Source organism: Ixodes scapularis, unplaced genomic scaffold (assembly GCF_016920785.2).
Source record: "Ixodes scapularis isolate PalLabHiFi unplaced genomic scaffold, ASM1692078v2 PGA_scaffold8__174_contigs__length_109621045, whole genome shotgun sequence".
In the NCBI taxonomy this organism is placed as follows: Eukaryota; Metazoa; Arthropoda; class Arachnida; order Ixodida; family Ixodidae; genus Ixodes; species Ixodes scapularis.
Genome location: NW_024609883.1, coordinates 68,892,894 through 68,964,982, shown reverse-complemented (window position 1 = coordinate 68,964,982; position 72,089 = coordinate 68,892,894). Strand labels below are relative to the sequence as shown.

Here is a 72,089-nt window from a genome sequence, read left to right as displayed (position 1 = left end):
CAGTTTGCTCGCGTCCGTTTGGATCACGAAAGGCTTGTTCAAGTCGGGAAGCTTTAGTTCCGCGGTGTCCGCGAGAGCTTTCGAAGTGCAGCGGAAAGCTGCCTCCTGCTCGGGACCCCAACTCCAGCTCACGGCTTTTCTGAGTAGCCGCGTGAGTGGCGCTTGAAGTGACGCGCAGTTTGGGATGAATTGGCGGTAAAAGTTCACCATTCCCAAATAACGACGGAGCGAGCTTACGTCCGTCGGCGCAGGAAACTCCCGGATAGCTTGTAGCTTCTCGGGATTCGGCGCAATGCGCCCGCAATCGAGCGTGAAACCAAGCAAGTTGATGCGGGCTTCTGCTATTTGGGCCTTTTCCGGGTTCAGTGTCATCCCCGCTGCCTTTAGCCTATCCAACACATCCTTCAAATCTCGTAGGTGATCTTCGAAGGTGTTGGAGTAGACGACAATGTCGTCGAGGTAGGCCATTGCATGGCTCCACTTGGCTTCTCCCAGTACTCGGTCAATCAATCGCTGGAACGTCATTGGAGCTCCGCACAGACCAAAGGGCATTCTCGTGAATTCGAAAAGCCCGCGGTGACAAACAAAGGCCGTTTTCGCCTCGTCACCCTTCTCCATTTGAACTTGGAGATAACCTCGGCTGGCGTCCAAGGTTGTAAAATACCGTGCGCTGCCGAGGTTGGACAGGATCGAGTCAATGCTCGGTAGCGGATATGCGTCTTTCCGCGTGACGTCATTCAGACGACGATAGTCGATGCACAGACGTGAACTGCCGTCCTTCTTTGGCACCAACACAACAGGGAATCCCCAGGGGCTGTTTGACCGTCGGACAACTCCGGTGTCGATCATTTCGTCTAACGCAACGTCGATGGCTTTGCGTTTAGACAGACTGACGGGGCGCGCGTTTTGCCTTCGAGGAAGCGCGTCGCCAGTGTCGATCCGGTGTTGCACTAGGTCTGTGCACCCGGGCCGATCCGTGAACATTGCTTCATAATATCGCAACAAGTTCGACAAACGGGCTTTTTCTCGCCCTGACACGCTGCATGACTCTGTCAGCAGGGGGTGCGTTACTTCCGACACTACGGCACTCGTTTGATCTGGCGTCGAGGAACGTGCCGAGGAGTTCGTACTCGCTTCTTGGGAGGCTGTTGCCTCGTCTCGGCTGCTGCTGCTTGCCCCATCTTTGGAGGCTGTTGCTTCGTCTCGGCTGCTGCTGCCTGCCCCATTAACCAGTGGTTTTTCTGGAGTTGGGGGTTCGCAGAAGGGTTTCAGAGGAGCGAAAGTGCCCTCTCGGTAGCCACCGCTACCCACGTCGATCACAATGCCTGTTTTGGCGAGAAAATTTCTGCCCAGGATGATTGGAACGGAAAGATTGGGGAGATGAACAAAGCGTTGCCGTCTTACTCGGGTCTCCCATCTCGCAACCAACCGCACTGTACCGCTTGAATGGGCGGTACCGCACGCGAGTCGGAAAGCCGTGTTGCCCTCCCTCAGACGCACTGAGTTTTGCCGGAGGTGGGTCAACACTTCGTCTCCGAAAAGTGAGGCGCTGGCTCCTGTGTCCAGCAGTGCCTTGAACGTCTGGCCGACAATCGTCAGGGCTATGAATGGCGCTGGCGTGCCTGCCGGAAAGCCTATTCTATAGGCCGACGGCAAAATAGACTCTTGCTCCGTGCCGCCGTTAGCCGCCGGGCTGGTTATCGGCGGCTTTGCTCGTTTCCCGTCTGTCGGAAACCGGGGTTCTGTCCTTCGGGGCATTGTCGAACCAGATGGTTTGCGCTGTTACAGCGAAAGCAACGCTGTTGCGTGACCCTTCTTGAGTCCTTTCTCGGATTCTGATGCGCGCCGCCCCTTTCGTCCTGGGTGTACGGACGTTTTGGCCGCGTTTCTTCCCGTGGCGTCGGTAACTCCGTGTTCCGATCTCGCCTGTTGAATTGTGGCGCAGTCTCTGCTGCCCTCCGTCCGTAGGAGTACGGGTCGAGCGCACGATCGGATATGTCGTACGAGTTCCGACCTCGCTCGTCTGCGTAGTAGGCGCCGTCGCGTCTCCTGTTTCGGGACGCCGTGTCCCCGTTCCACGCGCAGCGCGGCTCGAGTGCCGCTGACGCTGGCGGCGGGGGCCGATACGCTCGTGCGGCCAGAATGTCTCCCTGGATCCGCCGAGCCTCCGAGGCCAGTTCGCTCAAGTCGCGAAAACGACTGCCTCGGAGATACGCTGCAAAAGTCGGGTGCGATTGTCGAATGACTCGCTCCACCCGCTCTGCATTGGGCGCTGATGGTTCCGCCAGCTCAAAGAGCTCCTGCATCGCCCTCACAAACTCCAAAAGTGACTCGTCTGGGTGTTGGGTCCGTTGTTCGAGTTCTCGCCTCATCCTGCGTTCGTAGTCTGCAGGGAGGAATTCCTGGCGAAATGCCTTGCGGAACTGCTCGATCGACGACAGCTGGCTTCCGGTTAGACGGAGCCACCGCGCCCCTTGGTCCACCAACGAGATTGGCAAGATGCGTTCCAGTATCTCGTTGTCTGACATTCCCATGGCCTGTTGGTAGTTTTTCAGGTCCTCGAGGAAGTCTGTCGCGCTCAATCGGTCTCCGTACCCTCGGTATGTCGGGACAGGGATTCTGACCGGTGGCCGTGTAGGCGGTGGGGGCCTAACTGCTGTTTGCAGTGCGCCCGTCAAGCTCTCGATCACCCGAGTTGCGTTTTCTAGCAGGGGGTGATATGCGCCGAGCGCGTTTTCTCTGTGGTGAGAATCGCTCCCCGCTTGTGAGGGTGGCGGGCTGTTCCCTCTGTGTGGGCCCGCCGAGTGGTGCGCTGCGCCTGGAGCAACATTGCTGTGCTGCAGCGTGTGGCCGGCGTCAGTGTTATCTCCGTGTGGAGAAGCTGACGGCCAGTCCGGGGTGAAGAGATCGACGTAAGAGGCTGCACTTGCCTGCTGTTGCGTCATCGCTTCTTGTTCGACCACATCCGTGTTTACTCCGCGAGTCACGGGTGGGCTTGGCTCAGCGATGAAAGCTGGCGCGCTCCGCGAAGGGGTGCCCTGGTTGCATGCGGGGCAGTGCGGGTCAACCCCGTTTGCGAAGCTCGGCTGGAAAGACACCTGCTCGTGGTGTCCGCGCGTGGCTGAAGTTGCCCCAAAGCCGATAAGCGGCGTCGGGTTTTGGGCGTTCGCCTCTCCCTCGGCCCCCAAAATCCATGGCCGGAAATTGGCCTGGTTCTCTGACATGCAAATAGTTGCTGCAAACTATATCTTTTTTTTTTTTTTTTTTTTTTTTTTTTTTTTTCGGCAGTCAACGGAGAGCCGCACGTTAGGGCGCCAAATGTGGGATTCGACTTGCCTTACTGCACCACGAGGTCGATCCCACTCCGTAGCTCGATGTTGAGGACTGCTACGGCCGGGTCCGTCCGGAGGCTGCCGTGGACTCCGAGGAGAGGATTCACTCCAAAACACACAGATACTGAAGAAGCGGGTTTATTTGGCTCCTGTGCCACCACGCTGTGCCCGTCGGCCAAAACTAATAAATAAAAGGAACGGTAAAGTGTCGGCGCTGTCGTATTAGACAGATTCACCTGGAGGGGACCCCCGCTGCCGTATTAGGCAGATTCGTGGGACAAAGGGGAAGCACAAAAAAGAAAGGCTCACGACGAGAGCTTCCCCCAAAACGAGAGTCCGGGCCGCCGTTCGCGGCCGCTTATCTAGCCAGCGGAAAGTGGACGCGCCCGGGGTAGGTAGTGTGGCTTATCCCGCAGATGGGCCGCGTCCACCATCATTTCCGAAGGGTGCGCCGGAGGCACTTTCACCCAAAAGGGCGAGGGAAGACACGTCCTCTTCGAGGAATGCGGCCTTACCCCCGTATCCGGGATGACGTCGCCATAACGCTCCCACGGCCTGCTTGTGCTAGGCCTAGATAGGGAGACGGGAAACACGTGGTTCCCACAGTTTGTACAATCCGTAGTGGCAATGGCTGAAAAAGATTATTAGACTGAGTAACCTGCAGTTCACATGTTATAATCTTGAAATGTTGGCACAAGGATAACGATGTATGATATAATGGAGTAAGAGCGTGGTAAATTGCTCAAAACGCAACGTTTCGGTGCTATGGCCACATTGCATATGGTCATTACACGGAAGCTCATGTACTAAGTACATGGGCTTCTAGAGGTGCGCTGTCGTAATCCGCTAAGAGATGGCCGGACGCATGCGTTAGAACACTTTTCTGGGAATAAGAAGCTCCTCTTCGGGTTGGGTCGAAGCTCTGCGTCGCCGGAACACGAGCAGCAGAATTTCAATCAGGTGAAGCACGGTATCTAGTACGATGATGAGACCCCAGTTCTTCCAAGCCGGCGACTTCTGCTGGCCAGGGGAGGGATGCTCAAATGTAGCCAGGGCGATGTTAGAAGCCCCCGAATCGAGGCCATCCATGTTCAGCACACGAGCACAAAAGTAGAAGTCTGTGCGGTTTTCGTTCTTCGCCTCCGACACCACATCTTCCGGAATCTTTATGGTGACGTTCTGCTTGGTTCGTGCCGGAAACGGTGATAGCTGGCCATCCACGACATCAGTGTCAGAAATCGAAACACCATCCTCAAAACGCTTCAGGAAGCTCGACATGTTGGTGCTCACTCTGATCATCACTTGAGAGGCTGCAAAAATATTTCATTCATTGTTTTCTTACAAAAACAACTTGTAGCACCGAAGTATTAGAGCAGTTACAGCTTAATATTTCTTCATAAATGCTAATTTGTAGAGCATGAACAGCTAACGAATCAGTAAAGCTTGTTAACTAAACACAATACTAAGCTTAAACTACCTGGAAAGGGCGATCCCATGTTAATACCTCTCATAGCAGACTCAGACAATGTGTTCCACTCGGTTATTTTGCGAGAAAACAGTTATATTTATTGTAACTAATCCGACAGAATGTTTTTTTTCTAATTTTAATTGAATGATGTATTTGACCTGAAACAACTTGTTACTTCTAAATAGCTGTTCTTCATAATTCCTGACAGGTTATTAATGATGGCATGCAAAACCTTCAAGCGCAAGTGTTATCACCTTAAAGTTATAACCTCCCATCCGATTTTGTGTTTACTATCTGTTACATTGGCCTATTCCTGCTATAGATTCCCGATACAAGACTTGCTCCACGGCCCTTACGTTTTTCCAGCTTAGCCGTACGCGGATATTATCTTAGTCCACGAGACGATATTAGCGCCAAAATAAAGCTGGTTTATTTCTCTTTCATTTATATTGCATTTTGTCTCGGCCTATACATGTGCCGCCGCGTTCTTATCGCCTAGCTTTGCCGGCTCGTGTAGTTCGAGGCAGGCGCAAGGGTGTGGCTACAACCACCAATCGACTTACAGCTAGATACAATGTCGGCAAGCTCAGGAGACGTTGTGTTGCTTATACTTCGTTTCAGCTTCAAAACAGACGCAGCCGACACCACGAGCTAATGGGACCAATCAATCAGTGTGAAGAGCGCAAGTCACTGGGCCTATTTTGTTTATGATTGGTTCGGCGACGAATAGAACACGTGCAGAAACATGAGAGACACCATGATGGTGCCCTTTTGCCGTTGTCTGATTGGTCCCATCAACTCGTAGCGTCGGCTGCGTCTGGACTGAGGCTGAAAGGAAGTATAGTCGCAGATTGCTTTCACATTTCTCGTCGAACGAAAAAAAAAGTGTTCTGCTGTATCAGGTAAAGCTTCAGATAACTGGTATCCATTTCAAGAAACAAAAAGGATGAAGTGTCGTTACTGTAAAGCATTGCTTATACTGCGATTGCAGTTAGTGGGACACTTCGCATGTTTCGCGCCGTCGACCGCGCTCCATATCAACGCGGTCCATTTTTGGCACTCCGCCAAAAGATTCCACATTGACGTCACGCCGCTGACGTCACGCCGCGCATCGCATCACCTGGCGTCAGCTGACACCATGGCGTGACATTGTTATGCAAAGTCACGTTGCACAGTGATGCCACGCGACTTCATTACGTCAGGTGACACCGTGAGTCACGTGATGTCATGACGTCACGTGACGCTGTGACGTCACGTGACATTGAGACGTCACGTGACAATACGTCGTCGCGTGCCACCACGACGGCACGCAGAAACATAAACGTGGGACTACTGATAACGGAAACAGTAAAAACAAAGTATTTTCGGTAATCATGCCAGAAATGTTCGAATAAAACGAATAAAGCTAGGTTAAACGGAAAAGCTGTGGAATGTCGCTCTTCACCGCACTTGTCCCCTCTCCCGGTCTCTTTCACGCTCTCCTGCATGCCGCCATGTTTGTGGAAAGACGCCGAACATTGAATTTCGACCTCCATTGAGTAAGGGTCTTAGTTCGAGTGTGCCAGCGACGCCGTCCAAGAGATGCACCAGATATGATACGCGTTCCGTCTTCCGCAATCGCGCAGTGTTCGTTTCAGAAGAGAAAAAAAGGGCGTTGTACCTTTGTACTTGCAGTTCTGTTAGTTTGTTACTTCTCCCAACCACTATCGCTACATTTGCACAGACATTGATCGGCGATACATAAGTTATTTTTATTAAGCGAAAAACACGATTCTTTTTTTTTTGACTGGCAACGACGCACGTGTTCAAGTTTATACTACCCATAACCCTACCATGACATGGATTGTAAGAGTGAACTTACAACAAAATTTGTCTAGTGTTATACAAACTCAATATTTATCAGTTCGAGCTTTATCCCTTTCCTTGAATTTTCACGCCAATAAAATAATTAATTAAACTGCGTTCAAATGCTGATGTATCAGTAGGGTAAAACTACTGAATACCAAACATAGCAATGCGAAGAGTGACTTCTTACCTTGGCCATAGTCCAAATGCTCTCCTGGACAAGTCCAGGACAGGACAACGCGAAGAGCGCCGTGCACAGTTATAATATCAGCGACATGAAGGTCCTGGATAGAGGCAGGCGGGATCTTGGACACATCTAGCGCGCTCAACCCCAAGAATCCGGGACATGCCGCTGTTCGCAACTTACGCCATCTCTCGGCAGTCACGTCAGCGCCCCAGCGTAACTCAATGGGCCAAAAAGATTTATTTTTGTAATTCCGTTAAAACACCACAAATTTAATTGCACTCGGGGGGCCATGATATTGATCTAATAGCCCGCTTATTTGAAGAATTTCAGTGCCTCACGACCTTTATATTTCCTTCCCGAATCAACAAACCGAATCCCATAGACTACCATTGAAAACGAGGCCATGACATTCAGCTCCCAGGAAGAAAAGCTTGTCGCCACAGGAGCTTGAAGTCAAATCCGATCGCTTTATTAATCTTAGCTTTAATTGATTCCAAGAGAGCATTTTGAAATTCACGCTCAATTTTGAGTTATCTAGGTGTAAAGCTCTCTAATAACCGAGGCTGGCAATAGCGTTAAAACATGGTTGGGTCAGCAGAGATCTCACACCCAAAATATTTCGAAAATCTTTAATATTTTAATGAATGAAATATATATTTCTGATGATTGCACCAAGGTAGCAAGATCCTTCTTTTCGAAGGACAAATGAATTCATTTTAGCGCCATACATGTCGATAGCAATTATGGACCAATAAGATATTTTGCGGTTCCTGTACCATGCCCAAATCCTAGTAAAGAAATCGACGACATTACACAATTTCTGACTCACACACTCCTGGGAGCTCTAGGTGCTTCCTCTGTACTTTTCGGGTGGTGGGGGTGGGGGGGGGGGGGGGGGGTTCCGTTGGCCGCCCACCAAGAAGAACCGAACTCGCCCGTGATCGGCAAAACGTTGGCTGTCAGCTTGGACAATTGGACAACCTGTGAGGCTTAAATGCGATATCATTTCCCGCGTGGAGATTTGGCGGAGAGGAACACCCCCCCCCCCCCCGCCCCGCGCGTTATGGTCCCGTGACTCCACGGACCGTGTTCTTATGACCCCACGGATCATGGTTACATGACCTTATGGCCTCCGTTGGCCCACTCTTTCACTGTGCTTACGTGGTTAATGTGGCGCAACGGACGATGGTCACGTGACCCCCGTAAATTATCGTCACGTGACCATGTCACCAACAATGGTGCAATATTTCTCATACGGGCGCTGTGCTTTTTATTCTTTGGTAGGAGCGCGCTTTACTTGTGCTACGGCACCATTTTTTTCAAGGTATTTCTTTGTATTCTCGTTGTGAGCACGTGCTGTCGACATCGGGTACTACAAAAGATGTCATCACCCCGATTAAAGCGGAGATAAAGGCACCCTAGTTCGCATTTATAATCTCAAGGAAGCTTCTGGAGTGTTAAAAGGCAAAGCAGTAAGGCAAAAAGTGCGAGTTAGGCTACTTGTCTTTTTGCCGACTAAATTATACAGTGCTTTTTTCATAAGGTCAAGAAATTAGAAGAAATCGCATGAGGAGGTAAAATTTCCACGTGGCGTGTAGCTGGGCATGCCTACTATCATTCTCCGGCAAAAAAATTTAATATACATAAATATTATTTTCCTCCAATTTTTTGTATCTCGCCCCTTCCACACACAAAAAAAGCATCTGTCGCTCTGGGAACTATGCCACAACATTTTTCAGCCCAGTTGCCCCTGGCTGAGGAAGCCGCAAGAATTAATAAGGAGATTTAATTTACATCTTTTTCGGCAGTTCCGCCCGGCTCAGGAAGTCACAAAAATTACCTGACAATATCGAATTTTCGTTTAAAATGTACCTGGGTATGTCTAGTATTATATTCTAGGAGAGCATTTTGATATTTATAAAAATTATTTTTCTGTATTTTTCTAAATTCCCGTCCCTGGCACCGAAAACCGCGTCTTTTCGCTCTGGAGACTAAGTCCCAACGTTTTTTTCGGCAGTTCCGCCCGGCTCAGGAAGCCACAAAAATTGCCTGAAAATATAGAATTTTCGTTTAAAATGTACCTGGGTATGTCTAGTATTATATTCGAGGAGAGCATTTTGATATTTATAAAAATTATTTTTCTGTATTTTTCTAAATTCCCGTCCCTGGCACCGAAAACCGCGTCTTTTCGCTCTGGAGACTAAGTCCCAACGTTTTTTTTCGGCAGTTCCGCCCGGCTCAGGAAGCCACAAAAATTGCCTGAAAATATCGAATTTTCGTTTAAAATGTAGCTGGGTATGTCTAGTATTATATTCGAGGAGAGCATTTTGATATTTATAAAAATTATTTTTCTGTATGTTTGTAAATTCCCGTCCCTGGCACCGAAAACCGCGTCTTTTCGCTCTGGAGACTAAGTCCCAGCGTTTTTTTTGGCAGTTCCGCCCGGCTCAGGAAGCCACCAAAATTGCCTGAAAATATCGAATTTTCGTTTAAAATGTAGCTGGGTATGTCTAGTATCATATTCGAGGAGAGCATTTTGATATTTATAATAATTATTTTTCTGTATTTTTCTCAATTCCCGTCCCTGGCACCGAAAGCCGCGTCTTTTCGCTCCGGAGACTAAGTCCCAACGTTTTTTTCGGCAGTTCCGCCCGGCTCAGGAAGCCACAAAAATTGCCTGAAAATATCGAATTTTCGTTTAAAATGTAGCTGGGTATGTCTAGTATCATTTTCGAGGAGAGCATTTTGATATTTGTAAGAAATATTTTTCTGTATATTTCTAAATTCCCGTCCCTGGCACCAAAAACCGCGTCTTTTCGCTCCGGAGATTTAAGCCCGAATGTCCCTGGGGCAGCTGCACCTGGTTCAAGAAAGCACAAAATTGCCTGAGGAGGTCCAGTCTCCACTATGGATACATGACGCTAGTCTGGGAGAGTATTTTCAAATGTCATCTAATGCTGTTTTAGTGAGCTCTTAATTATTTCGCTCATTATAAATCTGACTACCTGGCGCGAACTAACTGCATGACCTGAAGTTGTTCCATGCCAAATTATGCAATTTTCAGTATCTCTTATTACACAAGGCCCGGGAAATTCGACTACCATTGAAAATCCCGGGCCCTCAGGCAATGATATACTTCAGGACTCTCGGGAGTTCGCGCCCAGTTTTGTTTTTTCTAAGGTTCCACCAAGACTCAAACATTATTATGGACATCCTATTTTATTTATCTGAGTTTTCTTGCATTCGGTGGCGATTGTGTATCACAATGCCGAATCAATTATCTGTAGAAGGTGAGGAAGAACCCGGGTGGGGAGATGATATTTCATGTTTTACAAAGTAAAGACTGTGTCACAGGATTGACTGATATCTCCACCAGACGACTATACATATGCCGCCAAATGAGCTAGTCCAGACCGCATCGAAGAACCGACGGAGCGCGACATTTCGCATGTCGCGCTGCGCTCTAGGCCGTACACCCGCCCTAAGTGCGTGTACAGTCACTCGCAATATGAAGGACCCATTCGCCGATGCAATTTATGGGGCGGCGCTTATTCCACCCTGGTCAGGCGCACTTTATTTTGAGCGACAAGGAAGATAAAAGTTTATTTCATTCTCTCACGTCAAGAAATATCGTCCTGGCATAGGCAAATCCAAAACAGCCTCAAACTGCCTGGTTGAATGGGTCCTTCATATTGCGGGAGACTGTACATCCAGCTACAAGAACTGTAAGGAGGGAAAGTACGCGAGCGAGCTGGCTAGGAAACATCATTGAAAGAAAACCTGAGACAAATAAAAACTGGGGGGACAGTTAGGCTCCGCCTTAAGTGTATGACGCGATAGCGCAAGGCGGAGTCGTCAGCGCAGGGGTGGAGGAGGGCGGAAGGGCAGGGGAGGCGGAGGAAGGAAGGGAAGGGGGGGGTTTGGGGAATGGAGGGCTTGGAGGGGGTGGATGAGGGGAGGGGAGCTGGGGAGGGGGCCCTCCCACGGGGTCACGCCGCCGCCGACTGCTGCTAAGGGAGGGCAAGGGGTGGAGGGCAGGGGAAAGGAGTGGGGGTCAGATAGGGAGTAGTGGAGGAGGCGATGGGAGGTGTGGGGGGTAAGGGGAGGGGTATCCCATTCAACACCCGGGTCACGTGACCCGAGTGTTCAGGGAAGTGCCGGGGCCCGCCCACGAGGTCACGCCGGACGCCGTGACCCGGGTAACTCGACACGCGTCACGTGGCCTACGCAGTCACGCCGGACGCCGACTACTACTACGCCGGCTTTTCCGCTGAACGGGAGCCTTACGCTATCGCGTGAAATAACTCCCAGACTCAGGTTTTCTTACAAGAACTTGCCTAGACCGATGATACTTCAGTCATTTTACCGCCCAAGCAATAGTATGCTGTGTTTTTTTTTTTTTTTCGAAGTGCACTTGCGTGGGCTTTTCTCCTGGCTTATGCGCTTCTCGTGTATGCCTTTTCTTTTTTGCTGGTAACCTACGGAACAATACAAGTTTCCATCGATCTGTGATAATCCATAATGAAGGGTGTACACTTTTCCCACTGTTCTGACAAAGACGAAAACTGCCGAGTTACTGGGCTGTGGACGCGAATGCGACGCACACCCGTCGTCGATATAAATGTGCACGCCGGACCGCCGACTGCTCCGTACTATCAGCGCCATGATGCTGCGGCCCGTGGCGGCTTGCGCACCTTATCGCGCGCTACGCTGAGATTCAGCGTGTGACTCAGCTCAGCTCTGCTGCTGCTCCCTGAAGAAAGTGTGAGAATTGGGTAGAAGCCTTTCGGACGTTATCAGGAGGCACTGTGGTGACTTGATAAAGTAACTATTTGTTTTTTTCCTTGAATGCGGTCGCATTTCTTTCGGCTCATTCGGCCACGCTCATTTTTGAAAAGTCGAAGTGGCTTCTGTCATGATACGCTCGAAATATTTTCTTTTGTAAAAATATTTATCGCTATTAGCGTTCACTCAATAATAAAGAAAGAACAACGTCGGCGCTTTTTCACGGGCAAAATGCAAACTGTTTGCCGTCAATGACGTGTGCACAGCACCCACAAAAAGTTGCGAAATAGAAATCCACTTTCACGCTCTCTGCAGAGCGTAGCAGTAAAACCGAGGACAGTGTTCGATCCAAGCGCTTAATTTCGGTGAAGCGCCAAGCGCCGATAAGGCTCGATAGCCGCCACGTCCGCCGCGTCATGACGCGGATAGTACGGAGCGGTCGACGGACCGGCCTCTACCTTCATATTAACGACGGGTGTACGATACTTCGCAGGGGGTTATTTCTCATACGAAAGAGTTCCACAGCCCAGCAAACAAAGATGATATCTCACAGAAGGCTCTAATTTGAATTGCCCTATATACATTGGGGCCAATGTGCATGGTGTAGACCTTCGATCTTCTGTTAGCTGCCATCTTTATTTGGCTGTGGAGTGCATTTTGATCATGCGCAGTAGCTCCTCTCCGCGAAATACCGTACTCCGCACCTGCGTTTACAGTCCAGTCGCTCGGAATTTTTCGCACCAGAGATAAGCGTTTGGAAGGTGTATAACACGAAACAGGTAGCAGGTTCGAGGAACAATGAAGATGTAGACGATAGGTTCTTTCCTTCTACGGACCTTTTGTTCGTTGTTGCAGATCTAATATCCCGAGGTATGATGGCACAGCACCTCTTAGCTGTGTAAGAAAGAGAGAGAGATGTTTATTTCCCCCTTTTTTTTAGAAAATTGACTTAGTTGCTTGCGCGCTCAGTGCGCACACTGTTGATAGGGAAGGGGATCGGGAGAAAACGATGGAAAATATAGAAAGGTTGGGAGGTTTCTAGATTAGGTTGGGAGGGATGTCTCAGCCGTCGTCCGCCCGTCGAGTCGCGTTCGATTCGTGTTCACCCCTAAGTTGGCAGTGCGGTGGAAGCTGCATGCTTGTTGGACCAGTCAACTGTTGGCCTTGCACCACGTGACCACCCTGCTCTCCACATACCACGCGCCGAGAGCGAGTTCAGGCGATAAGAGGCAGGCCACTGACTGGTCTGGCAAAACGCAGCTTCCACCGCACTGTCAGCTTAGGGGCCGAACGGAGTATAGTACGATCCAACGTTCAGAACGCACGGCTTCTCGAAGTTAGTAGATATGGAGCAACCTTGGAGCGAATCATAAATATTTTGCAACTCGGGTGGGCGGCAGTTGTGCTACAGAGTTAATGGAGAGCTTTAGCAGTTCGCTTTTTCGCCCTGATAACGGTACGATGCATGCCCAAGGCCGCCGGAGGGGAGAGGAGGTATCGTTATCGGGGCAAAATAACAATCTGCTAAAACTCTCTAATATCGGCACAAGGCTTCCATTGAACGGATGGCTTTTTAGCGGGAAGCGCTTAGTGCCGCACTCCCCCGTACTACACCTTTGACTGCACTTCACGGTTTTTGGTGAGACAGCTAGTGTACAATACAACTCCTTTGGTCTCGGGTATTATATTTTTCAGAAGTCGGCAAGGGTGGGGGTAAAATTTAGGCGCTATTTTTCAGGCTGACCATCGGGGAGTAATTGGTGTTTTCCAGGAATCATTCCGGGATTTGGGTTTTTTCGGGTGCGTGCGTACACTTAACAATGGAGAGCATAGATCGGTTTTTAGATATGAAATATGTTATTTGCACCAACGAAAGTCAGGAAAGCGCATGATGTAACAATATGTACGAACGTATAGGGTCCTTTTAACTTCTCGCCTATTCCGAAGCGAATCTGGAGCAAGACTACGCAAGTCTATAGAGTGTTGTAAATATCAGACTAGTGACTGACGAAACACTTTTAAAACGGATTCAGCATATAGTTCATAATTTTTACGAACTCCGCTTATTTCAAGACGGGTTTTGAGGAGAAATCGGGTTTAGCGCGATTTTCATAAGACCTGTTCGGGATGTAATATTCGAGATAATATCAGATTTTACTCGAGAATGGACATGCGTAAATATAAGACCTCTGCGGAGTTACCATATTTTATTAGTTGGTTGTGGAACCAGTGGAGCACGGTCTGAGCGAGCGCGATAGCTCTCCTCCACGAAATATTGCACGCCGCGCCTACGCCCACAGCCCAGCGACTCAGCATTTTTTGCCTGGGCGATAACCGTTGCAACAGTGTGTACCATCACTGGGCGTAGGGAAACCCAAATTCCAAGCGATATATATATATATATATATATATATATATATATATATATATATATATATATATATATATATATATATTATCACGAGCAGTGTCAAGATATGACGAGAAATAACCATCAAAGCGAGACTTATCAACCGTGTCACTACTCCCCGCGCATGGTATCGCGGCTGCCGCCTGCCCTAGCAGGAAGTTAGAATATGGTTTTATTCATTCAAAGGAAAAATAAGGTTGGTCTAAACATAAAAAAGTCGTTTTTTTGTCTTCATGGTATTTTACAGGATCATTTAACCAATGTGGTTCAGCCGTATAATCGATATTATGACGTAGCACAAAGAACGGACCCAACGATGCACCACTTTATATCGCCTGCGGCGCTGCTCAAAATTTGATAACTGCTGCCACTCTCGTCATCTCAGCAGAAGGTTCGCGAGAATCAGCGGCGTGTTCTCTCTGTCAATACTGCCCACGACCTCTGCACACTCCGTGAGTCGATGGCGTCACCCGATGCCCTTTTTTCCGGTGGAGAGAATCATCGCCAAGACGGTAAGCCCCTTTTTTATATGCTATGGGTGAAGTGAATTAAAATTCTTTTAGACGAGGGTGCAAAACTCTAGTTATCGGAATTAGTACAATGTCAGTTCGCATTCATTTATGACCGGATGGTCCATTAATTTTATGAAACTACCCTACGAAAGGCCCCTTTACATGAAAATATAGAAATGCATTACGACTTACTTTTTAATAGGGAGTTTTAGTAGACCGTTTCCGTGCACCCACTCTACAGAGCGGAGCGGGAAATCGCCACTGCGGATGTGCGGCGCCGCTCTGAGGTCGAGCGTAGCTACCGTAGTGAGCGTCCGCTCCACTTTGGAGGGCCCTGAGCGGGCTGTCGTAAGCGTGAACGCTTAACTTCCAAAAGGGCTGTTCTATCTCTCGACCCGTGTTGTTATTTCTGCTAAAAACGACTTAGCTAAGAGGCACAAAAAAAAAAAAAAGAAAGAGGTGTGCGTACCACACGATCCATGAGTAATCCGTACGGCGTTTATTTGACCTCTGTGTGAAACGAAACGCCTGTCAAATTACCCAGATAGAGGATAGATTCACGAAGAGCGACCGCGTCCGCCACGACCACGACCAACTTGCGCACGAAACATTTCTCGCAACACGGCAACGGTCGACCACTCGAGGACGGGACAAAACCGGTGACTGGTCTGCTAATCCTGAAACGAAGGTCGGGCCATTCTTCCGCGAGAAGAGTTCATTTCGGGAAAAGGAAGGCGCACCCCTAGCCCCTCTTTTTTTGATGGCAGCAGGTTGGGCGGAATGTTCGCTTCCTTGGCGTATTTCCGTTCTTTTTTTGCTGGGAGTAAAAAGATATGACAACAGTGCCAACAAAAACGTTCCTTGTTTCCGAGCAAAACTAGCATCATAAATGCCAATAAATGAGCACACATCTCACCATGGCAGCCCTGTTTCGGTTTGGCTTAATTAATCAGTTTAAGAAATAAAAGTGAAGATTTCGGTGAACATTCACCTGGTTAAGATTGAGTAAAATGAAGAGAAAGGGCTCTACCACGTTATTAGGAAACGTGGGGATTTTGAGAAGGACGTGGTTAGAGCCCTTTCTCTTCATTTTACCGGATTAAGAAAGAGTCTTGTTGAAATGATGCACATTGAGGGGTAAATATTATACTCCTCAGGCGACGTTTCGCTGAAATTTAAACAACAGAGACATAAACTTGAGCAAAATTGGTGTTTGACGAACTCTGTACAGGCGCTGCGCACGCTCATTTGTCGTAAGCTCCCGGAACACTCCAAGTGGGAGCCGAACCGTCTACTAAAACTCACTTCAGGAGTTCCTCTCCGGGCACCGGCGGAGCGGATCCTCAGAGCGGAGCGGAGAGGAAAAACGGTCTACTAAAGCTCTCTAATATCAAATTGCAGGAACGTCACTTAACAAAATAGAACTATCAAGAAAGGTGTCCAGTATTGGGATATCGTTTCCATATACCGTACCGAAGTCGCCCAAAATGACATGATTTGAAGCAACAATGCGTGCTCTCGAAAAATGCCTCTCCCTGAAAGTACGTCCTGTTAGAATTCGCTAATAGTCTGATGATAAAAAGTGGCCGCGGCCATGGAAGTGCACAATCACAGATACAAAAAAATATATCTGCGTGCGTGAAGGTTTGACTTTTTGGACACGTGATATTTAGCGAAAAAGCGACGTAATGTTTTGCCTAGATATTAAGGATTTGTTTTACTCCTTGGATTATTCTCCTTCAGAGGTTGAGAGATATTATTGAACAAGACGTGGTGCAGTTTCAATCTCATTCAGGTGTCGATGTTGGTAGCTTTCTTAATCTTGTTCAGATTTATTTAGGTTCTACCGTGATGCTGATATAAGCTCTTCTTGCAAAAGATTGGAATTTGCATTGGTGCCCGGATGACTCCAGTTTGATCAGAGATATATAGTCGTGTAATGGACCATTTCCGAGAAGCATTCTGCGCACGCGCGAGCGCCCGATGCCAAGCGGTGGAAGTCGGAACGAAAAATCGAGGAAATTCGGAAGGAGGCTGTATATCAGCGAGTAGAACACGTAACTGCAGCATATATATAATTGTGTTACACAAAAAAAGAACGTCGACGGAAAGGAAAACACGACGTTTGGGTGGACGCCACGGATGCCCCTCTTTAAAGTCGCGTTGGGCAGGCGCAGCTGCTCAGAGAGCGAAGAAACTGGTAGCGTAGCTCCCATTATCGATTGGTAGCCCAGGTAGGTCACTTCCTCGATTTTTAGTTCGTGCAGCCACCACCTGGTGCCGTCGGTGTGTGTAAAAGGTCTATTGACCCCGTCGTGGCTAAGTCAGTTGAAGTTTACATTGAAGGTTCATTGTTGGTACGGAGGTACGTGGACGATGTCTTAATATGCACTTCGGATAGTCTTTTTGGCGAATGTGTTAGAGGCCTTCTTGCAAGCAGCTCCTGAGTTGACTTTCTCTATTGAAACACCAGCAGATGGTTGGCTACAAGTTTTTGGTATCCGGTTCTAGGTTGAGAATGGTCTCTGCTGGGAGTTCGGCAAGACGGACTCAAAACCTCTGCTTTCTAGGGTTAGTTGTCATTGGAAGATTGTGAAGCAGGGTATAGTAAAGTCTGTATTAACGAACTCCCTCAAGTTTTCTTGTATGCACCGGTTGGGCACAGGGTTAGAAAAGCAGCTTCTTAGATTGATTTCTGCTGGCTATAGCTAAGAGTTCCTTTCTTTTGTTGACTAACGCTTGCTGACTAAGTCTAGGGCGCGTACAGATGTGGGAGCTGGAAAAATAAAGATGGTATGTTTGCCGTATTTTCAATACGTGTCCCACAACTTAAAGGCTATGGCGGGGAAGTTTGGTGTGACTGTTGTGTTTAAACCTGACTTTCGGCTTGATAGGCTCGTCTCTTTTTTGTCGCGAAGGAGTGGCTGTAGCAAGAGGCATAGGGAGCCATCGGTCCCTTGTGATCATAGCGTAGTGTACAAAATTCCGGTTAACTGTGGTGGGTGTTATGTGGGGCAGACGTCTAGTGTCTGAACGATAGGTTGAGTGAACATAAACGTGCTGTCAAGAACAATGCGAATTCCTCTGAGTTGGCAAAAAACCTGTCTGCATGTGATAATTCTATTGTCAATTGGGCTAGTGCAGTGGTTGTTCAGAGGGAAAAGGCTGTTATAGACGTTTGATGAAAGAATCCCTGATGATTGCTAAACATGACAATTATTTTAGTAATATGACCGTCGGGCTGGGTGTCCATGTTAGGGCCCTTTTAAATTCCTAAAATTGGTCTTAGTTCCTTTGTAGTATTGTCTTGTAAAGAGAGGTTTTTGGGCCGTCGCATTCTAGCTCTGTAGCGCGTTCCCTGTGGTTTTCCTATCTCTTTTATTTTTTTTTTGTCGCCCGGTGATGTGTCTTTTTTTCCACGCAGTTCCTTTGCAACGTGCGTAATCGGTGACGTGTCTTCTTCTCTAGACAGACTGAGGCTGTGTCGTTGAAATTATTTTTTTTGAGGCTGTGCTTGGAGATTCGTGTGTTACTGTACCTTTCTCTACCCACTCTCCACGGTTAAAGATATCAAGAATTTTCAGTTACAAAAGAGGAACCAGATTATACCGCTCCAAGTCATCCATTGGCTATATATGAAAGTCTGAGTTTGTCTGAATTTGGCCAAATAAAATTTGTGGAGGAGCTCGGGGTTTTGGGTTGAAGAAAAAAGTGTTTAATTGAGGCCCAAACATTCTGGTTGAGAATTGCATGTGAAGTTCGTCGAGATGACCAGCATCACGTTATATTGCCAGCTTACGTTCTACTGGCCACTCCTCAAAGTACTCAGATGATGATAATGTCGTCTCTCATATATTCGGGAGACGTTAATTAAATACTTTCAGTTTTAAGAGTATAACTGAGGGCCGAAGATGTCGCACTTTATTCACAAAGGGTTCCCGAAAAGTGATGGTGATTTAATATGGGGCATCGGTAAAATTGAACCTGCGCAAAAGTTTAGCAAACAATTGTTTTACTTGAGCCGGCCTAACGCAATAAAGTCAGCAGTCAAAGTGTAGCATGGACCTTCCATCAATCCTATACTTTAAGCCATGTTTCCACACGACGCAATAAATCTTGGGACTTTATTTTTTGTGAGTTGCAGACATGTTTGCAGGCATTTTCTTACTCTTTCGCGTCAAATATATTCGATAGCCACTTTGAAAAGGAGCCTACAGCAAGCGTCAGTGTGATAGAGTTTTGTTTCCCGTGCTGTTACCGCGCTTTTGGGAGGAATTTTCGCAAGTGTGAATTTTAATTTATTTCTTTTGATGCTTATTTACAGAGCAAGGGGTTCCTTGTTCATTGGAAAGGACATCCCAAATGGCAGTGTACGCTGGAGCCAGAACGTAACCCCAATGCGGCTTGCTTGAAAGAATTTCTCAGGCCCACGGAACCAAAGCGCTGCCGCCTTGATCAAGCCATCAACAATCTTCTCTACAGAATTCAAGCAAAGCTCGCAAGTAGGAGGTCAAGCGGACTGCTACGGGTTGAGTTTGACCTTGACCTGTTCCGATGGACATTCGACGGAAAGGGCCAACAGATTGACGCCGGATGGCTGCTTTGTGACGAAAGTGATTTTGATCGCCTCCGTTTGCCGGAGAACTGGCACACGCGTCCCAACAAGCTGCAGGGCGCTGTTACCATCCAGTTTCCAGTCCGTATTAAGGGCGTCTTGCGACTTCAAAGGGCATCCAGCACATTTGTAAACGGCTTTCCCAGGGAGTTCTTGCACATCTTCCTTGTTACCAAAGGGGTTTCCTCTAAGTAAGAATGGCGGCCAACGTGACCGACACTTTCAAAATGACAATAAATGAAAATTCAATTCAACTAACTATGTCTAATAGAATGGTTAGGAAACTAGAACACGAAAAGCAAACGTTACGAAAGACCTACGTCGAAACTCTCCGACAACACCTGCCGAAACTTGTGAGCACTATCTCATGTGAAGTCCTTGAGGAAAGGCTAAGGTCACTCTGCACTTCCACTGAATCCTGTTACAAAAAACAAACGGGGCGCGCCAAAAGCAGGTTTCTTGAGAAAGAACATACCCTAAATGTAACTGTAGAGTGCGAAACTTCTGAGCTTTATACTGAAACCTCTCCAGAAAACATCGATACGGCTTCAGATGCATTAATCAACGCTCTGCAAAGCAAGCTCCACGAGAGCACAAGGAAGGAAACAGAGCTTGAGGGTGCCGTTGCCACGTTGACAGGACAAATAGAAAGCCTTCAAAGTAGGTGCAAAGACCTTGAAGGACAAAACAGTAGCCTTTCGGTCTCACTTTGTCAGTACCAGGCATCCTTCAACCAATCTAAGAAGGTCGGCGAAGGATCTAAAAAGACTGACACGCGAAAGTTGAAGCTGGCGGCTGAGGGGATCGAGAAAACGCTAGAAAACTTTCTTTCTAGCTTTGGTCTAAACCTAGAGGAGATGGTGGTAAGCGACTTGAAAGGAATATTGCACAAAATTGTGTTTCCGGACTCTGGCTGTCCAGTAGTGCAGCATAGCGTGACTAAATCATTTCAAGGTCGTGGTATAACTTCGTACAATGACTTATCTGAGAGCGACAAGCGCGTTGTACACGAAGTAGCTGCACTGTTGGACGAGCATTCTTGCAGCAATTCGTTCTGGCAGGAGCTATCGCGATGGATAAAGGGTCTTCCTTCGGTTGGACTTATCAATAGCTTCCGGGAAATCGTTGATGGTGAAGTACGCATAACTAAAACGCCAGGAAAAGCAATGGGGGCTCAGGTTTCTTTTCGTGCAGATTTAGAGCACGTTATTATGAAATTGCCAAAGAACAAGGGAAAACCCTGCGCGAACTGAGCACTGAGCCGCTAGTGGTCAAAATTGAAGGAGACGGCTGCACGGTTAGCCACCGGTCAACATGGACTACCCTTTACTTTGTAGTGATCCTTCCTAGAAAGTCACTACAAAACCACAAGCTGCACCGCTTGCTCGCCGTAGTAGCCACCGCAGAAAATTATTTTTCCATGAGGGAATCCTTTCAATACCTCTTTGATGAAATTAATGACGTTATTGAGAAAAAGAGCATAGTCATTGATGGTATTACTTTTCCTCTGTCAGTATGCCTTGGATCGGACCTCAAATTTGTATTGATTGTGTTGGGTTTGCAGTCCGCATCATCGAAGTTTCCTTGCCCCTTCTGTTTTGCGGATGGAAATGACAGGGCTAACCCAAGCTTGTCTCTGTCCCATTTCAACACGCCCCCTCTAGTGAGGACATTGTCAAATCTCGCCTCAAACTGCGACTCCCTTGAAAACGGAGTTCAGTATGCAGCTCTCCTTAAAGTTGACCCTGCACAGGTTATTCCTGACACACTGCACATGCGCATTCGCATCTTTAACCGTCTTTTAGACAACTTGCTTATTGAAATGGAAGACTTGGATTGTCAGACAAATGTTCGCGATCCTCGCGCAAAGAAGGACCACCTGAACGGCTTCGTAGACCTGATCAACGATAGCGGAGTCCAGTTTAAAGTCTGGGAAGACGAAAAAAAAGGCCGTGCGTTTACCTCTCTTTCAGGAGACGAATGCAATTAAGGCGCTGATGCATTACCTTCCTGACAAACTGAAAAGTAATCTTCACTCGGACGCTGAGTCTGCAGTTATTTTTCTCTGGAATACGTTTTCGAGTATCATGGTGCATCTTGAAACGAACACTCGTGGAGAGAGCATCCAAGAGAATGCTCATGCGTTTCTCGAAACGTTCATAAGTCTAGGCTCTTCAGCAAGGAAAGGCTATGGAAAGGATCGTGTCACTCCATATATTCATATCCTTGCCCACCACGCGTCAAAAAAACATGAGAGCGTCGGTTGTCTGGGCTGGTACTCTAGCCAAGGCATTGAGAAAAAAAAAATGACATCCTGAAAAACTTCCATCATAAAAAATCTAACAAATGGAATGCGGTAGCCGACGCACTAAAACTTTCAAAGCGTTCAGAGAGATTAAAAAAGGCGAACAGTGCGCGTCCATACTGCAAAAGAGATTTAGAGTACTGGAAAGGAGAGATTCGAGAAAGCCGGAAGAAACGGCAACGAGCTGCTGAGGAGCCCTCCTCTGTGCCTTTGGAGAAGGACACCAGTGATATGACTGCAGGAGAGCTACGAACCGAGCTGCGGGCAATAGGCATTGCGACAACAATTAAATGCCGAAAGAAGCTTTGCGTAATGCTTGTGAATGCAAGAAACAACCTGCGGTCCTGAGCTTTAATGATTTATTTTTTTTTGATCAGATTGAAACTACCGGGAAACTATGATAACAACCACTTTAAATAAACTGCAAAAGCCAGTTTTGCAAGCTGCAAAACTGTAATTGATCGTATAAGCAGGGCCAGGTGATGCATTCTATTTGTGAAAAGAGTTGTCCCAGTCAAAAGTAACTAATGAAAACAAGAAGAGTTATAACGGACGCCTACTTCATATTAAAGTTAAGAAACGTCGTCGTGAACTATTGGGATATTTGACTTGACAAAACATGCAAGCGAGGAGAGGAAGTTATCACTTTGCTTTTGTTTCTTCTTTTTGTTTATTCAAACGTCCAAATCGCCTCAAACTCGTTTTCTAGCTTTGACAGGAGATAAGCTTAACTGCTAGTCAGACCGTGGAGCTTTTCTTGTTTTGATTTTAACTTTTGACTGGGCCAAGTCTCTTTTTATAGTTGCACAAATTGAATGTATTGTCTACCCGGACTAAAGTGGTAAATTACAGTATCGCAGTTTGCAAAACTGATTGTGGCAATTTATTAAAAGTGGGATGTTGCCATCTGGACCGCCCGGTATACACCTTCGCAATTTTTACAAATCCACAGCCCAGCTTTCCACAGCCCAGCACGCATATATTCATATATACGCATATGTTTGTGGCTAGAAAAAGCGAGAAAAGCACGCGCCACACGCGCGGACTCTGAAAATAGCACCGGCCCGAAGCAGTTTATTCAATCGTGTGAGGGCGCGTTCATTGCTGCGCTTGTGAACCTGGTACGAAGATTTTATGGCTCGTCACAGTTGCGAGCGCGCGCTGACTGGACTGCTATTTTTGTAAACGGTGGAATAATCGGTAGTGAGATCCAAGTTACGAATCCACCAGAGGCTCCTTCAACACCGACTTGCTACCTTCAAAAGCAGTTCGGCATTCCGTGACTGAAAATGTGACGGAAGGCAACGAGCGTGCGCTACAGGCGGAGCTTAGACGAATTGTTAACTTCTAAACAGATCCCGTATTTGTACAGATTTTTGATGTGATTCTGATTATAGGCGTACCATAAATTTAGCCTGGTTGTAGTACTTATATGTTACTCGAAAAGTTGAGACATGCTTTTGTGAAAGCTGTTGGGTAACTGTAAAATATGTTACGCCTCTCGTTGTACATAGCTCCGTGCACGAGTGTTCGTTATAACTTTGTAGATATTATTTTTTTTTATGGTCGATGTCGAATATGTTGTGAATAATACCGTAAGAGGAGAAAAAAGACCGGGCAGGTCTTCGTTATAAATTTCGTAAACATTTCTTCTTTTTTTATGGTTGATGTCGAAATTGTTTCTGTAAATAATACCAGTGATGGGCAATAAAATAGTTTTGTTTTGAATGTACATGTTGAAACATTCTCATACTTCCGTCTTCACCCACCTACATAACGGACGACCGTTAAGATTTCGGGCGTCTTAATAAATAAACTGGGTTAACGCGCGCTACGGCAGCATTTCCCCCCGTTATTCTTTCTATTGTCACCTTGAGTGCCATCGGTATTGGGTATTATATTTTGTTCCTTGCTCCTTCTTCGTATTTGCCCCGTGAGTGCGCGCTGTAGGCATCGGGTCCCACAAAAATGAACTTTGATGCTTTGAAACGTGTTTGCCCTATAGATCGGTCTGTATATAGCATTGGGCTACGGATTATTAATTCAATTCCACCCGATCGCTTCTGCTTTCTTTTTTTATACAACATTGTAATTTGTAACAAATGTAGCGGTAAAACATAAGGGCTTGACCTGACGGTTTTTCATAGAAACTGGCGTACAAACATATTTTGTGTTAATAAACTGGGTTAAATACTGAGACAGCATGCAACAATTACTAGGGCTCGGCGGGGGAGCAGGAAGAGTATGCGCCGGTTTCCGGTGATGAATTTGTGAAGCCTCTAACCCCCTTCTTGCATCTGTATGTTGAATAAAGCAAATGCTTCTTTCAACTCTCCCAAACACGTGACCTTTGTGAGTCCTTAAGGTGGAGTCGCACTTCTTATCATTATGCTGTTTCACGCACTACCGTTGCAAAGATAGTGGTAAGACAGACTGCACGATTTGGGGCACCTTTCGTTAGCTTGTTGGAAACAGCGCCTTCGAGCAAAGGAAACAAAACCCAGCCGAAAGTAACGCGTGAGCGTAAGTGGAAGGCATACGTCGCGTCTCTTGCGGTAGCACAGTTGTTTCACACCAGCATATTGCGTCTGTTGGTTTTCTCCGAAGCATGTGAGCGTAATCCTTGTCCTGGCAGCTCCTACACTTTCAGTTATGATATGAGCGCGATCGTGCCCCCTGCCCGCTGCCACAAGGCGAGATTTCAAGCTCGCAATCCCGCATGCAATTTTAGCTAAGTGCAATAAGCAAAAATAGCTGAGTGGTTTTAATGCCGGAAGCACAATCGGGGGCACGCAGTATCCAAACCGAGTGTCCGAGCGTCTACGTTTTCTCCAGTACTTTTTATTTTTTCGGACTCCTGCATGGCGTATACACCTTCCTTACCGAATGTTTGCTGCAAGAAAAGCTCGGGTCCAGCACATTTTATGTTAAAGTATTTAGGATTCAAGTGGACATAAGCATCCAATGATTTGAACACCCTGTGGTTCTCGGGAACCACAGGGTGGTTCCCGAGAACAGGCGCTGTTCTCGGGAACCACCCTGTCTGGGACCGCCGTGTCACCGTGTTGTCCTCCTTTTCTGGTCTTCCTGGTTATACCAAGTCGGCCCAACATCTTGCCTGCTTTGTTTCCATAAATAAAGGATCGAATGATTGCACCGCAGAGCCTATGGATTCAAGGGTTCAATCCCCACCCCTGTCCGTTTCGATGTGGATGGACATTGTACCGGCGCGCGTCCGTCTATTACCACTGCGTGGTGCACGTTAAAAACCTTAGGCTAGCGGTCATATTCCACTTGGCAAATTTCTCATTTACAGCGTCCACAAGGTCGCCACACAACGGCAAACTGAAATCATGCTCGCTAAACGCTCGGTAAACATTTGTTTGTTTCTCTCTCATAGAATCGTGGTGCTTTTAGATCTCTCGGAAAAGCACGTTGTTTATGGCGTTTGATAGACACAAGAGTCCGTTCGAGCTTGTTTAACTTCGAGAAAGCAGAGTGCTGAAGCAAAAGGAAAATAATAAGTAAAATATAAACTTCAAAATACAATCTAGAAGTGCACACAAGACAGCCCACCACGATTTTCAATTATTGATGGGTGTAACAAGGGTGTACGGACGATTCACACCCATCCTACACGGTTCACAAACCCTACAGGTACATATCCTTCGTAAATTGTGTTAAAAGGGTGTTCGTCTTTCTCTTTACACCCATATCTACAAGGTGTGAGAGGGGTGTATCGATGAAATGTCGGATTAACCCAAGGCATCAGTAATCGAACTTTGTTACGACAAACAATGGCGATAAAGGCATCTCGACTGATCGTCACAATCAGGTATAGTTTGAAAGTCCTGATGAACTGCACGGGGTGGTCCGACCGATTCAATTTCGGTAAGTTGATGCGACCAAACGTGGAAATGTCAATTAGAGTGTAGGACAATAACACCAAATAGAAAAGCGCCGTCACGCGCGAAAGCCGGATGTAGAAGTTGGAAAGTATACGTGATCGAGCCGCGATCGCGTATACTTCAAAAGGGGCGTATAAGTAGTACTAGGGATGCTCGTAAAAATTTGAAATTAACGAAAATAAAAAAAAAACACTCAAAGTCTAAATGTGCTAGGCAGACTTACGTAGCAGGTGTAAAACACAAAATCTGCATCTTGACGGTGGTGTAGTGGGTTGGACGCTTGAGCCGTTATCGAGGGGTTGTCAGTTCAACTCCACCTGACGGAAACTTTTTTTTTCATTCGTCCGTTTTTGTATGATAGGAACATGAAGCCCACACGCTAATGCGTCGTACGCTGTCACTGACGTCCGCAACCGCGCATTTAATCGGCCGCTTTCGCTACTCGCGTACTTGTCCAAACACCTTTATTTGAGGGTGTGAGATATTACACCCCTTTTCTAGGGTGTTTTCTTACACGAACAAGGGTGCTCCCCATAGGACAAGCCATTTACACGAATAAGGGTGTAAAAATTTTAAGTGTGCCCGTTTGAGAGTGGTGATACTGGCTCACTCTGTACCTGAGAAATTCAGCCTGTGCAACTCTAACACGTGCCGGTACGATGCTGATCCTGATTGGTGGGGACGAACCCAGGATTCCCCGGTTTTTGGTAGCCTGATCTTTCTGCTCTCCACATGCCCCGAGCTACCATGCGCTAGCACACTCGGTTAGGGACTCTCAGAAAACCAAGACTCAAACTGGAAATGTTGCGGGTCCTCGCCTTCGCTGAAGGTATAAAATATATGGGCGAACTAGCATATAATTATTTCTTTATTTGCACCATATAGTATCTCTCTTTCTCTCCCTTGCACAATATTACCAACTGCAGAGCTTACAGATGTTTCTAAGACTATCAGACTACCTAGTCAAATTTCGACACGGACTTAAAATCATGTAGGTTACCACAATTTCAAGGCTGCTTGCAGAGTTTTTGCTGAACCTGGAAACACGACTTGCAAAATCTTGCATATTATACAGTTTGTTACAATATATGGTCAGCAGGGGAAGCTCCAACTCCGGCTCGAGCTCTCTAAGTTTGGTAACGCTTCAACTTACGAAGATTGACAAGGTTGAGACGGAGCTTCTCCTGCTGATCTTCTCAGTGTGGTCCAACCATTCGTAGGTACCGTCTCTATCTGTACCACCTAACGACGGCTATTCATCGCGCTCGGCGTGAGTTGATATTACAAGGACGCCAGGGTGGTTCGTGCCCCAGTAGACTTCTGGTAATGCGCTTTCCGCGTTATACCTTTATATGAACGTGCGTACGTACAAGGGTCGTTTGATGCGTTTGGTAAGAAAAGCTGGTTAAACGCTTTGTTAGAAGAAAAGGTTGATGTCGTTTCTCAACATAGTCCCCATTGAGGACTATCCACTTGGTTCAGCGAGTTTCTAAATTTTCTTTCTCTCAGAAAAAGAGGTTTTCTTAAAGGCTAGAAAATATGAACATTCTCATTTGATGAGAACTTTTTCCGACAGAGTCAGATTTCTCAAGTTTGGGAACACGAATAAAACACACGACGCCATATCAGAACAATGCGGTGGATGAAGAATCAACTCGAAGCCCAATTCTTCCAATTTTGCCATTGTCACGGTCAATTCGTGGGAGAGCGCGTTGTCTTGGTGAATGAACAGTCTGGTACCAACACATCCTAGATCACAAGGCAGTAGTGCTGATAATTTTTCGTCACAGAAGAAGGCCGATCGCGGGCGGTGATTGAATGCGAGCGCTGCGTCCGTCTCTCTGATTAGACACGAGACGCTGACGCAGCAGCCTCGCGTCCAATCACGGCCCGCGATCGGCCTTCTTCTGTGGCGAAAAATTATCAGCACTACGGCCTTGTTATCTAGGAGGTGGTGCTGGTACCCATCGCGCACACAGCTTTTTGTAGAGGGTTTTGTGCACACGTTATTTTGAGATGCCTATGGTCTCAGCAGTCTTGTGCACATTCACTCGACTGTCCTCCAATTAATATATTATGAATTTATTCAACAATATCCGTCGTGGTGACCTCAACTCGGCGTCCGGAGCGCGCTTCATCTTCAGGGAACGTTCTGCCACGTTTAATCCAATGAACCCAGAACTAAACAGCCTTCAACGTTGAATAAGGCTCCCCATGACCTTCATGCAAACAAACGTGCTTGATCATTGCACAGGGCTGGGTTTTTATTTTTCCATTGTTGATGCAAGCGCTACAGTGTTCGCTTCAGCCGTCTGTCAAACATGAACAGCGCTTCGCTCCCGTCTGGAAGCTAGCCTGGGTTAGTTTGAAGAATGACACTTGCCAGCCATGGCGTCATCCATTGAATTGTTCATCGTATAAATTTACCAAACTTATCAAACGACCCTTGTACTTGCGAGGTGTACAGGAAGCAAAATGACGTGGAACAAAACGGAAAGAAGTTCGAATCCGGAAGCGCGCAGGGGTTCGCCAATAGTGGACTCTATAGTCTGTGATAGCTGAAGAGTGCAGTGGTAGCTCCGCTTCCAGCACGAGCTTTGTGGCCTTGATAGCACAAGTGTGCACGCGCAGCCAAAGCGCGGCGGAAGGCAAGGGGCGCGCGCTGAAGGCGGAGCTTCCACTGCACTCTTGAGCTGTCACCCACCATAGTGAGCTTGTTTACAAACAAACAAATAAATAGCTGACGTGCATATTCCACCGTGATCACGGCCAAAGCTATAATTGTATCTTTTTAGCAACCACGCGCAATAAAAGCCCGGGGTAATCGCTTTGGATGACGCCTCGGCAGCTGCGCGAGCACTCGTGATGCGAGGATGCCAATCTACGCAGTCAGGGCTGCCGTCTCACCCTAGCGCAGCCTCCGTGGTTAGTCCTTGTTAGCGTGAGACTGCGAAGTACTACTGAAGAGGTTGTGCAAGCGCGAGCGGCTAGCCTTGACAAACTCGACTGAAGTACTCTCTGCCCGAGCGCTCGCGCAGCCACCGAGGAGTGATTCAAAGGAAACGGCTCGCGCCTTTAGCATGCATGGCCAGTAATAGTCCATGTTGAGGTGAGACAAAGTTTAGCCCGAGCCAAGGCGCCCTAAGCCAGGAGACCCTCTCTAACAGGCTCCAGTGATAAGAGAAAGCCCAGCCTGAAACAGAGCACTTTTAGCATCGTTTTACCTTATGTCCGATGCAAAACGCAGCGGATTCGGCTCGCGCTTCAATACTTCGTCTAACCTTAGCATGGGCTATTGTTGGTCGCGTGCTAAAAGCGCGAGCTATTTGCTTTCGACGACACCTCGGCGGCTGCATGAGGGATCGTGTGGCGCGAACGCCAATCAAGGCTACCGTCTCGCGCTAGAGCAGCCTCTGGGGCCAGTCCATGCTAAGGTGAGACGAAGTATAGCTTTAACTTGCTCGGTTTAAATTTGGCTTTTTAGCGATGGAGCAATAGTCTTGAGCGTTAGCTTATCACTTTAAAATGCGCATTGGCTGCGGGAAAGCAATTACACATTGCACGTCTGCGTTAGGCGCGCCCAGCTGTGACCTTGAGAGGTTCCGAGGTTCGGAGCTGTCTTGAGCGTGTTATCAGTGCTATGCCCTTACTGCATTACGATGTCTCCTCTCCGGATTCGAAGATAAGGTTGGCGGTGCGGGCGGAAACAGAGGGCACATTGGAAATTGGAAAAGTGATTTCGATCGGGGCTTAGGCGCCACATGTCGTCGCGGAAGGGAACTAAACCGAATGTCTCGGATTCTTGGCCATGATCAACTCGGAAGGAGCCCCATCTGAGAATCGCCTGAAACTTGGAGCTTTTTGGCCAACAATCTCTTGTGGTTCGGCGACTTCGATGACTTCATCCACGTAAACAAACTGTTCGAACGGAAGACCGTCGGCTCCGAACTCCGGTGAGGCAGAATTCGTTTTGTGGGTAGCTGCCATATTTGTAGACACTTCTGTAAGATGAAATTGTTATTTTTGAAAGATCGTGCCCCGAGGAATACGGTGACGAGCAAAGGTGTCAGAAAGCCTTTCTATAGCCTGCTTGCAAACCAGCGTTTGACAAACATGCTTGTGTTCAGCAATGGATTATGAACATTGAAACATCATAGGTTACCAACGCTACGAAGAAGTGTTTTTGAACAGTGTTTACAAACTGCTGCTTTTTGTAACGCAAATGTAACGTGCCTAAATGAGGTCGTTATGTGCCTGTAGGGCAAAAATAAATAAAACTCTTAAACAAGATGTCTGCCATGGTAAATATAACTGAGAGGATGGGAGTGTTGCCAAAGGTGAAATTCAACGCGAAGAAAGAAAACAGCACATAAGACAAAACACGAACAACGTTTTTTTTTTTTCACAGCTATAGTGTATAAGAGGTCGTCTGTCTTCCGTGTTTCAACCCCTGAATATTTTTATGCCATCGTTTTCAAAGTAAAAACAAGCAGTAAAGACCATAGAAAGTGCAAGTCTTTGTTACGCTTAGCCTTATATGAACACCATTTTTAACTACACTAAGAAAAAAACCCATCTTGATGAAGGAATGCCAAGCGAGGATCATGCATTCTGCCCAACTTGTATTCCCGAAGTTCAAAGACTGGGCCAATGGAAAAACTGCCATCACATGCATGACAAGACGTATGTATATCAGAAAGGGAGGTACCAGACCTCTGCCTAACTTTATCTTAGAAATTTCTATTAGCCACTAAGCTCTACAAAACTGTCGTCAGATCGTTTCAATTGTTTGTCATTCTGGAACATCTAACATATTTCTACGTGCCACATTATGAAATATTTTCTTCTAATATCCACTGAAAGAGCGTGTTAACGCATCGCAGCTCGCAGCTTGCTGCGAAAGCTCGCAATGCTAAACCCAGGGATCCTGGGGTATATAAGTCAGGCCGCGCGCTAGGCAAAACCACCCATGCTCTCGGGTGGGCGCAGCGCTGAGTCAGTGGTACCCCAAAATCTGTTCAGCAAGCGATACAAAGCGTCTGCGTTACCGCTAGCGGACCCCTTTCTGTGGGTCATGATCACACCATAGCGCAGTAGCGCTAGAGCCCACTTTGATAGCTTTGCCCCATGCGGACTGCAGGACATCAGGTAGGACAGAGGGTTGTGGTCCGACACGATATGCACTTTTGCGCCCAAGAGCCGGCCATAAAATGTGACAAGCGCCCAAACGAGAGCGAACGCCTCGCGCCCAATGGTGGACCAGCGTGTTTGAGTAGGAGTGAACGTATGGCTGGCGAACGCGATCGGCTTCTCGGCTCCGCCACTCCCGATCTGGTCCAGGCACGCCCCTGGTGCCACTGCTGACGCGCCTGTCAAAAGCCAGCAAGGCTCCTGCAGGCTCGGGGTCGAAAGGATCGCTGCCTCACAGAGTGCTGTCTTTAGCTGCGGGGATGCGCCCTCCGCCCCCTCCGGCCTATGTATTTCGTTCCGTTCGCCCTTTTTGGTAAGGGCCGTGCAGAGCTCGGCGATAGCAGCGTAGCCTTTTGCGTACTCTCGGAAGTAGCCACACGGTCCCAGGACAATCTGCGGTTCCCTCTTATTACGCGGGTAATCTAAACCCTCGGTCGCGGCGTCATTATTTGGGTCGTGTTTATTCGTTCCAGACCCCACGACGTGCCCGGGGAGGGTGATTGACCCCCCGGCAACCTGACACTCCTCGTGAATAAGCTCACCTGTTTGTTCAGTCGCGCCGTTTTCGGGGGGCGCGCAGTTTACCTCTCCAAAGTTTGCATCTTCGTGAAGCATGACTCCCACATGTCCAACTCGAGCACGGCTGTTTCTCAGCCGGCTCGCACGAACCTCTGTGGTTCCGTCCTCCCGAGTCACAGGACCTGAAGCCGCTACGAAAGCTTTCGGTGATGCTATCCTGTGTTCACCCCCATCAAAATCCTGGTCTTTGTGCCGGTTCAGCAACTTCCAGTCATCAGATGAAAGTAAACAATCCGCCGTGATAGCCAGCCTATCGGTAACCGCACACAGTACGGTGACCGGATCACTCTGACCAACCCCTCCCCGGAGCCTGGCCTGCAGCGGCAAACGCACGAGTTTGGCTGTTACCTGTTGCCCAAAGGCCGAAAGAAGGCGAATTGTGCCGCTAGGCTCGGCCAGTTCCGGCGGAACGGCGCTCTCTCTGACGACTGTTATTTCACTTCCGGTGTCTAGCACGGCCGTTAGCTGCTGGTCGCCGGAGACAAGTTCAACTAGGATCAGTCCTGAACCTCCGGGTCCCCACTTGTCATTCTTATCTACCGCAGCCATTGGCTGTTGAGGGAAACTCAAGACAGTAGGTCTGTCCCCTACCATCACTCCCTGTACGAGTGGCTTTCGAGCCGTTTGGTCTTGCTTTTTGCGGTCAGGGCAGTTTCGCGAAATGTGCCCGCTCCGGTTACAGCCAAAGCAACGAGGCGAAGTGCGAGGAAGGCTCTGCTTAGAAGTGCCCGTCTCTGGCTTCGAGTCATCGCCTCTGACTTCTATGCCCCTCGACATTCGCTCGTCCCTCTAGGCCTCCTCATACATCTGTACAACCTTAGCCAGCTCGCGCGCCTGTAGCCACTTTGTCTCTTCGCGCAGCGTGACGTGTTGGAGACACTCCTGACTCAGGCTCGACTTCACCTGGTCTGCGACCATTAGATGAATCAGGTCCTCTTTGCTCTCTACGTTGCGCGCCTCCAAGTAGTAGCTGAAATAGCTGGCCGTCCTCGAGGTGAACTGCGCCCACCTTTTTGCTTACGAGCGCCTGCAAACCGCTTCCGGTTCTCGCCAGGGGTGAGTCGGAGCTCGTCCAGGACGGCGGCCTTGACCGTGTCGTAGCTAGCTATCTCCTCCGCAGATAACCTCGCAAAAAGATATTTAACTCTTTCCGACAAGGCCGGCATTATCAGATGTACTCGGCTCTCATTCAGCACTCCGTAGGCCGCGAACATCTTTTCGACACCGTCGAATCAAACCAGCACTTCCGCGTCAGGAGGCAGTTTCTGATTTTTGAGAAGTTTCGCGCATTGCGAAACAGGGTCCAGCCTGCCCATTCCGGTCGTCACGGTAGCCGCCTCACCGACACTCGGTCCACGCATTGCCGCGATTCTTTCCTCGCTCTCAAGCTTGAGTCTCAACATGGCAATTTCGTGCTCGTGCTCCATGCGCCGCATGGTTTCCGCGTGAGCATGGGCAGCGCGCCCGTCTGCGGACCGACTTTCCGACCCTTCCGCCCCTCCGTCGGTCCCTTTGTCCTTTTCCGCAGTTTTCGCTTTATCCCCTGTTTTCTTCATCTTTTCCTGCTAACTGACTCCTACGTCTGCGCACACACCAAAGAAACGTGAAGGTTCCACTCACCGGCGCCGCGCAGTCTCCCTTGGACTGGATGGCACGGGGTGACACTGTGACAGTGGGCTCCCTTGACGCTAGTCAGTCTCTGATGCGTGGGCTCTCTGCGGTAGTCGTTCCGTTGCCGCTCGATGATGTTTCTTGAATTTTGATGTCGTCGAAGCCAATCCTGTCGACTGCGCCAGTACGGGTTCTTTCGTTGCTCGGTCACCTTGCACCGTCCGGGTTGCCAGGTCCGGATGGGGTGACGGATTTCGTTCCGGGAAGCTGGGCGGGTCTTGCCGGAGACGAAGTTGCTTCCCTTGGCCGTTGACGACTAATTCAGCTGAATTCGGGAATTACTTTTCAATAAACAATTTAATACTTTTGTAGCGAATTAAAATACAAAGATAATTACGATACTGCGAAGTGATAACTTCCCCTGTACGGGGTTGGGAAGGAGGTGGTCAGGCGTTATCTTATCTAAGCTCGGGAGTTGGCTGGCTCGTGGGATTACGTCCCGATTGCGGGGACAGAAGTCTCTCGGAATCCCACGACCTAACTCGATTACGGAGCGACAGCTCTCGAGCCCCAGCACGAACTATTGGTTGGTTAATACGTTTATTGAATATCTGCCTTCTGGCTGGAGGGCCTCAAGGTAGGCAGGGGGATAAGGGAGGGGGGCGGGGGGCGGGGGAGAGGGGGGGGAAGTGATGGGTGATGATGATTAGATGAACCTACCGACCCCGGAGGATCGGAGGAAGTCGATGAGTGATGCATAAATGAGTTTCTGTTCCGCGTCCACGGTAGTGATCGGATGAGTCCACTCCAAAAAGGAGCGGGGGCGCAAGGTTCCTGGGAGGTCGTAGATCGCGGCCTCCCGCGCTTGCGCGTATCCAGCACACTCCCACACAAGATGGGAGCAGGTGGCCGGGACGCCGCACTGTGTGCAGTTTGGATCGGGGCCGAAGTCTTGTGGATCCGCTGGGTGGTGTAACCTTGTCAGCCATACTGGTGTCATCATAGTTCTTGTTTGTAGCCGGTTTAGTGCCACCCGCTCCTACCGTGGAAAGCCGCGCGGGATCGGATGAGGGTTGGGCGGTAGAAGCGCGGCGAGGCGCGCCTTGCGTGCGGTTTTCTCTGTGCGCTTCACCTCCGAGAGATCGAAGTCGTCCTGGGGCACATCCCGCTGAACAGACGAGGGAACCGGGCCTTGTGAGAGCGATCTTGCTTGTAGCGCTGCCCTGGCGGCCCCATTCGCCCGCTCGGGGGAAGTGTTTACAACAGCGCTTTCCCCCCAGCCCAATCTCCCTGGTGCTAACGGCCCACCCGCGGAGCTCTCGTCGTTCCTTACAGCGTGGGTCTCGCACACTGAATCGGCGTTTATTTTACGTTTGTTTTTGGTTATTTGTACAACCGATTACAGCACAGTGCTGCCCGGTCGATTCTTTTCTTGCATAGGCCATGTCACGCGCGAAAACACGCTATAATATCAAAGCGGCGCCTAACATTGTCGAAATAACTTGCCTCCGTACACTGCGCACGTGCTTTCTAACAGTCCACTCCGTGAAGCAGACGAGCTTTCGAGGGAAAGGGTAGGCGGAGCGTTGGTGCAGCGCTCTGGTTCGAGAGTGTTTTTCCCTTCCTGCATCGACCTACTTGGAACGGTGTATAGACGACTGAACGCATTGATATAAGCGAATGGAATAATTTGTTTTTGCTTCAATACATTAACTTCAACAGGAAACAATATTGAAAATACGTGTTGGTCATCCTTCTCTGCTTCATAGTTACGTTGATTTTTACTTAGCACAGTCCAGGTAAGTGGTTTTAACCAATTTGTGAGCTATATTTGGGTGACTTGCGCACCGTGAATACCCCTCTGCACACGGTGGAGAGCTTGGTGAAAGAATCAAAAGAAAGTAATCGTTTTCTCTTATTTTTAAAAATTCATGGCGAAAATCACGTTTCTCGCTGCCTATTTTCCTGTGCAAGGTCTCTTTTTCCCACTAAGCGATATACAGCTATTGAAACAGTCGTATTTAATATAGTATCATGGCTCTTTTAAGTCATCCAAATAATATGCCTTGAGAAGGTGCGATACAGGCATGAACTCTTTTGAATATTTAATATAGATTTTGCTTTAATAAAACGTATGCAATGCGTCTGGAAATTAGCATTCATAAATTTTCGATAGCGCTCTGTGACTTCGAGTGTTTGCAAGTCTTTTTGTTTAATTGTTTTTATTTATTTTGGGGCGGCTCCCAGCGTTCTTGTAGTGACAGGAAAGAAGCGTGCGTCCAAATGTTCGCCTAACTGAAAACCAATGATGTTTCGGCGTCACGGAACCTCGTCGACAAGACGAAGATGCAATTAGCGAAATGAAAACCTTTCAGTGTTTATGTAGCGATAACGTGTTCTCTTTTTCAGTACGAAACTTCGGATACACTGTTGACATTGAAGTAACTTTCGCTGTGTAGCACATGCATTTCTGAGGCTTGAGTAACCATATCAATGGTTACTCAAAGGTAACCATATAAATGGTTACCTTCTAAAAAATAATGCCGGACCTTACGCAGTTTAATTGCGATAGGTAGACTGCGGATACTCGCCCGCATGACAATCTAGAATTGGTCAAACAAAACACGATGGTTGTCGAGGCAGGTAGAATATAACCTATAAAAATGATTTCGGAGCCTTAGGGGCGTTCAAGCAAAAGGATTAGCAGAAGCCATCAGCATCTTAAAAGGATGCTGAACCGAAATCTGTACCACAAAACACGGCAGAAAAAGCGTGCAACGGGATGCTACGAACACCAAAACATCACTCATTCAGCGTTATCTCGAACGGATGACCGTATTTTTCAAAAAAAAAAAAAAAAAAGGAGGCGCATTTGACAGATATTTTTACGTCCTGTTTCTCCGAGAAGGAGAGGAAGCGGCCTCGCGTCTTTTTCGCCTCGCCGCCTTAAGGGGCGGAAGCGAAGAGAGGAGAAAACGAGATATCTTGACGTCACGCGTCTCGTCGGCCTCGTTCAATCTGAGCTTTTTTTCCAAAAATACGGCCGTCCATTCGCGATATCGCCTTACGAGTTGTGGGGTAGGGATCGTAGCGTCCCGCTTACATCTCCTGCATTGTTTTTTTTGAAATCCAAATTTGGGTTCACCATCCCTTTAAACAGTTATGAATTTCCCGAAGCCATCAGCACCTTGAACAGGGATGATTTACCAGAAGCCATGGGCATCTTAAGCAGGGGAAGTTTACCAGAAGCCATAAAAAAACTTGAAAGGAGTAGGTATACCAGGAGGCATCAATAGTTTAAGCAATGGAAATTTACTGTAGCCATCAAAATCTTAAGTAAGGGAGACATACCCGGAGCAGTTAGCATCTTTAGAAGAATATACTTACCAGGAGCTATGCATTCCCGGAAGTTTGTGTTATCGTATGCTTAAGCCATCTTTTCGCAGGTGGCAGCAACGTTCCCATTGAAGCCCCTTTATTTCATATACGAATATAGCCACAACACCGAAACGTTACGCTTTGAACAATTTGCCATGCTATTACTCCAATCTGTCATATTCCGCTTTTCTTGTGCAAAATTTTCAAGATGACGTGAAAACTGCAGGTTCCTCAGTGGAATAAACTTTTTGATGTATTGGTTAATCGAAGTCTAGAGTATATTCTTGTGTATAAACAAATCGTTGATTCTATTAATTAACAAAGTCCTCTCCCCAATATTAGGGCAAAATTTATAGTGTCTAAGATGTGTATTACATCTAAAAAATGTATTTCGGAAGCTGCTCACACAAGTTTTCGAGAAATAACAAAGTTCGAACGAGCGCTATTTTAAATTATAAAAATACAATATTTGCCATTAGACTGCAGTAAACCAGAAGAATCGACAATCTGCTAGGCAAATTTTGTTTTTCTTTCGAAATTATTTTCTTGTGTTCCTGAGACCAATTTGCCATATAAGGCAGATTCATTGTCGTTTAGACGTTTACGATCCAGTATTATACGACTGACATAAACAATTTAGAAAACAAGGACTCTTGTTTGTAGTACGATAATATAAAATTGTTTGAATGGAACCACTGGGGTGAATTATCTATTTATGAAGGGATGATCGTTCTCGTGAACTTAGCATTCTTATATGAAAAGTAATGTTTAGGCACGTACTAAATATTCATATTAGATTATTTATCCCAATCACCCTGAACACAAACAACAAAAAGGAAAAAATCGGAAAAAGTGCATATTGAAATATCTGACCTGATATCGCATTCCTCGAAGAGGACTGAAGCCCGAGATTTCGGAATAGCAGAGGCTTGCATTCGGCGGCTTTAAAGTTTGTATTTCTTCACCGGTTAAAAATTTGGCGGACCTAAAAAAATCTTTTGACGAGGCGCGGGTGCCTGAATCTTAGGTGACGAACGAATGGCTGAATATAGTCGAAGCATGTTTACTTTGGGACAAGTTTACACAAATATTGCTAATTTTCGGAGGGTTTGTCATGGTAGCAGCTTATTGTCAAGGGCCCTAAATTTTGTACTTCTTCACCAGTTGAGTTCTCGGCTGACCTCAAAGCTTCCAGATGAAACGCGAATTCTCAAATTAAAAAAAAAAAAAAAGATGGACGAAAGCGTATAAACAGCCGAACGATCCCCACTTCGAGACCGGTTTTCTCGAAAAGGATTTGTTTGTAAGTATTTGCCATAGTTCCAGGACGGGCTCGAGGGCCCTATATATTAGATTCTGTCTTTAGCTGGGAATTGGTTTTTCCTCAAAAAGTTTGTTGTCGAGGCGCGGGAGCCGAAATTGCAAAAGATGAACGAATGCCTAAATTTAGCCGAATCATCCCCACCTTTAAACTGGCTTTCTAAAAGAAATATTTTCGAAAAATTATTTTGCAGTAGTACTTGATATAGCACCAGGATATGCTCGAGGTCTACAATCTTCATATTTTTTCTTTCGCTAAGAATTCGGATGTCCTCAAATAGTTCCCTGGCGAGGTGCATGCGTCCAAATTTCAAAAGATGAACAAGTCCGTAAAAACTGCCGAACCAGTCCCACTTTCAGAATAGTTTTCGCAAAAGGATTTGTTTTGGATTCGCAAAAGGATAGGCTTGAGGGCACCCGCGGCGCGTGGGTACCCACATTTCATAATAGGAACGAATGCGTAGAAGCTGCCAAACCATTATCAATTTGACACCAGTTATCTAGAAAAGGATCGTTTTCGACTATACCAGGATGAGATAGGGGGCTCCAAGTTTTATATTCCGCCTTTTGCTTGGAATCAGGTTGTCCTCAAAAAGTTTTCTGGCGAAGCGCGGGTGGCCAAATTTCAAATGATGAAGAAATGTCTAAAAGAGCCGAACCATCCCTAATTTTTCTTTTTGAGTATTTAGTTTTTTTTTTTATTAGTTTTTGAGTATTTTCTATAGTACCAGGATGAACTCGAGGCCTTTGTTTTTATATTTCTCCTTTAGCTGGGAACTGGGTTTTTCTTAAAAAGTTCCCTGGGATGGCTGGGGTACGCAAATTTTAAACGATGACCGAGTGCCAAAAACAGCTGAACCATCCTCACATTTGGACCGTTTTTTTTTTTTTAAACTTATTCTCTTTGGAGGAGTTGCCATAGTACCAGGAAAGGCTCCAGGGCTCTAAATTGTAAAATCCGTTTGCTGATAAAATCCGTTTGCTCTACTGACGTCTAACCCCTGGTTAGCTCAGTTGGTAGAGCGGAGCGCCTGTAATGGAGAGGTCCCGGGTTCGATACCCGGACCAGGCGGATTTTTTCGGCTGCGCACTAGTCACCTAGCTGTGTTTGGAGATTTGTGTTTATCCCTTGTCCCTCTTGTTCCCATTCTCCAGGGATTATTTTCATAATTCTTGTCCAGCTCGCTTGCACCTTTGCAATTAATTGCATTCTAATTAAATGTATATCCTGCCTTTTGCAGAGAAGTGGGTTGTCCTAAACATTTTCCCTGGCGAGGCGCGCGTGCCCAAACTTCATAAGATGAACGAATGCGTAAAATCTACCGAACTATCGCCAATTTGACACCGGATTTCTAAAAATGGAATGGTTTCAACTTTTTTCTATAGCACCAGGATAAACTAGAGGGCTGTATATTGTTATGAACTGGATTTTACTCAAAAAGTTCCCTGGCGAGGCGCGAGTGCCCAAGAAAGATGAACAAATCCGTAAAAACGGTCGATACACCTCCGCTTTGAGACGATGCTACTCGGTATGCATTAATTCTTGAGGATTTGGCGTGATGGGTGTGAATGATAAACTTATCATCCGCGTTTTCGGATCGCCAGTTTTGCGCCTTTTGCACGAGTGATAACTTTAGCGGACCACGGCGTTTCCCATGTGCGGCGATTCTTTTTTTTATTTACTGATTTAGTGGTTTTCGTTGACGCGAATTTGAAGAGTGTGTTTATTTATACTTTAAGTAACATTATTAAAAACAATTAATTTGTTACGATTAGCCTCCTGTATAATGTCCCCCTGGTCGTGTAAGTCTCGTGATTATACCGCAATAATGTAGCTTTAACGGATTCGAAAAACGATGCGAAAAGTCTAAAATAAGCACCTCATACCCATCATATAAATGTAATAAATTACATTTCAGATTGAATACATTCGGGCCGCGCTGTAAATGCCGCATAAGCGATAGTTTTTATACTTCGTTTCATCTTAAGTCCAGACGCAGCCGACGCCACGAGCTAATAGAACTACTCAATCAGCGTCAAGAGCGCAAGTCACTGGGTTATTGGTTCAGCCATAATAGAACCCGTACAGAAACATGACGAACACCATGACGGTGCACTCTGGCACTGCCCGATTGGTCTCATCAGCTCGAGGGGTCCGCTACGTCCGAACTCTGAACTTAACGGTGAAACGTAGTATTGCGGCGATATTGCCGCGTGCCTGGCGCGGAGATGTGTATATGCGCCCCTACTAAGGCGGAGGAATGTTTACTAATTGTTGAGCCCATTGAAAAGGGCGTTCAGCCTGATTGACGCCTTTTTTGGGTCATTTTATCTGTTTCTGTACGAGGCAGGACAGAGCGAATGACGCGTGATCTAAGGACGCTAGCAGCGAGGTTTTTAATAGTACGGTCGAACGCAGTGAATTAGATGTATTTTGCACGAAAGTGGACAAGGTGTACAATACCCGCCTTTTCAAGGTGCGAGGCACGCGCGCTTAAATAGAGCGTACGTTTCTTTCGACCTTGTCAGAGGGTGCAAGCAGTATGAGGTTGATCACATGCCCTTTAGTGACCATGCTCCTGTATACTTTATGCTTTGTTCCTTTCAAGAAACGCCGAAGGCGTTTATTCAGGATTCGGGGAAGTTTAATGCGAAGCTTTTAAATGAATAATGTTTTGTTATCAGAGTTCGTCGACATCCAGTAGATGTTGAAATCGCCACTAAAAAGAGTTTGGAGATAAATGGGAATTGTTTTAATAAGGAGTTGATAGCTCTGAAACACTTCAGTTTTTTTTTAGTTTTTTTATCACGAATAAAAGAAAGAAGGGAATGGTTTACACGCACTACTTCTGAGGCTGATAAGGGAGGAATGTATTTCTCCCGGTTCGGTTTTCTGACAAAATAATCAGTAAAAATAAAAATAAAAACGCCTTGAGGTTTTTGGTACTCGAAGCGGTTATCGCTCGGGGAGATACTCGCGACAGGAGCAGAAACCAATACATGAGAAACATTGGAGTCACCGAGATTGTGTTTCAAGGGGTTCTGTCGCGCGATAAAGGAATCGTCGAACGCGCTTTCCGAGGATAGAAAGTTTTAGTAGTACGTATAGGGGCAAACGCAAACCCCCTACGTTAGCGTTAACGTTGCGTCGACGGAACGTTAAGAGCGCGTCGAATACGCACTTTTAGTACAGCGGAAGAAGAACGCATACGTAAAGACTTGTAGCGCCATCTAGATGCGCTCCTGTAAACTGCTTCAAACAATCCAAGGCGGGTATTCGGTCAAGCCAATCCAAAGCCCCGATTATCCTCGCTTTGTTACGGAAGTGCGTGTTTCCGTGTGCCTGTTGTGTACGTGTTTTGTCTTTTTTTTTTTGTACCGACCGCACGGTCAACACCTTTTTGGGTTCGACGGCGTCGCCAACGTTCTTGGCTATCGACACCCATCTTTGTGGGTGCTCGAAAGGGTTCGTCGCGTTGACTTCTTTGAGGACGTTGATGTCATCTTCGATGGTAAAGCGAACCCTACAATGCGCGTAGCACTTCCGCTGGTTTACCTCACCGCCGCCATTTTCAAACTGGACTAGTCTCGCGCTCTCCCGTGCGCGACGCGAGCAACGAGATGGCACGCAGGAGACCGCTACGTACGTTCGCAAAAATCGATAGCGAGCGTACGTACGCAAGGCTCGCCGCAGTATGTACGTATGGCGCATGCGCAGTGTGGAGGACGCACAATGTTAACGTTAACGTATGGGGTCTGCAGTGCGCCACCATCTTGAATTGACGTCACTTCCAGTATGGGCGAAAACATTGTTTTGCCTTTGCCACGCCAATAGAAGGGATTTAGGATATAAGCGTAAACGTCACACATTCTCGTTCTGCCTCCCCTTTATTTTTTTACTATTTGCAGGTTGAAACGTTGGATTATTTTTTCGTCGCCCATACCGGGTACGCCTATTATGTGGCTGGAGACGAGAGTACACAGAAAAGGTCTATACACGTTTGCAAGTCCGGCTTCAGGGCGCTGCCATCTTGCTCGGCTGAGGTGCGCTTGGACGCGTCGCAATCCGATTACGAAGCCTTGTCAAGGCGTCGTAATCGGATTATGGCCGCGCCCTAGAGCGCACCCCACTGAGCAAGATGGCGGCGTCCTGAGACCGGACTTGCAAACGTGTATACGTATTACTAGAACTCTTTAACATTATCAAGAACGTTTCAGTTACCATGCGCCTAAAAACGATGGTTTCAAGAAATTTTATTTACCTTTGTTGCCGACAGTTGTAGCCGATTTAAAAGAAAATTTAGAACAGCCCATCACGTCATCGGAATTTGAAAAGGCGTCTGACAATTCGAAGCCTGCAAAGCTCCAGTACCAAACGGTCTGATTGCTCAGTTTTACAAAGCGTTTAAGGACCAACTGGTGGGCTTCCTGAGTTTATTTTTTCGACAAGCGAAGACAGGTGCCTGTGCACGCGGGTATAGGAAAGATGTTGGTGATTACTGGCTTTTACTCACGCGCTTGTCACTCTGATACTTGCCTTGTGTGTCGAGCAAGCGACTAACGAAGAATTGAGTAGATTAGATTTTTTTCAATTCTTCTGTATCGTAGTTTGTACAGTGCAGGCCTAGGGCAGGATATCTTAAGCCGAGTCAAGCGAATAGTGGTACACCCTAACGTGAATACTTTTTTTTTCAAGTTGCATAGTCAAGCACTTTCAGTTAAAGTTTGGTTAGTTGATAAAGGTATCCCGGTAGCTTAATCTGACAACTGCGCACTGTGCAGAAAGCAGGAGAGGGTTAATCGCGTTTTCCTAGGCTGCTGGGACGCGGTCTTATTTTGGTACTTAATGCAAGGGATCCTCAAGAAAGACTTCCCATGAACGCCCCATACACACGGGTTTAAGTGGTAGAAGAAAAAAAATGACGTTCCAAACGACACGATACTACTGTTGGGCCCGTACAGCGCATGGCGCTCCTCATGGCTGTGCGCCACGCGCATATCGATGTTCGCCCCGTTCAAAAGTATTTTGTGGAGCACATGAGCTGTCTGAAAAAATTCTATAATGACCAGCAACCTACAGCTAAGTGGCTGCAATTTTCTAGGTGTGGTTTAGCCTCAAAGACTGTAGCATGTTCGACATTTGACAAAATGGCTGGCGTCTTTTAGTGTTTCATCGTGATTGTGTGTCACTGCCTTGTGTCACCGTTCAAATCTAAAAAAAAAAAGCCGCGTGAGCCGCGTGCATATTGGAGTTTGCAACGTATGCGGCCGTCACGGAGATAAAGAAATGGCAAAATAGCACTTGTCCGTCTTCTGTGTTTGGTTCCTGTCCCTGTCCTCGTCATTTTGTGCGCTGATTTGTATGTTTTAAAATATCTCTTCCCGCTCACGGCTGTCATCGTGTGTTTTGTTCAGAATATTCCTCAACGTGCCACCCGTATGAATGCAGCGGTAACGTGGTGCCTTGAGCCGGCGCAAGATGCATGGCACTTTTCTCCTCAAGTTTATAGGCGCAAGTTCAGCTCATTAGACATTTATATTTCATTTTAGAAAGATCTGCTTTTTTTGGTGTCAACATTGCACTAGGCGGAAATTGTATATTAATCAACGCGTACAAAATTGTGTCTGAAATACATAAGGTCACAATCCATTTTTAGAACCAATTACTAAAAATGACGTATGTTTTTTGCTCATACTTGCGGACAACGCGGTTATATCTGAAGGTACCCAAGTATATCGTACTCTAAGTGAACTATGAGAAGTGTAAAAATGCGTGCGATAATTTCTGCGAAATGGTTTAGAAGTGTTGATGTTCTTCCTTTGATCGCAGTATCGCCGTGAAATGGCAGGGGAGCATGATAAAGTTGTCAGTATGCTGTAACCGTCAGACATGCAATATCGTATCCGTTTTTTATCTTTGAAGTTAGGTTTTTCTGTGATATTTTTCACTCTGCAAACTTCACGCTTTGGCGGGAATTCGCACACGGCATAAAAGTTATAGAGGATACGCCACGTGGGGCCAAATAAGTGAATCAGAAGCGCCTGTCACAAATTTCTCGCCATGAGCATCTTAATCAGGATGAACTTTCCAGGAGTCGTCACCACCTTAAGCAATTGAGGCTTACCAGCTAGGAACTGCGGCTGCCACTGTGATGCTTCCAAGTGACCCCTTATCAAGAGTGCTCTGCATTACGTCTTGACGCTCTACCTTATAATAGCTGAAAGCTGTGAATTGGTGTACGCAGGTTCATTCAACTGTTTTCTAAACAAAATTGTTATAAAAACACCAGTCCATTGTTTCTCAGAGAGGCAGCCTAGCATGCTACGAGGAGGGTTAAGCTACGTATCGCTTTGTAATTAAATCGGATTGACGGATTGATCGGAACCTTGAGTGATGGGCCATCACTCAAGGTACTGAAAGAAGGCGGCAGAACGGCGGAAGGTGACACCATCATTCTCATGACTGACGGGGAAGAAAACACGAATCCAACCATAGCAGCCGTGCTGCCGGAGTTGCTGACCGAGAAAGTTGTGGTGAACACCCTGGCTCTGAGTACGAGCGCAGCAAAGAAGCTCGAAAACCTCGCCCTGAAGACTGGGGGAAAGGCGTTCTCGCTGAGCGACAGCCAGGCAAACATCGAGGCCGCCATGGAGTCGGCCTTCGTAGAGTCGACCACCACCCAGCTGGACGAAGCTGACCGCCCGATCACGGTCAGTAACCGCTGTGTCCTGTACACCTGCAATATGTTTCAGATCGGGTCATCGTCGTTGAAGTATCGCTTAAGCCGCTGTCTAACTGCTACCACATCATATAAAAGACTGTCTGTAGACACTGTCCAAATCGAGATGCGCATAAATTTTACCTTGACATCTAGTTTATCTCGTGAAAATATTTTAATACTGACATGGAAGTTTACCAGAAGCCATAAAAAACTTGAAAGGAGTAGGTATACCAGGAGACATCAATAGTTTAAAGGGGTACGGAAACGAAATTTTAGCGCCGATCTTTCTGCATAAATATGGGCTAGGGACAGGCACCACCTCGGAAATATGAATATCGCACTGTAAAACACAGGAGAACTAATTTTAAACCTAATTAAGCGATTTCAAATTCACACCTGGTGGTTGGTGGGAAAGTTCTCGTGACATCACTTGTGGCATAGGAGCAGCGCCGTTCTGCGGATGTAGGGCGTGCCGGCATCATTAGCCTAGGCCTGAACGCGTTTGCAAAGCCTTGACGGAGAAAGCCAAAGCGTAGTTGGCCACAGTGAACTCATTCTCGTTGCGGCTCTTTGCACGACGCGACCCGAGGATGCTTCTGGCACGGCCGGTATTAGTTGCTGCGTGCCGCGAGCTGCGATCCCACGTTAGAAACAATACGTTGGAACTACGAGAGCGTGCGGTCCACTAAAACTGTCTCGGCAAGAGCCACGCAAATACCTGTTTACACTCGGAGCGGACGCGCGCGTTTGATCGAAGTGCTGGATTCGCTCTGTTTTAGACCGCGTTTCGGTAAGCGCTTCTGGACCGATCTTTTACGATTGCAAACCGATACTGACGTGACACTTGGCAAAGAAAGGTTGGACCGACATCGCGTAGCTCGTACTAACGCTCGACAGTGACGTAGCGTCGTGTCAGAATAAAAATGACATACTAATAACAAAGTGTACATACCGTGTTGCGAAGGTAATCCGTATGGCGTTTATTTGAGCTCTATATCACGCAAAACAAGGAGATAGAATCAATGACAGTCCCTTTCCGACGACAGCGATCGTCACCGCTGCCTCGGAAAACAAGGAGATCGAGATGACAAGGGGAAAAGATTGACCTCTGAAATTTAGTTCAGGGATCAAACTATTCATCCAGGAAGTGTCCACAAGTGTCGCGCGGGCGTATTCCATTCAGCAGGTTAGCCGGTCGTGGGCAGACGGTCTTGGCCAAGGACCGCCGGAGCAACGGTGCGCCGAGTCGGTGTGCTAGGCCTACTATATTCTGCGGAGCTCGCTTGTTTGGTGGAATCACGGCCGCTGTAGCTCCTCTCGGGTGTTTGTGGATCCTCCGCTCTTGGTCGTCGTGGTCTGTTTCAAGTACTCCTTCCTTTTTTTCTTGCTGGTTAAAGTCGGGACGCACGAGAAGAGCACGTAGAAAAATAAATGTCTGTGTGTCGTCGCTACCAAGTAGCTGAGCTATGCTGTCGGCCATGTTGATTTGATCGTAAGAAGTGCGTAAGACAGCTGCGGAGCTGTCGTAGGATTCTGTCGTAACCTGCGCAAAAGTTACGACAATTTCGTTTTTTAGTATACGGGTTTTCTCTCAAATTTGTTGTACGCACTTTTTTCGTCGTAAGTTCGCTTTGAGAATCCGGCCTCAGAGCTGGTTTTGTCAGCGGTGCCGTGGTTGCCGACTTGCCGTGGTGCAGCGTGCGTGCAGCGTGCAGCCCTTGCACATCTCAAACGGCCACGTTGCCACAGGTCGTAAATCGTCGACACGCCACCCAGTGGCAACGCTCGTAACCACAACACCACGTCGTAGCCTCTCCCATTTGGCACAAGTGACGTCATGAATGCGCTGAATATCGCAAGACGCATCGCGCTCTCCGATGGCTGATTTTCGAGCGCGCGCCCAATCGGGCCCCTCGGGGTGAAGAATATAGCCATCCGTTCAAAATACAAACACGCGATTATGATTTACGGATATCATTGATCATATTAGACCTATTTCTGGCCATAATAGGTGTATTTCAAGTTTCGCTTCAGTAACCCTTTAAGCAATGGAAATTTACTGTAGCCATCAAAATCTTAAGTAAGGGAGACATACAGTTAGCATCTTTAGAAGAATATATTTATCAGGAGCTATGCATTCATGGAATGTTGTGTTATCGTATGCTTGCGCCATCTTTTCGCAGGTTGCGGCAACGTTCCCACTGAAGCCCCCTTATTTCATATACAAATATAGCCACAACACCGAAACGTTACGCTTTGAACAATTTGCCATGCTATTACTCCAATCTGTCATATTCCGCTTTTCTTGTGCAAAATTTTCAGGATGACGTGAAAACTGCAGGTTCGTCAGTGGAATAAACTTTTTGATGTATTGGTCAATCGAAGTCTAGAGTATATTCTTGTGTATAAACAAATCGTTGATTCTATTAATTAACAAAGTCCTCTCCCCAGTATAAGGACAAAATTTATAGTGTCTAAGATGTGTATTACAACTAAAAAATGTATTTCGGAAGCTGCTCACACGATTTTTCGAGAAATAACAAAGTTCGAACGAGCGCAATTTTAAATTATAAAACTACAATATTTGCCATTAGACTGCAGTAAACCAGAAGAATCGATAATCTGCTAAGCAAATTTTCTTTTTCTCTCGAAATTATTTTCTTGTGTTCCTGAGACCAATTAGTTATATAATGCAGATTCATTGTCGTTTAGACGTTTACGATAATTTCTAGTATTATACGACTGACATAAACAATCTATAAAACAAGGACTCTTGTTTGTAGTACGATAATATAAAATTGTTCGAATGGAACCACTGGGGTGAATTATCTATTTATGAACGGATGATCGGTTCTCTTAAACTTAGCATTCTTATATGAAAAGTAATGTTTAGGCACGCACTAAATATTCATATTAAATTATTTATCCCAATCACCCTGAACACAAACAACAAAAAGGAAAAAATCGGAAAAAGTGCATATTGAAATATCTGACCTGATATCGCATTCCTCGAAGAGGACTGAAGCCCGAGATTTCGGAATAGCAGAGGCTTGTATTCGGCGGCCTTAAAGTTTGTATTTCTTCACCGGTTAAAAATTTGGCGGACCTAAAAAAATCTCTTGACGAGGCGCGGGTGCCTGAATCTTAGATGACGAACGAATGGCTGAATATAGTCGAAACAAGTTTACTTTGGTACAAGTTTACACAAATATTGCTAATTTTCGGAGGGTTTGTCATGGTAGCAGCTTATTGTCAAGGGCCCTAAATTTTGTATTTCTTCACCAGTTAAGTTCTCGGCTGACCTCAAAGCTTTCAGATGAAGCGCGGGTGCTCAAATTAAAAAAAAAAGAAGAAAAAGATTGACGAAAGCGTATAAACAGCCGAACGATCCCCACTTCGAGACCGGTTTTCTCGAAAAGAATTTGTTTGTAAGTATTTGTCATAGTACCAGGACGGGCTCGAGGGCCCTATATATTAGATTCTGTCTTTAGCTGGGAATTGGTTTTTCCTCAAAAAGTTTGTTGTCGAGGCGCGGGAGCCAAAATTGCAAAAGATGAACGAATGCCTAAATTTAGCCGAATCATCCCCACCTTTAAACTGGCTTTCTAAAAGAAATATTTTCGAAAAATTATTTTGCAGTAGTACTTGATATAGCACCAGGATATGCTCGAGGTCTACAATCTTCATATTTTTTCTTTCGCTAAGAATTCGGATGTCCTCAAATAGTTCCCTGGCGAGGTGCATGCGTCCAAATTTCAAAAGATGAACAAGTCCGTAAAAACTGCCGAACCAGTCCCACTTTCAGAATAGTTTTCGCAAAAGGATTTGTTTTGGATTCGCAAAAGGATAGGCTTGAGGGCACCCGCGGCGCGTGGGTACCCACATTTCATAATATGAACGAATGCGTAGAAGCTGCCAAGCCATTATCAATTTACACCAGTTATCTAGAAAAGGATCGTTTTCGACTATACCAGGATGAGCTAGGGGGCTCCAAGTTTTATATTCCGCCTTTTGCTTGGAATCAGGTTGTCCTCAAAAAGTTTTCTGGCGAAGCGCGGGTGGCCAAATTTCAAATGATGAAGAAATGTCTAAAAGAGCCGAACCATCCCTAATTTTTCTTTTTGACTATTTAGTTTTTTTATTAGTTTTTGAGTATTTTCTATAGTACCAGGATGAACTCGAGGCCTTTGTTTTTATATTTCTCCTTTAGCTGGGAACTGGGTTTTTCTTAAAAAGTTCCCTGGGATGGCTGGGGTACGCAAATTTTAAACGATGAACGAGTGCCAAAAACAGCTGAACCATCCTCACATTTGGACCGTTTTTTTTTTTTTAACTTATTCTCTTTGGAGGAGTTGCCATAGTACCAGGAAAGGCTCCAGGGCTCTAAATTGTAAAATCCGTTTGCTGATAAAATCCGTTTGCTCTACTGACGTCTAACCCCTGGTTAGCTCAGTTGGTAGAGCGCTCCGCCTGTAATGGAGAGGTCCCGGGTTCGATAGCCGGACCAGGCGGATTTTTTCGGCTGCACACTAGTCACCTAGCTGTGTTTGGAGATTTGTGTTTATCCTTTGTCCCTCTTGTTCCCATTCTCCAGGGATTATTTTCATAATTCTTGTCCAGCTCGCTTGCACCTTTGCAATTAATTGCATTCTAATTAAATGTATATCCTGCCTTTTGCAGAGAAGTGGGTTGTCCTAAACATTTTCCCTGGCGAGGCGCGCGTGCCCAAACTTCATAAGATGAACGAATGCGTAAAATCTACCGAACTATCGCCAATTTGACACCGGATTTCTAAAAATGGAATTGTTTCAACTTTTTGCTATAGCATCAGGATAAACTAGAGGGCTGTATATTGTTATGAACTGGATTTTACTCAAAAAGTTCCCTGGCGAGGCGCGAGTGCCCAAGAAAGATGAACAAATCCGTAAAAACGGTCGATACACCTCCGCTTTGAGACGATGCTACTCGGTATGCATTAATTCTTGAGGATTTGGCGTGATGGGTGTGAATGATAAACTTATCATCCGCGTTTTCGGATCGCCAGTTTTGCGCCTTTTGCACGAGTGATAACTTTAGCTGACCAAGGCGTTTCCCATGTGCGGCGATTCTTTTTTTTTTATTTACTGATTTAGTGGTTTTCGTTGACGCGAATTTGAAGAGTGTGTTTATTTATACTTTAAGTAACATTATTAAAAACAATTAATTTGTTACGATTAGCCTCCTGTATAATGTCCCCCTGGTCGTGTAAGTTTCGTGATTATACCGCAATAACGTAGCTTTAACGGATTCAAAAAACGATGCGAAAAGTCTAAAATAAGCACCTCATACCCATCATATAAATGTAATAAATTACATTTCAGATTGAATACATTCGGGCCGCGCTGTAAATGCCGCATAAGCGATAGTTTCTATACTTCGTTTCATCTTAAGTCCAGACGCAGCCGACGCCACGAGCTAATAGAACTACTCAAACAGCGTCAAAAGCGCAAGTCACTGGGTTATTGGTTCAGCCATAATAGAACCCGTACAGAAACATGACGAACACCATGACGGTGCACTCTGGCACTGCCCGATTGGTCTCATCAGCTCGAGGGGTCCGCTACGTCCGAACTCTGAACTTAACGGTGAAACGTAGTATTGCGGCGATATTGCCGCGTGCCTGGCGCGGAGATGTGTATATGCGCCCCTACTAAGGCGGAGGAATGTTTACTAATTGTTGAGCGCATTGAGAAGGGCGTTCAACCTGATTGACGTCTTTTTTGGGTCATTTTATCTGTTTCTGTACAAGGCAGGACAGAGAGAATGACGCGCGGCATGAGGACGCTAGCAGCGAGGTTTTTAATAATACGGTCGAACGCAGTGAATTAGATGCATTTTGCACGTCAGTGGACAAGGTGTACAATACACGCCTTTTCAAGGTGCGAGGCACGTGCGCTTAAATAGAGCGTACGTTTCTCTCGACCTTGTCAGAGGGTGCAAGGAGTATGAGGTTGATCACATGCCCTTTAGTGACCATGCTCCTGTATACTTTATGCTTTGTTCCTTTCAAGAAACGCCGAAGATGTTTGTTTGGGATTTGGGGAAGTTTAATGCGAAGCTTTTAAATGAATAATGTTTTGTTATCAGAATTCGTCGACATCCAGTAGATGTTGAAAGCGCCACTAAAAGAGCTTGGAGATAAATGGGAATTGTTTTGATAAGGTACTAAGTTGATAGCTCTGGGACACTTCATTTTTTTTTTTTGTTTAAAGCTGATAAGGGAGGAATGTATATCTCCCGGTTCGTTTTCTGACAAAATAATCAGTAAAAAAAATGAAATAAAAACGCCTTGAGGTTTTTGGTACTGGAAGCGGTTATCGCTCGGGGAGATACTCGCGACAGGAGCAGAAACCAATACATGAGAAAAATTCGAGTCACCGAGATTGTGGGTTATTGTGTGTCGCGCGATAAAGGAATCATCGAACGCGCTTTCCGAGAATATTATCAAGAACGTTTCAGTTACCATGCGCCTAAAAACGATGGTTTTAAGAAATTTTATTTACCTTTGTTGCCGACAGTTGTAGCCGATTTAAAAGAAACTTTAGAACAGCCCATCACGCTATCAGAATTTGAAAAGGCGATTGACAATTCGAAGTCTGCAAAGCTCCAGTACCAAACGGTCTGGGCACTCAGTTTTACAAAGCGTTTAAGGACCAACTTTCTCCTTTGCGCTGCATATTTAGTGAGGCATCCACATACTCGATAAAGGTTCACACAAGCTGCTGCTATTAACACTTAACAGCCTTAACATTGTCGGAGTGTTCTGTCCTGGATAACTTGTTTTGTCATTCATCGTTCCCAGTTTGTAACCGCTAACGATGAAACATCACCACTCGCCTCCGTCAATTCTGGAGTACCACAAGGTTCTGTATAAGGTCCGCCATTGTTCCTTATCTATATTAACGATTCGCCGAATTCGATCTCTTCTTCTATTAGTTTATTCGCTGACGATTCTGTTTTTTACAGAGAAGTTACTAACGCTTCGTATGTTCTGAGTCTACAAACTGGCATTAACTATGTTTCAAAAGGGTGTAAGTTATGGTGGATGGAACTTAACACGACTAAATGCAAGGCCATGAGAGTATCGCGTGAATGTAATTATCCTTGTTCTTATTTTCTCGAAGATGTCCCCTTAATTTCTGTCTCTTCTTATAAATACTTACGTGTGTATATGACCTCAGATATTTCCTGGCAAATGCATGTTAAGTATGTTATTAATAACGATAATCGAATTCTGGGTTGTCTAAAACGAAACGTTTCACTTGACCCTTAATCTTTGAGACTAACACTGTACAAAATACTTGTACGCTCTAAATGACAATATGCTTCGTCTATCTGGGACCACGGTCATTCCAAACTAACTAACGTCCTGGAATCAGCTCAGAATCGCTCTGCTCGTTTTATTCTTACTAACTTTTATCGCACCGCAAGCGTGAGCTTAATGAAAACTAGCCTATCGTTGCCTAACCTCAATTTACTTCGCAAAATAGCTCGCTTATGTCTCTTTCCTAAGATATACCATAATAACTCATTACTTCACAACCGACTGCTGAATCATCCGTCTTATATTTCGCCACGCATTGATTATATGTATAAAGTAGACATTCTAAAATGTAACACTAATGCATTCCGAGAGTCAATCATTCCGAAAATATCAGTGAATAGGAACCACCTTTCCGCATCTATCGGAACCATTTTTCCTGACCACTTATTTTGAACCGCCATAAATAACCTATACTGTTCAGATTTAGCTGCAAAGTGTACTACTGCCACTAACCCTCCACTTCCCTTGGTAAGGCCGATGGCCTTGAGGGTATTTTAAATAAATAAATAATAAAATAAATAAATAAATAAAAGTTTAAAGCCTCTGCCCCCGCCGTTTTATGTACATGATTTTATACAAAAAAAAAAAGGACCCCTCAAAAGTTTTTGTTTGCATCGTACCGTTCGATCAAAATAATTTAACGTAGACTAAGATACTGATGAAGGTTTTAGCGGAAGGTTTGCAGAGTGTTCTAAAAATTATCGTGGGCCCACACCAGACGTGTGGAATACATAGGAGGAGCATAGTTAGAAATGTGCGTGTCGCCCGGAGCATTCTGGTGTATCGCGACTCTTTTGTACGAAGAGTTGCCATGTTTCAGGCCGACCTAGGAAAATCGTCCGACCGCGTGTCAAACGAAATTATTTTTCCTGTAATAGAACATATTAACCTGGGGTCTGTCTTGTGCACCGGTGTACGTATGGCGCACCAAAATGGCGCCGATAGCCTAGTTGTAATTAAGTGTGTAAGCGAGCGTATTCGCCTCTTGTCTTAGACGCATCAAGGCTGTTCACTTTCACCTTTGCTTTTTTTTAAATTTTTCTTGCGCCGTTTCGTCTAATTGGTATTCAGAGTAGTTTTATCCATGGGTTTGGGTTGGAAGCTACAGCGTGCGTTTGAATACGCACGTCACGTCATCTCCGTACACGAATGACGGGTCAATTGTTTGCGTAAAAGAACATGTGTGTCCAAAAAGCCGTCGAGTTCATACAGATGTTTTGCGAAAATAAGAGTAGCTCCGTCAACTGGCATAAGTGTATGGGCCTTTGACACCTTCGTTGCCGGCTGTGTTTAAACCTGTTTTATGAAACGGATCGCAACCCCGTTATACTGAAGTTCCCTTGGAACACTGCGGCAACAATTGGCGCGATCAGGTTAAAGTTCTGCGCGCAAAAGCGACCAAGTTGGAATGTTATGAGATGTCTATTTTTGCACGTGATTCGGCTTGCAATGAGTTTCTTACCGCAAATGTTTGGTATGTTTTGAAGGTTCTTCGTTGCTCACGAATTAACATACAACGTATGCGCCGTGTTTCTGCTGTTTTTATCTGGTCCTCTGTTTGGGAACATATGAGTTGTACAAACCTGTTTCGTAAAGTGAAGGGCCCGGGGGGTTTAGTGTTTAGGTGATGCAAATTATCAATATATATATATATATATTTTTCTGAAAGACCAGAGAGAAACGTTTTTACAAACCCTTATTCAAGTGAGATTGCGTGGTGGGCTTCCTGAGTTTATTTTTTCGCCAAGCGAAGACAGGTGCCTGTGCACACGGGTATAGGGAAGATGTTGGTGCTTACTGGTTTTTACTCACGCGCTTCTCACTCTGATACTTGTCTTGTGTGTCGACCAAGCGACCAGCGAAGAATTAAGTAGATTAGATTTTTTCAATTCTTCTGTATTGTATTTTGTACAGTGCAGGCCCAGGGCAGGATATCTTAAGCCGAGTCAAGCGAATAGTGGTACACCCTAACGTGAATACTTTTTTTTTTCAAGTTGCATAGTCAAGCACTTTCAGTTAAAGTCTGGTTAGTTGATAAAGGTATCCCGGTAGCTTAATCTGACAACTGCGCACGGTGCAGAAAGCAGGAGAGGGTTAATCGCGTTTTCCTACACTGCTGGGACGCGGTCTTATTTTGGGACTTAATGCAAGGGACCCCCAGGAAAGACTTCCCATGAACGCCCCATACACACGGGTTTGAGTGGTTGAAGAAAAAATGACGTTACAAACGACACGATACTACTGTTGGACCCACACAGCGTATGGCATTCCGCATGGCTGTGCGCCACGCGCATATCGATGTTCGCCCCGTTCAAAAGTATTTTGTGGAGCACATGAGCTGTCTGAAAAAATTCTATAATGACCAGCAACTTACAACTAAGTGGCTGCAATTTTTTAGGTGTTGTTTAGCCTCAAAGACTGTAGAATGTTCGACATTTGACAAGATGGCTGGCGTCTTTTAGTGTTTCATCGTGATTGTGTGTCACTGCCTTCTGTCAGCGTTCAAATCTAAAAAAAAAAAAAAGCCGCGTGATACGCATGCGTATTGGAGTTGGCAAGGTATGCGGCCGTCACGGAGATAAATGGGGCTCGAATCCCGCTTGTGTCAGATCATCATTTTATTGATTCTGCACTCTTCTAAGATGTGGCAAAATAGCACTTGTCCGTCTTCTGTGTTTGATTCCTGTCCCTGTACTTGTCATTTTATGCGCTGATTTGTATGTTCTAAATTATCTCTTCCCGCTCACGGCTGTCATCGTGTGTTTCGTTCAGAATATTCCTCAACGTGCCGCCCGTATGAATGCCGCGGTAACGCGGTGCCTCAAGCCGGCGCAAGATGCGTGGCACTTTTCTCCTTAAGTTTGTAGGTGCAAGTTAAGCTCATTAGACGTTTATATTTCATTTTAAAAAGATCTGCTCTTTTTTTTTTTTGGTGTCATCATTGCACAAGGCGGAAAGTGAATATAAATCAACGCGTACAAAATTTTGTCTGGAATACATAAGGTGACAATCCATTCTCAGAACCAATCACTAAAAATGACGTATGTTTTTTGCTTATACCCGCGGACAACGCAGTTATATCTGAAGGTACCCAAGTATATCGTACTCTAAGTGAACTATAAGAAGTGCAAAAATGCGTGCGATGATTTCTGCGCAATTGTTTAGAGGTGTTGATGTTCTTCCTTTGATCGCAGTATCGCCGTGAAATGGTAAGGGAGCATGATAAAGTTGTCAGTATGCTGCAACCGTCAGACATTCAATATCGCATCCGTTTTTTATCTTTGAAGTTAGGTTTTTCTGTGGTATTTTTCACTATGCAAACTTCACGCTTTGGCGGGAATTTGCACACGGCATAAAAGTTATAGGTGGATATACGCCACGTGGGGCCAAATAAGTGAATCAGAAGCGCCTGTCACAAATTTCTCGCCATAGGCATCTTAATCAGGATGAACTTTTCAGGAGTCGTCATCACCTTAAGCAATTGAGGCTTACCAGCTAGGAACTGCAGCTGCCACTGTGAGGCTTCCAAATGACCACATATCAAGGGTGCTCTGCATTACGTCTTGACGCTCTACCTTATAAGAGCTGAAAGCTGTGAATTGGTGTACGCAGGTTCATTCGACTGTTTGCCAAACAAAATTGTTATAAAAACACCAGTCCATTGTTTCTCAGAGGGACAGCCTAGCATTCTACGAGGAGGGTTAAGCTACGTATCGCTTTGTAATTAAATCGAATTGACGCTATTATGGGCCATCACTCAAGGTGCTGAAAGAAGGCGGCAGAACGGCGGAGGGTGACACCATCATTCTCATGACCGACGGGGAGGAAAACAGGGATCCAAGAATAGCAGCCGTGCTGCCGGAGTTGCTGACCGAGAAAGTTGTGGTGAACACCCTGGCTCTGAGCACGAGCGCAGCAAAGAAGCTCGAAAACCTCGCCCTGAAGACTGGGGGAAAGGCGTTTTCGCTGAGCGACAGCCAGGCAAACATCGAGGCCGCCATGGAGTCGGCCTTCGTAGAGTCGACCACCACCCAGCTGGACGAAGCTGACCGCCCGATCACGGTCAGTAACCGCTATGTCCTGTACACCTGCAATATGTTTCATATCGGGTCATCGTCGTTGAAGTATCGCTTAAGCTGCGGTCTAACTGCTACCACATCACATAAAAGACTGTCTGTAGACACTGTCCGAGGTGTGCCTTACACTTAAGCTAGGTGGTGCAAGCTACCGCTCGTTACGAAGTGTGTAGCCTTTACCATTCATCTATCCATCCTTTCTAGCATGACGGTCCTTCCGCATTGGTTATACTAAAACTGTCTAGAGACATTTACGAAGCACGCGTATGCATAAAGGAAACATGCTTCGAACACTGTTTGAGGCAAGTCTGCAGATACGTCTGCCATTGTACGCCTGTAGTGAACACGGTGTCTTTTGCATGAAGTACAAGCTGTGTGGCTGCAGCTTAACAGGCGTGAAATTGTGTCTTGCAGCGAACAGCATTTGCGTCGTTGATAGTTGTCACACAGAAGGGAATGACAGGACATGCGCGAAATTTGCCATTTATTCGCGTTACAGCGCCATCTCGCACAACGTTTTTGCACTGTTGGGGGTCACCAACGTATACCGTCACATGGCGCCACCAGTCTCATAAGAGCACCAGGCCACACCGTTGTTCGATGTTTGAAGGCTCGAGCCATCTTTCTACATTTGTACGTGCCATGGGGTCGGTTGCTAAATTACCGCGACGTGATGTAGCTCGTGTCTTGGAACTTTTGTGCTGAAAGCCCGCACAACGATGAAGTTAGAGAATACACTATTGCGCTATTTTATATGAGCCGCTATTCCCACACCGATTGTATTGCTGAGAGCTCTTGATGGCCTCTAGGTACTTAGCTGTAAATCAAGGATGACGTAGCAGAATGTTTGGAAAAAATTGTGTCTACCCGACGTTTACGGGATATCTGCAAAAACCGGCGACAGTTTTGCTTAATTAAGAAACTAAAATACACGGCGAGGTTACACTGTACCGAGGCTTACTTCGTCTTAACGACACCCGAGCAGGAATACTCCGCATCTAAACTTCTCTCCGGTGCATCCAGACAACCAATCGCTCAATTTTGCATAAAAAAATATCGACCAAAAAGAAAAAAAAAAGAAGCTGATGAAAGTGACAAGATCTTGGTTGTTACACCGAATAAGACGTCTCGTGTGCTCAGATCATGTTAAGGATACCAGCGTAGTCTTCATTTGGTTTCTAGAAATATTCATCCCGGACCCATGTTAGTCAAACTCCTAATGAGCGGTACCCTGATTCTATTTCTAGGTGGTCATCGGATATATTGCTCACAAATACGTAATTTATGACGTGAAATAAATCCACTGAAAAGTCCACCTATAAAAGTTAGAATGTGTGGAGCATATATCACGACAATGTAGTGTTGATGAGATGTCTGAATTTGTTCATGCACACCATTTATTTTTGTTTTGCACAGATTCTGGACGAGTTCATTAAACTTTGTAAAAGTCAAGAAACTGCAGTCATGATTGACCCGGAGCTCGGCAAAGGCACACAGGTCGTCATTATGTCGGGCAACCCAACTGACTTGGAGGTTCACGTTTCGGACCCCATGGGAAACAGATGGAAGGGCTGTTGGTTCCTTAGTTCGAGCTCGGGTTCAAAATGGCGAACCGTCGAGATTCCTTCGCCCGCAATGGTATGGAATTTAGGTTTTATTATTCAATATTTTGATTTCGTTAGACAAGATTTATTATCATACCAGCACACATAATTATCTCTTTATACAAAAATATTGAAAAATACAAAGTATGAGATAAGGGCACGTTGTCAGCGCCCGTACTTTGCTTCAGAGCAGCGACCACACTGTGTCGGTGGTATTTTAAACTAATTTAGCAAACTGACAGATACAAATATTATTGTTACAACGTTCCCGATATTTCGTGTCATCATTTTTTTCAGAAATGTTCTACTCATTATTAGGGACTGCTGAATCATCAGTGTCACAATTGGGTTTTTATAATGTAAGTCTAGGCGCAAACTCCGCTGGTTTTTAATCTTCCAGAACTCTGAGGGCGTGCTTGCGCCTTCTGAAAAACGAGGACTGAAAACTATTTCACTTTAACGCTGTTTACTTTATAAAGTTACGGCCAGTGTCAATAAATGTCTCAATATTTTTTGTTGACAACCCTTGCTGTGAGCAAAACACTTTCATTGAATGTTTGCGTGCCGCAAACATAATTACCCAGGTGAAAATTCAAAGTGGGACCACTTTGCAAGTGGGACCACTTTAAAGTGGTTTATGGAACTGGGACCACTTTGCAAGTGGAACGACTTTGCAAGTGGGACCACTTTGCAAGTGGACCACTTTCGAGGTGGAACCACTTTGGAGCCGGGACCACTTCAGATCAAGGAACTCTTGCTTGTGGACTCTGTTACTGAGGCCCTTCCTGGGTAAAAATAACTATTTGGTCAAATTGGTGTCCGACAAGTGGAACCAATGGGGAGACTCGTTTGCGATTTCAAACTCCTCATTGAAAAAATTCCAATTGGTTCCAATTGTCAAAACGCAACTGAGTCTTGCCAATTTGAACCCACTAATAACCACCACGTGGGAAAACTGCTCATGGGTTGTGATAGCTGGACAATGAAGCACCAGTAGGTGATTTTTGACATTTTTATTGAAGTTAAGACGTTCGCTCATTCTGCCTCCTCTTGTTCGAGCGTCGTCCTGTTCGGGCATTGCCCTCTGGTTCAATGGTTTCCTCCTGATCCAATGTTTTCTCTGTAGCTTTCCTAAGAACACCAATATGGGTTAAATTACTTCATGGGTACAAGTGTTCGTATGCAGCTTGAGATAAGAAACAATAACTTTTTTCTTCATAAAACATTTATTTATTTAGAAATCGAGAATTTGAGGCCGCCACAGATGCCCAACAAGGCTTTGCAGGCGGCATTTTGGACTGGTCAGAAATATGGATCCACTAAAATTATATTTTACTTGAAGGAGAGCAGTCCACCATATGTGCAGTACATCCACAATCGATGAGCAAATTCTGGTAGAAGATAATTAGGAGCGCGTATTTTTATGTTGCAAAGAAAAAGAACTGTGACCATGTTGACTAGGTCAGATTCCATACTTCAGTCAGATTCCATGCTTCAAATATTCAACGACTACCCGTTTCCTATGAGCCACTGGGGCATTTTCTGCTGCAAGGGGCTAGGACAGTTAATATGCTGCAACTATACACATAGTGCATAGTTACAGCATTTACAACAAGTTACACATACTGCGTAGTTACGGTGGTTCGAGAGACAAATTTCTGGTGTGTCCTCTATTTTAATAAAGTTCTCGAGCAAAATATTTAAAGTGACATTCAGTTTTACAAAAATAAGTTTTTAATGTACTGCGTCTCTCCGAGAAAAGAGAATAGTGTTTTTCTGACCACAAAAATAAACTTTAGATTGTGGCGAGCTCAAACTTCGCCAAAACGTAACCCTAGCCGTTGATGCGTCACGCGACAGTTTTGAAATGTAGAATCAATTTTCTGAACATTTCAATGACTAACCTGTTGCATCCCGGTAGCGTCTCTTCGCTAAAATGTCATCCGTTCGTGTGATATAAACCCCACAGTTTCAGGACCTACTAGTGTTATTATAAAGAATTAACAGCGAATTTCGGAGACACTAAACCATATCCTCATTAAAAATTTCTCTACAATCGCTTTATAACTGTTCAATCAGACAACTCCTTGGAGATGCTTAAAACAATTTTTTTTTTTTGCACTGGCACTTGATTACACTGGGTGGACTTTCAAACTGACAGCTCGGAAAATTCTCTTCTGTAAAGTTTCCTCCGGGCAGGCTTTTACCCTGTACTGACCATAAACCTAAAGGTGTCTCGGTATATTCATTAGTGCGAAATCGCCAACTCGAAATGCAACAAGCAAAAAAAAAAAAAAAAGAAACAAAGAAGTTTTTTTACCTCGTTTCCATAACCCTTTGTTATCCATCCTTCGCGCTCCAACGGAGTGCCAGGCCCAATGAAGTAACGATCACCGCACTATTCAGCACTCGCAGCAATAAAACATAACATAACTTTCTTGAATATCTACCGTAACCATTCATGCAGATGCCGTAAGTGCCATCGGTGCCACTGGTACCATGTGCGCGCGCTCGTTCGCGGACGCCATCTTTGTCCAGTATATACAGATGCTTCCCGCCGATCTGGCAAAACTAGAAATAGAAATAAAAAAATGCACACGCGATATTGAGCAAAAGGAAAATCCTGACATATTCAATTTACATGCACAATTTTTCCTCATTTTGAGATTGCAAAAAATTATGTGCTAGTGCTCTTAATTGAAACGCCCCATGATTAAGCTCAATTCCAATAAAATTATTTACTTCTTGGAATTTGTTTATTTCAATTTATGTTGGGATTATTAAATACTTCATGAAAATATTATGATTTGTACCAATTGATATTTTAATTAGACCCAATGGGTATTTTGAACTGGGAGCTGCCAAAAACAAAATATGTACAATGTTTTCTCCAGACGACTTTAATCAAAATATTACCCAATTTAAGGTAATCAAACGTTTTACAAGCCTATTTTAATAAGTTTTGCAAACTAGACCTGTTCAATGAAAAGAAAGAAATAAAGAATGTAGCCACTTGAAATTGTAAGTGGGACTACTTGACTTAGAGTGAGAAATTGCAAGTGTGACATCTAAACCAAAATGGAACCAGTATGAGATAAAGTGGGACCAGTTGGAGGTAAAGCGGGACCACTTAGAATAAAGTGGGACCACTTGTAAAACCACTTTAAATTTTCACTTGGGCAAATATGTTCTATTCACAGGCTTAATTGTTTTTGCACAACAATATCGAAAGCGTTTATATTTCCAAGGTGCGACCACCTGTTAGGTGCTTATAGAAGTGCAGTGATGAACGCAAAACTAATGTAAATTGGTGAAATTTTCCCATCGCGTGTTCCCTGTTGCTGAAGTCACCAGTCACGAATTTACAAGCGGTCCTGAACGGCAAACTTTTATTTTTAAACAGTGTCGTGATGCGTTGGGAACATGAAGTGACCCTTTTTCATCTTGGCCATAAGTCCAGTTTCAGGACCATCATGACGATGAGGCGTGACCAGCAGGGAGCTGTTTTTTGCACGCGAAAAGGGACGCGCGACGGGCTTGAGCATCGATTCTAACGTACATCCTAAATGCCTGCGCGTCTACTTGCCCGCAAAACACTCGAAGGTCCAATTTCTGCGATCTACAAAATCAGCTCGGCGAATTATGAGGCGGAACATCTGTTTAGACCTCAAAATGAAGTCTGCGTTGTGGCATTACGCAATGCAAGCATGACGCTTTGAATTGCGTTATGCCACAGCGCAGACTTCATTCTTAAGTCTAAACGGATGTTCTGCTTCATCATTCGCTGAGCTGATTTCATAGATAGCAAAGAGTGGCCATTTTAGTGTTTTGCGGGTAAGTAGACGAGCAGGCCTTTCCTAGAGTGTAGGTCTTAGCGACGTGTGCGACAAAAAGCGTCGCTTTGGTCGAAGTTCACAATTGGTCAAATTACAGCTTCCTGTATTATGTAATACCTGCCATTTCTCAACATCTCGCCAATCACGGCGAGGCAGAGGGAAAGCCTGCCATTCACGGCGAGGCAAACCCTGTTCGTCACATCACGAAAGTAAATCGTGGAACGGCACCACCGACACGTCTCGGCACTATGTTACAGGGACGGACAGCTGCCCCCGCCTGTGCACTCTCAACGTCTAGGCTGCATGAACTCCAGGACGCGTAGATAGTTTGAACGCAGATGTGTTACATTTTTTGCTAAAAAATGAAGGTTTCAAATTGACTCGTGTTATATTTAAAGATTTGATATGCGTATACGAGCAGTTACGCACTCCGGCAGGCCGCAGAAAGCGGATTTGTTCAAATAACGTGAATATTCACCCGGCTCCCGTTGATGAGAGCGGACGCGTATACTTCCACCATCGACTCCGGGCGCGCGTCTTTTATTTCTGCTTTTGGTTCATTAAAAAAACAAAAGCCCGTTAGCGCTAACAAGAACGCGCGCATCCGAAATAACACCGCTCTGACGTCGACGCGGGCGAATCACGCGTAAAGAACGGTCCATGTAATTCATGAGGTGGCAAAAACGGGCGGCATTCAAAACGCCGAAAAGAAAAATGCCGAATTATTGGAATGCCGAAATTCAAAAAGCCGAAAATACAAAAAGCCGCAAGTTCAAAAAGCCGAAAACTCAAAACATCCAAATATCAAAATGCCGAAACATAAAAACGCTGACATCACCTAGTTAAAGTAGAAGATGGAGTTTCTTGGCAATGTGATCAAAGTTAGGGGAGAGGTGCCGCCGGCCGATTTGCATGCATGCGCTTTCGCCATCTTTTCTAATAGCCGTGAAAGGTTGTCCTCAAGTATAGCTTCCCTTCGCATGGTTCAAGCCTTCAAAAAAGGAAAAATGTATTTCTGCATATCTCGTCGCATAGCAGAGCGATTCCTTGTTTATTGCGTTTCAGACAGATATGTTCTGCGCAATTCCTCGAAAAAAGCTTCGGACGTCGACATTTTCCCGGTTGCCCAGAGCAGCTGCCAAACGATTTTCGCGCGACTTTTGCTTCTTGCTCTGTGAGCGGCGGGGTTGGCCTCTGATCGCTCCCTCGATGTCGCTTTCGACTCTAGCTTGCTCCTCTTTCATTATGGTAATGAGCCGGAAGAGGCTTACGTTGTGCCCGCCAACCAATATCTCCCATCGTCGGTGCCATGCCTCAACGGCGTAGTTGCCCCTTGAAAATCTGTTCTAAGCAAGGACAAGCACATTCCAGAGGGATGGCGGGAATACCGGTGGACTTCGTATGATCATGGCGGTGTCACCTCCGGCTACACGGCGGCGTGATTTCCCAAGCAGGTGGTTCTCCTTCCACCATCGCAGCAGGTCAGAGGCTTCTTGCGAGAAGAGTGATTTCAAGGACGCATGGACATCTCGTACTTCTGTGGTGGGCAAGGACGAAAGGGCTGCAAGCTGCCTCACCTTGATGGCGAAGCCACCTACATCATTTTTGTAGAGCACTGCCATATAGGTGCTGCACTCTCCTGCATAGTGATTGGCACAAGTGAAACAGACAACCATGCACATCCGACGACGGGAGCAACGATCGAATAGCGTTGATTGCTGCCAGTTTGAAGTCTGTTCTCAAAGTTTTTGGATTTAATGCAAGTCCCATATCTGCGGCGCTAAGAGAGCATCATATTTCGGAAGAGCGGCGCGAAGAACGCAGTAAACAAAAGGGAACACATGGCCATGAAGATAACCATGAATTGAGTATAACTGTTCGAAGAGCGGCGGCAAAGCCTTAAATGTTCCGTCCATGAGCCACATCGGAGCGTCGTTCAGTTTTCTCAAGTTTTCATCCGTGAAAACAATTAGGAGTCGAGCTCCATCTGCGCTGGTGCAATCGCACCGCAGAAACTCGCGGCCATCTAAAGTTGTTCTCAACTCGCCCTCGGTGATGAGCTCCTGCACGGCAGACGGCTCGTGTAGGCAGTCCGCTTTCCTCTTCTTTCTCACAATCTGGCCCAAGGCTTCGTTGCTTGGAAGGTGCTGCTTTGAAGGCGCTGCACATTTGCAGTGACCTGCTGCACAGTCTTCACGGGTGCCTTGCCCGAGGCCGCCACCAGAGCTTTGATCCGTTCTTGAGTACGAAGAACTGTAAGTCTGCAGATATCCGATGCATGGCTTGCGTGGGTCACTGTCTTCGAGATGATACTGGTGCCTTTGCAAAACGAGTTAAACAGGCGCGTGTCAGTGGAAAGTGATCTGGCGGAAAACGAACAAATGGTATAGCGAGTCATTTCTTTTTCACGTAGTTTTCGGCGTTATGTCTTTTCGGTATTTTGATTATTCAACATTGTGATTTTTTGGCATTTAAATTTTTCGGCCTACTGACGTTCGGCCTTTTCATAATTCGGCCTCTTGATTTTCGGCGTTTTGATAGGGACCGGACAAAAACATCATCACGGGCAATGGGAGAGACAGAAAAAGAAACAAAGACGTTACTCACAGTTCAAAAATAACATGCTGTCTCCTTTATGTTTTATAGCCCGGTACCTGGAATCTTGCACGGGCGACGAGACCCAGCACGGATGTAGTAAACGTTCGCGTAACTTCGATGGCTGTGGCAGCCGATGAACATCCCATTCGGCTGCGTATCTTTCTCAAGAGATTCGACGTCAACCAGATACTGGACGCCTGCATCTATTCGGAAGTTTCCAAGGGTCCCCATGCTGTTCTACGTGCGAAGGTCCTGGCGAAGGTCCTGACACCATAGAAGAACGCTGGGCAGCTGATCGTGGAGCTTTTCGACGATGGAGTCGGTGCGTTTCATTGGCCTTTACTGGGCACACTAAGGGCAAGGCTATCTCCACTACAAAGGATGCCCAAAATGCGTATGCGTTTTATGCATCCGTTTTCAAAAATGCACGCATGGTGTTTGAATTATCTGCGGACACACCTCAGGCATCTGGAACAAACAGTGTTTGTACAACGGATATCTGAAGAAGAAACACGCCTTAGACGGTGACTGCATGCAGACTGAATCTTGTGTAATGTATTAGCAGTTTGACCACAGGTGAAAGGACACCAGGCGTGGTGGGGTCCAAGCCTTGTATTACGACTCACAGCCAATTAGGGAGCTGCATTAGCCCATCAATGCACCTCTATGGGTACCGCAGAACGACTTGCGTGGCAAGAAGCGTAAGAGTGATAGGTCACTGTCTGGGGCTCTCAAACGGCCGGTGAAAAGAAAGGAAATTTTTTTTTTCTTTTAAATGCTTGGGCCACGCGTGTCAAAAAAAAAAAAAAAAAAATCACGAATACACTTTAAGAAATGCCTGCGCGTGTACTTACCCGCAAAATACTCAAGGAGCCAATCTCTGCGATCTACGAAATCAGCTGAGCGAATGATGAGGCGGAACATCTGTTTAGACCTCAAAAGTAAGTCTGCGCTGTGGCATTACGCAATGCAAGCATGACGCTTTGCATTGCGTAATGCCACAGCGCAGACTTCATTTTAAGGTCAAAACGGATGTTCCGCCTCATCATTCGCTGACCTGATTTCGTAGATGAGAAAGATTGGCTCTTTGAGTGTTTTGCGGGAAAGAAAGCGCGCAGACATTTCTTAGAGTGTAGAGCGATATTGACGGCGCCAGATTTATTTTGAATTGTGCGCCAAGTCCATGACGTTACGGAATGGTCAAACACATGTAATCTCCACCTCAGCAAGGTGGTCATACACTTCTAATAATTAAAAACGAGCGTGTAAGTGAATAGATACGAATACTTGAAAGGATTAGGGATCAAAGAAGGGGACGGGAACACGACTTCTTTCATTGAGCATTAACATTCGCATCATACGCACTCCACCTCAACGTGATGGCCACAGCTTCTCATTGCCACAGCTTCTCCTCCACGCGCCCAAAATGCTGAGTGAGAGTACAAGTAGAAAGGAAGTAACTACCGACTAAATTTCACCTCGCGCCGGCAATATTGCTCTAAAAGCTTTTCGCGTAAAATTTATTTTTTTGGTACGCATGTTCTAACCAAACTGTTAAAAGAAAGTCTTTTTTTTCAGTGGCCCTTTAAGTCTTCATCGGGGAGGACAACAGACCGTGACGCCCCAAGCGGCTAACTTTAGAACTACAGGGATGAGGACAACAAATCACTGACTCAGCGCTCGGCTGAGTTAACCGAACGCCGCGTCAGTGTTCGGCTGGAGTTCGTGTTCTCCGGTCGTCTGAGTGGGAAAGGGGCTCTTCTGTTACCACTCCGGCCTGAATGAACAATGCAGCGAGCACGGTGCAGCATGCATTCTCTGGCGTCTTTTTTCGGGAGAGATCCGGCACTAACGATAAACGTCCCTTCGTGTATTGTAAGAATATTTACTTTAAGTCGTGACATGCCCACAAGGCCTGTGAGTATGTCCACAGGCCTTGTGTTAGGTAAACACCGAGGTGTGGGAACAATGAACGGGTCAGAGCGCCCCCTATAGTTCGATCTCCTCGCCAATAGCTTGTCTTGTTTCTTCTTAGGAGTAACCGTTGTGTGTGACTTTTGAAACAATTTCGATGGACGTGTTGTCCAGTTTATGCACCAACGTGAACGTATCCATGTCAACTGGACTCGCTCGCGCAGAAACAAGAGCCTTCAGGGGAAAAACAAACAAACAAACAAACAAACAAACAAAACAAGAATCAATGAAAACACCTAGGGACAAGAATAACAGCAGAGTTTTCTCAGGACAGTTCTATCTGTCCTTGTCCGTAAGGTATTCACACGAGGGAGAAATCCCCGGGATTTCTCCCCGGCACGCGCATCACACGACGAAAACGTCAGGCTTTGCGATGTGCAAAAGCTTCGCGTTTTCATCTCGTGATGCGCGCGTGCCGGGGAGAAATCCCCGGGATTTCTCCCTCGTGTTTTAAATGTTTTATTCTTTCATTGATTTTTGTATTTTTACCAATACGCATCTATGCTTTGAGGGGGGAAAAAAATGAAGGACCCTTCGACGGCGTGTGGCTTTCGCTTTTGAGTTGCTTATTTTATATTTTTATATTCTATTGTTTGTATTCAATTCTTACCAGGTGCGGACGTCACTGCCAACGACGTGATCTACAGCGCCTACTTCACGCTGTTCAACGGAGAGGGAAGTTACTCTGTGGTGGGGGCCGAAGTTGTGGGCGATGGCTCGCCAATTATTGTGAGAAGTCGGCGGGGTTCTGGAGGACTTCCCGTTGTATAGCGCCTACCCCTGGTACGCGGCTGACGATAGCGCATTCACTGAGGTAGACGCAATGAGCATGCACAAATAATTTTGTTTTGTGTTTTTTTTTCTTCTAAGCGGGACGTTAGTTCCAGTAGGCGTCTGGTGTTTCAGCTGTAGAGGGAAATTTATCCAGTGCAGTACCACCGCTAGCCTATGGTCTCAACGTGCACCGCAAAGTGGTGATTAGACGACCGCACGTCGATACGATGATTATCCAGATTGGAGGGGCGGGGTGGGGAATGTACCCAAGATCCCTGGGTTCATCAGGGCGAGCTTTCACTGCATGTGCTGCGAGCTGTGGTGTGTTAACACACTGGGTCACTGGACATCACGAACAAAGATTTCATAATATGAGAAGCAGAAAATAGGCTAGATGTGTCAGTATTATGAGAGGTAACGGAAACGACGAACTAGCATATTTTCACAGCTTAGTGTTTGATACACACTTCTCAGATGGACCGCGACAGACGTCTTCTACTCCCTTTTTGTATATACGTCTTGTCTGATGTATCTGATCGTAGTTTTTTTTATTGGCCCAGTCTGTATGGTTCAGGAATCCGAGTTGATCAGAATGCATCATCCTCGTCTGGCCCTCCTTCAATACGATGTTTTTCCTTAACTTAGTCGAAGATAGTGTTCATATACATGTAGGAGGTAACAAAAGCTTGCAATGTCGGTGGTCTTTGTTATTTGATTTGTTTTGAAAGCGATGGAATAGAAATAATCAGAAGATGAAACAGAAGACTGTACGTACACTCCATTTGTGTTGAAAAAAAATTTAGTTATTCGTCGTGTGTGGTGTTAATTTTTTTTTCGGTTTGAGGTTCACTTTGTAAACAACCCCATCCTCTCAGTTGCTATTTACGACCAGAGAAATGTCGTTTACGAGTTTTACACTTTTTTTCCATCAAGACAGATCTACCGTATTTGAGTACATTATATTTGCGCTATCGGAACAACAGTTTGTAAACGCTCTCGAGAAATAATACCACGGCGTGCTGGTGATAATCTTATGAGGTTTCAGTGTGTGTTATATATTCGTAAACAAAGGCATGTTTGTTAGACATTGCTTTGCAAGTCGCCGTCAGACAATCTTCAAGTCACCTTCGCTTGTTATCGTATACATTAGGGAACGATCTTTAAAGAATAATTTTATATTGCAGAACTGTCTAAAAATTTGGCCTCTACCGAGATACCTACTTCTGCCTCTCCGGAGTACGAAGCCGAAGGACTTCCGTTTGAAAAGTTTGTTTTCGATGATGAACACATCGAAGTTGCCGAACCGCAAGAGATTGTTTGCGAAAAAGCTCCAAGCTTCAGACGATTCTCAGATGGGGGCTCCTTCCGAGTCAACGGCGCGATAGACGTGTCCAAGATTCCACCGGCCTCTATCCGGGACCTTGGAGTTGCTGATGTTATTACTGAGAACGGCTCTCTTTGCGTTGTCCTGTCTTGGACTTGTCGGGGGAGCACTTGGACTATCATCAAGGTAAGAGGTCACCTTTCGCATTGCTTCGCGTGGTACTCAGTATATTTGTTTTACCTCTGTCTGAACTTTGGCATTTGAACGTAGTTTAATTCAGTTTCATTGTTATGAAAATTCAAGAAAAAAGGTTAAGCTCGCACTCATAAATATTGAGTTTAGTTAATACTAGACAAAGTTTGGTGTTTGTGCATTGTGACAACGTGTTCTAAGCTATATATAGCTACAGGGTAATTATAAACTAACACATATCCTGCCTCCCGAAAAAGAAGAATCGTGTTTGTCACAGAATAAAAATAACTCGCATGTCGCCGAAAGTCCATACTCGTTGCAAAGTGCTACCTTGACTGCAAAAAAAAAAAAAAAAAAAAAAAAAAAAAAACAGTTTTTCAGAAAAAAAAAAAAAACTAAAAAAACAACAACAAAACAACACTACTCGAAAGAACATAATTTTTGCTCCATCTTTTAAATAGGGACACTGGCACCGTCGAACTAGGACCGCTGTACAGTGAAAGAAAGGGGTCAAAGTTCTATGTTCGGCTTCTTCGTACAAACATGGCGGCAAGCAGACGTACGAGCGTGAATAGGCAGGGAGAGTGACAACTACGGGAAGAGGGAGATTTGCAACTGTTTTTTTTTTGTATACAGGATCTTTACGTCAAGCTATAACTTCGAGCCAACCAGTTTGTAACTCTAGGTTACTGAAAAGGACGCGCGAGTGATTTGTCATGCACGATCGTACATTCCATACAAGAATATACGAGCAGGACGTGTGTTTGACGGCATCTTCGCCGCGTTAAGAATGGTAACTTTCCTACCAAGTTATCAATCTCTTAAGGCCATATGTCCTCGCCTTACTGGTGGATGCGAATAAAATATGTTGACTACACATATTTCAAACTTTTGAAAAAATGTGTGACTGGTGGTACCGTCACCGCTGTTATGGCCACACTTTGCCCGAGAGTACCACAAAAGCGACAAACAAAAACAATGAACACCCACAAGCCTTAAACACGCGCAGCATGCGCACGGAGGTACCTATGGTAGGCTTGCGGTCCCTCGCGCTTACTTCACGAGCACCAGGGGGCTGCAAACCTGCCGATAGTAAATGCATCCGCCTGCATGCTACACGCGTTTGAGGCTTGTAGACGTTGGTTGTTTCTGTTTGTCACTCTAGTAGGACTCAGGCATTAGAGTTGCTAAATAGGCAACGCTTGAAACTAAGAACACTTCATCCATTTCGGTACTTGATATGATCTATGTCTATTATCTGAAGCTTTATCTGAAACAGCAGAAAACGCTTTTCCGTTCGACAAGAAATTTTAAAACAGTCTGCGACAGAGCAACAGAACATCTTCTGAGCTTGCCGGCTATGTGTCTAGGGCTCAGAAAGTGCGTAGCCTAAGCGTAGCTCGATTGGTGGCTGTAGGCACACCTTTGCACCGGCCTTGAACTACCTGAGCCAGCAAAGCTAGGCGATAAGAACGCGACGGCGCATGTATAGGCCAAGAACAAATGCCAAAAGAAAATAAATAAACAGGCTATATTTTGGTGCTAATTTTGTCTTATCAATTTTGCTAATATACGCATACAGCTAAACTGGAAAAACGTCAAAGCCGTGATGCAAAATTTTTATAGGGAGTCTTTAGTACAAATATGCCGGTGTAACGGATACTAAACACATAAACTTATGGGATCCTATAACTTTAAGGTGGTAACCCTTTAACTTCAAGTTTATGCATGCCATCTTCAATAACCCGTCATTTTTAACAAGAATCGGTATTTAGAAGTTGCAATTTGTTTCAGGTCAAGTAAATCATTAAATGAATATTGAAAAGAAAATAATCTGTCGGATTAGCTACGATAAATATACTTTTTTTTCTTTGCTCAATAAGCTTATGAAACGCGTTGCCTGAGCCTGCGATGAGAGGTATTTCAATGGGAGCGCCCTTTTCAGGAAGCTTTAGCTTTATTTTGTGTTTAAATAACAGCCTTGACCGCTTGGTTAGCTGTTTATGCTTCACCAAATAGTTTTTCTCAAGTAATACTAGGCATTACCTGGTTTAATGCTTCGGTGTTGCAGACTGTTTTTCCTAAAAAAGTGAAATATTTCTGCAGCTTCTCAAGTGGTGATCAGAGTAAGCACCAACCCGGGGGCGAGTTTTCTGAAGCGCTTTGAGGATGGTGTTCGGATTCTTGAGAGTGATGTTGTAGCTGGCCAGTTATCACCGTTTCCGGCACGAACCAAGCAGAACGTCACCGTCGGAGGCGTAGAGCGAAAACCGCACAGACTTCTAATTTTCTGCTCGTGTGCTGAACGTGGATGGCCTCGATTCGGGAGCTTCCAACATCGCCCTGGCTACATTCGACCACCCTTCTCCGAGGCAGCAGCAGAAGCTCTCGGCTTCGAAGACCTGGGGTCTCATCATCGGAGTACCAGTGGGGATCATGCTCCTCGTGATTGTAATTCGAGCGGTTTTGTTCGGGCAAAGCAGGACATGGACGCAACAGATCGAAACTTAATCGGATTTACTATGTTTCCCAGGAACAATGGTTTTTTGTTTTAAGAAAAAGACGTCATACCATAAAAAAAAAAAAAAAAGATTGCCGTGTGGAGGGCGACACACTAAGATCTGCTGCCACAAATCAAATGTTCTATAGTCGGTTGCAAGCTAAGAAAAAACCGGAAATGCCTCTCAGAGGAAAGTGTAATCCTACGCCGAGAAACGCCAGCCAATTGTTTTCATGACGTCACGATTCTGTGGACCAATCGCGATCCTTTTGAAAAACAAAAAGCTCAACATGGCTGCTGGCCTTAGCAACGCGATGCTATAGTTTCTCGTGACAATTATTCTGCTTTTTTGCACCGTGTTTTACGTGCCCGAGGTTACGCCACGAAATCTTGATGGTATCGGCTTGCGTTTGCAGCAGTTTTTGCGCGACAACGTGAGAATCCAGCGACGCTATCGCCAACGAAAATTTCGAAACGGGCGCGAGGCTTAGCACTGCTGAGAGGTATGTTAGACGGTATGTTAGACAGTATCTTGGACAGAAAATGAATTGGGAAGACGGTACATTGGACATGAATTTCTTTCTTTCTTTACTAAACAGCTATTTCGTTGACAAAAACGTATTCTGACTTATTTAAATGTCCTGAATGAATTAAATAAATATTGTAGTAGTTTAAGACAGGTTTCCTGGAGGAAGACAAAGCAACGTTGCTAGCGAACTACTTTCTCGACGGCGGAGGCACTTCAGATGGGCGCAATGCGCTTGTGGGTGGAGCTAAAAGATTGTTCTTAGGTTGCATCCGACTATACCACCTTTGTTGGGTAAGTTAAAAAGAAGCTTACACTTGTAGCCGTTCAGGAAATGTGGAAATGTTACTTAGATGTATATGTGCAGTGGGTTTCATGAAATATTATGGATTGGTTTCCAAGCTGGTGCGAGTACCAAATACTGAAACATCAGTTCAGCTTCTTAATAGGCATACGTAGCTCCTGAGAATAAAATCCAGCATTGCAGTTCTTACTTCATGTTCAGTGCTTCAAGCAAACATTTCCGAAATACATTTATGTATTTTTGGCAGTATATTTATAGCTCGTGTTAAGGTGATCACTCTCTTCCGAGTTAAAATGGTTGCTGAATAAATTATTTATTTTGTCCACATGTTTTGCGGGTCAATATTCCTTTACATTGTGATACTCGTCGTTGATACTGTGATCGAATGACGGCTATTTTGGAGAAGGCAGTTGAACATTTGCACGGTATTAGCGCACACGTATGGAGAAGAGAGAAGAGACAGAAAAGAGCGCTACTCACAACTATATTTACAAGGATGAAGAGAAGGAAGAACATCGTCAAGATTCCCATAAAGATGACAAAAGAAAGAAAAAGAAACAGAAATATAAAGCACATAGTCGGGTGCTCCATCGCGGGCACATGCTTGAGACACTGGTTCTTTGTTTAAACACCAAATCCGTTGTTGGCCGTTCCGTTGCCGTGGTGCAGGGTGTATTTGCGTCAGTCTTGGTTCGTGCGGGGTCACCATTGTCAGAGAGGAAGACGAACACCTCATCCGTGGTCGGCTGTCGCTTTGTCATCGTGCCTGATGTCTCGCGGCAACCGTGACTCATGCGGGTTCTTCATTGTCCCTGTTAAAAAGTCTATTTCCTTGCTTGTTAAGGCTACCG

The 72,089-nt window shown here is 45.8% G+C and overlaps 1 pseudogene; it reads left to right on the top strand.

The window, feature by feature from the left end:
- The first annotated feature begins 43,904 nt into the window (after window positions 1-43,904).
- Window positions 43,905-71,400, top strand: LOC120836457 (annotated as a pseudogene).
- Window positions 71,401-72,089: the final 689 nt, after the last annotated feature.